Source organism: Hippopotamus amphibius, chromosome 11, assembly GCF_030028045.1.
Source record: "Hippopotamus amphibius kiboko isolate mHipAmp2 chromosome 11, mHipAmp2.hap2, whole genome shotgun sequence".
Lineage (NCBI taxonomy): Eukaryota > Metazoa > Chordata > Mammalia > Artiodactyla > Hippopotamidae > Hippopotamus > Hippopotamus amphibius.
Genome location: NC_080196.1, coordinates 91,819,217 through 91,891,305, shown reverse-complemented (window position 1 = coordinate 91,891,305; position 72,089 = coordinate 91,819,217). Strand labels below are relative to the sequence as shown.

At 37.5% G+C, this 72,089-nt stretch overlaps 1 protein-coding gene across 1 annotated transcript; it reads right to left on the bottom strand.

The window, feature by feature from the left end:
* Positions 1-17,951: 17,951 nt before the first annotated feature.
* Positions 17,952-64,913, bottom strand: ME2 (malic enzyme 2). Its single transcript, XM_057698034.1, has 16 exons — positions 64,673-64,913; positions 57,248-57,367; positions 50,245-50,378; positions 49,270-49,419; positions 46,836-46,911; positions 45,092-45,253; positions 44,706-44,809; positions 42,327-42,436; positions 42,127-42,224; positions 41,492-41,605; positions 38,725-38,839; positions 36,609-36,751; positions 30,993-31,095; positions 23,926-23,996; positions 23,325-23,423; positions 17,952-18,813 (listed from the first exon to the last, which is right to left on the bottom strand). Exons 2-16 carry the CDS (start codon positions 57,353-57,355, stop codon positions 18,646-18,648), a joined length of 1,755 nt encoding a protein of 584 aa, XP_057554017.1. The 5' UTR covers positions 57,356-57,367; positions 64,673-64,913; the 3' UTR covers positions 17,952-18,645.
* Between the last annotated feature and the right edge of the window lie 7,176 nt (positions 64,914-72,089).

Here is a 72,089-nt window from a genome sequence, read left to right as displayed (position 1 = left end):
GAGCATCTTATAGCAGGAAGGGCTACGCTGTGCTACTGCAGGATTTTCTGCTGTTATCAGTTTGATCAGAAATCATGCTTTGCTTATTAGCATATTGAATGTGAAAAAATGGATTTTATTAGTGACTCTAGGGACTTGTTAGTTAGCATGATGAATGTTAGAAATGAGCTCTTGATGTTAAAATGCAAGGTATTCAATATAGGTGGATTGGCTAAAACAATTCAGAGATCCTCTCCACTCTTGGATGAACGGATTAAAGGATCCAGTGAGACTAGTCACAACACAGACTAGAGTTGGAACAGTATAACTAGAAAAGAAACAGTATCAGAAAATCCAGGAACTCTAATTACCTTATCAGTAGCTCTAATAATTTCAATGTTCTAACCTAAATCTACATCCTAAATCACCTGCTGTGTTAGTCTGGATTCTCTAAGAGGCAGACACCAAGACAGGATTAAACATATAAGTAATTGAACAGGAGAAATGCCTGTGAAAGTGGAGAGGGAGCTGGGCAGGCTGTGGAAGCCTTCAGATCATGATGCAGGTCTGATTCCAAGTGAAGGAGGAGAAGGAAGGAATGGTGAAGAAGGTACCTTAGATTGAAGTAGAGTTCTGACTTGGCAAGGCCATGGGGGAGGCCTTGAGCTAGTCACTTATCAGAGTCCCCTGTAAAATCCCAGGAGTGGCTGGGCTTACTATTCTTGCTCTGCTAAATCACTGGCTGAAAAGAGCCTACAGGATGCCTGGCTCCCATGTGAATGCAGAGATGGATTTTGGAGTGCAGTACTTGGGTCTGTTAATCATTTAAACTCTGAGAAGTTAGAGATCTGAGAGGCACATTTTCATTGTTGCTATATCTCCAGTGTCTTTTTTTTTTTTTTTTTTTTAATATTTATTTATTTATTTGGCTGTGCTGGGTCTTTGTTGTGGCATGCAGGATCTTCATTGCCACATGTGGAATCTTTAGTTGCAGCATGAGGTATTTTTAGTTGCAGTATGTGAGATCTAGTTCACTGACCAGGGATCAAACCCAGGCCCCCTGCTTTGGGAGTGTTGAGTCTTAGCCACTGGACCACCAGGGAAGTCCCTACACCTGCAGTGTCTTAAGTATAATTTTTAGAACAGCTTGAGAAATAAAATTTTTTAAAATAATTTGTTTATTGAGGTGTAATTAATGTACTATATTCTATAAGTTTTAGGTTTACAACACAGTGATTCACAATTTTTAAAGTTGCCTTCCATTTAGTTACTGTAAAATATTGACTTTATTCCCTGTGTTGTACAGTATATCCTTGTAACTTATTATGTACATAGTACTTTATACCTCTTAATCTGTTACCCCTGTCTTGCTCCTCCCCCATTTTCTCTCTCTAATGGTAACCACTAGTTTGTTCTCTATATCTGTGGGTCTGTTTCTTCTTTGTTATATTCACTAATTTATTTTATTTTTTAGATTCAGCACATAAGGGATATCATACAGTATTTGTCTTTCTCTGTCTGATACTGTCCCTTAGCATGATGCCCTCCTAGTCCATCCATGTTGCAAATGGCAAAATTGCATTCTTTTTTTATGGCTGAGGAGTATTCCATCATATATATACCACATCTTCTCCATCTATTCATCCGTTGATGGACACGTAGGTTGCTTATATACTTTGGCAATTCTAAATAATGCTACTGTGAACAGTGGGGTGCATGTATCTTTTGTAATTAATATGTTAATTTTCTTTGGATGAAGATCCAGGAGTGGAATTGCTGGGTCATACAATAGTTCTTCCTTTAGCTATTTGAGAAACTGCCATGTTGTTTTCCACGTGGGCTGCACCAATTTACATTCCCAGTGTAGGAGGCTTCCCTTTTCTCCACACTGTTGCTAACAATTTTTATTTGTGGTCTTTTTGATGATAGCCATTCTGAAAGGTGTAAAGTGATGCTTCATTGTGGTTTTAAGTTGCATTTCTCTAGTGATTAATAATTCTGAGTGTCTTTTCACATGCCTGTTGGCCATCTGAATTTCCTCTTTGGAAAAATGTCTTTTCAGGTCTTCTGCCCATTTTTTATCAGAATGTTTGTTTTTGGTGGGTTTTTTGTTTTTTGTTTGCTGTTAAGTTTTATGAACTGTTTATATATTTTTGGGTGTTAACCCTTTATCAGTTGTATCATTTGCAGATATTTTCTCCCATTCAGTAGGTTGTTTTGTCAGTGATTTCCTTTGCTGTGCAAAAGCTTTTAAGTTTAATTAGGCCCCATTTGTTTATTATTATTTATTTTTATTTTTTGGCTGCACTGTGCAGCATGCGGGATCCTAGTTCCCTGACCAGGGATCAAACCTGTACACCCTGCATTGGGAGCACAGAGTCTTAACCACTGAACTGCCAGGGAAGCACCCCCGCCCCCATTTGTTTCTTTTTGCTTTTATTTCCTTTGCTTTAGGAGACAGATTCAAAAAGATATTACTGTGATTTATGTAAAAGAGTGTTCCAGCAGTGTTTTCTTCTAGGAGTTTCATAGTTTCTGGTCTTACATTTAGGTCTTTAATCCATTTTGAGTTTATTTTTGTATATGGTGTTAGAAAAAGTTCTAATTTCATTCTTGTACATGTAGCTGTCCAGCTGTCCCAGTACCACTTATTGAAGAGACTTTTTCTGCATTGTGTATTCTTGCTTCCTTTATAGTAGATTAATTGACCACAAGTGCATGGGTTTATTTCTGGGCTCTCTGTTCTGTTCCATTGATCTATGTGTCTGTTTTTGTGCCAGTACTATACCGTTTTGATTACTGTAGCTTTGTAGCATAGTTTGAAACCAGTGAGCATGATACTTCCAGCTTTGTTCTTCTTTCTCCAGATTGTTTTGGTTATTCAGGGTCTTTGTGTTTCTCCATACAAATTTTGGAATTATTTGTTCTACTTCTGTGAAAAATGCAATTGATATTTTGATAGAGTTTGGATTCAATCTATAGATTGCCTTGGGTATTATGATCATTTAAAAAAATGTACATTCTTCCAGTCCATGAGCACAGTACATCTTCCCATCTGTTTGTGTCATCTTCAGTTTCTTTCATCGGTGTCTCATATTTTTTTGAGTACAGGTCTTTTATCTCCCTAATTAGATTATTCCTAGGTATTTTATTATTTTTGATGTGATGGTAAATGTGACTGTTTTCTTCATTTCTCTTTCTGATAGTTCATTGTTAGTGTATAGAAATGAAACAGACTTCTGTATATGAATTTTGTATCCTGAAGCTTTACCAAAATCATTGATGAGTTTTAGTACCTTTATGGTGTAGTATCATGTCATCTGCAAACAGTGACAGTTTCACTCCTTCCTTTCCAGTTTGGATTCGTTTTATTTCTTTCTCTTGTCTGATTGCTGTGGCTAGGACTTCTAATCCTATGTAGAATAAAAGCAGTGAGAGTGGGCATCTGTGCCATGTTCCTGCTCTTTGAGAAAATGCTTTCAGCTTTTCACCATTGAGTGTGATGTTTCCTTTGGGCTTGTTTTGTATGGCCTTTATTATATTGAGGTATGTTCTCTTTATACCCACTTTCTGGAGAGTTTTTATCATAAATTCATGTTGAAATCAAAAGATTTTTCTACATCTATTCAGATGGTCATATGATTTTTATTATTCAGTTTGTTAAAGTGGTATATCACATTGATTGGTAGATATTGAACAATCATTACATCTATGAGATAAATCCCACTTGATCATGGTGTATTATCCTTTTAATGTGTTGTTGGATTCAGCTTGCTAATATTTTGTTGAGGATCTTTGCATCTATGTTTATCAGTGATATTGGCCTGTAATTTTCTTTTTTGTTTGTGATTACCATGAGGTTTATATATAGTCATGTGTGTGTGTGTGTATAAGTATGTATACATACATAAAATATATAATTATTTTATGTTGCTGATGTCTTACATTCAAATGCCTTTTAACAGCTCTGCATTTTAATTCCCCCACTCTCCACATTTATTGCTTTCAACATTGTAATTTACACATTTTGTTTTATGTATCACTTAACTACTTATTGTGGATATAAATGATTTTTACTGCTTTTGTCTTTTAACATTCCTTCTAGCTTTTTAAGTGATTGATCTACTGCCTTTACTGTGTGTTTGCTTTCTTAATGAGATTTTTCCTTTCATAATTTTCATATTTCTAGTTGTGGCCTTTTCTTTTCTGTTTAGAAAAGCCCCTTTAACATTTCTTGTAAAGTTGATTTCATGGTGCTGGACTCTTTTAGCTTTTGCTTGTCTGTAAACTTTTGACTGTTTCTTCAGATCTGAATGAATGCCTTACCAGATAACATATTCTTGGTTGTAATTTTTTAAAAAAAATATTGTGCCACTCCCTCTGGTCTGCTGAGTTTCTGCTGAAAAGTCAGTTGATAGCCTTATGGAAGTTCTCTTGTGCATAACTTATATATTTTCCCTTGTTGCTTTTAATATTCTCCCCTTTTCTTTGATTTTTCCCATCTTAATTACAGTGTGCCTTTGTGTGGTCCTCTTGGGTTGATCCTGTTCAGGACTATGTGCTTCCTAGACCTGGACGTTTGTGTTCTTTCCCAGGTTACAGAAGTTTTCAGCTATTATGTCTTCAAATATCTTCTCTTTTTTCTCTCTATCTTCTCCTTCTAGGACCCATGTAATTTAAATGTTAGTACACTTGATGTTGTCTCAGAAGTCTATTAAACTGCCCTCATTTTTAATATTAATTAACTAATTAATTAATTATTTTTTTATTGGCTGTGTTGGGTCTTCATTACTGCACATGGGCTTTCTCTAGTTGTGGTGAGCAGAGCCTATTCTTCGTTGTGGTGCGTGGGCTCCTCATTGCGGTGGCCTCTCTTGTTGCAGAGCACAGGCCTGGACCTCAGTAGTTGTGGCACTTGGGCTCAGTAGTTGTAGCTTGCTGGCTCTAGAGCACAGGCTCAGTAGTTGCAGTGCACGGGCTTAATGGCTCCGCAGCATGTGGGATCTTCCCGGACCAGGGATCAAGCCCATGTCTCCTGCTTTGGCAGGCAGATTTTTAACCACTGCACCACCAGAGAAGTCCCAAACTGTCCTCATTTTTAAAAATTCTTTTTTATTTTTTCTGTTCAGTTCCAGTAATTTTCACTGCTCTGTCTTCCAGTTTGCTGATTCTTTATTCTGTATCATTTAATCTACTCTTCATTCCTTGTAATATATTTTTTTATTCAGCTATTGTATTCCTCAGCTTGTTTTTCCTTTATATTTTCTAATTCTTTGTTAAACTTCTTACTATGTTTATTCATTCTTTTCCTGAATTCGTTGAGAATCTTTATGATCATTACTGTGAACTCTTTATTGGGTAGATTACTTATGTCCACTTCATTTACTACTTCTGAGGTTTTATCTTGTTCCTTTGTTAGGAACATGTTCCTCTGTCACCACATTTTGCCTAATTTACTGTTTTAACTTCTATGTATTTGTTTGGTTGTTTATGTTTCCTGGTTTTGGAGAAGTAGCTTTCTGTAGGAGATGTCCTATGTGTCCCAGCAGCACACTCCCCTCTGGTCACCAGAGCTGTATACTCTAGAGGTGCTCCTTATGTGACTGTGTGGGCCCTTCTGTTGTAAGGGCTGAGTACTGTAGGCAGCTGTCTGGTAGGCATGGCTCACCCCTGTCCAGTTGGTTGCTGGGCTCTGCCTTATGTGGAGGCTGCTGCCTGCTGGTGGGTGGAGCTGGGTCGTGAGGCAGCTGGCTGTGGAGGAAAGCATCCCAGGCTAGTGTGACCCACTGAAGGGTGGAGCTGTGACCCAGGGTGGGTGGTTTCAGGGCCTGGAATCCTGGATCTAGTGTTGACCTGCTAGTGTGCAGGGTCAGTTCCTGACATTGCTGGCTGCTGGGCTTCGGGTGTCCCAAGGCTGGTGTCAGCCACCTGGTGAGTGCAGCAGGATTTCAGGGTAGCTGGGTGAGGGTTCCAAGGTATCTTGGAGCTTGTGTCAGTCTGCTGGTGGGTGGGGCTGTGTCCCTACCCACCTAGCTGTTTGGCCTGAGGCATCCCAGTACTGCTGCTAATAGGCTGGTGGGCAGATTCAAGTCCTGATGCATATAGACTAGAGGGAGGGTTCCAAAATGGTGCTGGCCTGCACCAGTGCCCTTGTGGTAGAACGAGCTCCCCAGAATGGCTGCTGCCTGTGTCTTTGTCCCCAGGGTGAGTTCCAGTTGTCTGCTGACTCCCCTAGAGGCTCTCCAAGAACACGAGGTAGGTCTGACCCAGGGCCCTTTCTAATTGCTGCTTCTGCCCTGGGTTCAGAGTGTGAGATTTTGTGTGTGCTCCTTAAGAGTGGAATCTCTATTTCCCACAGCTTTCTGGCTCTTCCCAAGGTAAGCCTGGCTGACTCAAAGCCAAACGTACTGGGGGCTTGTCTTCCCCGTGCAGGACCCCCCTGGCTGGGGAGCCTGATGTGGGGCTGAGACCCCTCACTCCTTGGGGAGAACCTCTGCAGTTGCAGTTGTCCTCCTGTTTACGGGTAGCCCACCAGGGTGTGGGTCTGGACTGTACCATGTCTCTGCTCCTCCTACCCGACTTGTTGTGGTCCTTCTTTGTATCTTTATTTGTAGGATTCTTCTTCTGCACATCTTCAGATCTCTCTCATCAATAGTTGCTCTGTAAATAGTTGTAATTTTGGTGTGCCCATGGTAGGAAGTGAGCTCAGGGTCTTCCTCCTCAGCCATCATGGCCACTCCCTTCTGGGGTCTATTTGAATCTTGATGGTAGGTGTGCTGTGAATTTTGCCAAGATCAGTTGGAGACTTTGCCTGTAAGGAAGGTGGTAGCTGGTTCAATAGAGACAAACAATCAGCATTTCCAGAATCTGCTCTAGTACCATCAGAGATAAAACAAAATATGTCAGAGGGTCATTTACATTCGGTTACTTTGACTGCTTTGACTGCCATCAATTTCTAGAGTTATTTCCTGCTTTTAGAGAAATTCTGGCATGATACTTCTCTAAGAATTCTCAGCCTGATAAATGGGTAGGGGTGGAGGAACCAAGGGTAAAAGGGAGTATATCTCTCAAAGGGCCTAAACAGAAGGTAATAGGTTCGTGTTCATTAGAGATTCCACTGTTTGAACTGTTTTAATACTCTGAGGCAGGGGCTGCTTTGTAGTAGTGAGGTTGAACACCAAGAATGTGGCCCTGGTGCCAGTTAGTACTGCAAGAGAGTCATTCCCAATCTGAAGAAATACTTCTCCAAGCTGGCTAAGTGCGAGGATTGGGAAGAGCACCTGTACTTCCTTGGAGCCCTGTCATTGATAATTGGAAGGACATTGGAAATGCTGATTAGGTGCTCAAAGCACTGAAATTTGTGACAGTCTCTTTTCCATTGGCCTGACTCTGCAATAATAGCAGAAACTAAGGGAGTTTTAGTTTAGTTTAGGAACCTTCATTTGTATTGACGATTAAGAATTTTGGTGGTTTTTCCTTCAGGTGGCTCATCTAGAGTGTGAGAGAGCTGCTTTGCCAGATTAACTAAATCAGGAGTGCTCAGTTTCCCATTCCATCCTGATCCTTTTTACTGGAAGGGAAAGGTCCTGGTTCAGCCCTTTAATAGGCATAGAGTTAAAAGCTACCCGAGTGGAGTCAACATCTGAAGTATGAGGAGAATTTTCTTTAAAAACAAACTGAAGTTAGTTGTAATAGTCAGGAACAGATTCATCAGATTTTTATTGTGCAAGCCTGAATTTTGTTCCAATCAACAGGCTTTGCAAAAGCCCTAGGAATTGCTTGATAAAGTCACCTGGTCATTGCTTGAGCCTGATCATGTAAGTTAGTGGGCTGGTTTCCCAGTTTTAATTCTAGAGACCTGTCAGGATTTTCCCAGTTAGTGGTTTTCATCCAATGCTGGGTCTGGCCTTCACCGACAGGCATGTGAACTAGCTGATGTAAGTCAGAGATACCAGGGTGGTAAGTTTTAATGACTATATTAAATTCCTTAGCAAATCTGTGCGGATCTTCAGTTACTTTAGGAAAGTCTTTGACCATGGCTTGCAGTTCAGCTTTCGTCCAGAGAATATAAGAAATTAGAGTTTAGCCTCTGGATCCCAGATGGCTTAATTTTAAAGGGACAGGTTCTGACAAGTTCGGAGGAAAACGGAGTGGAGAGAGTTTTAGAGAAAGGGGGAATTTTGGCAAGAGAATTAGTGTGGGAGAGTTGTGGGTACAGGGGAAGTGCGGGTGTGACAGGGAAGGAGGAAGAGGGTACCAGAGGCAGAGCCTGAGACCAAGAAGCTAGTGAAGAAGAGCCTGAGGTTTCAGGAGCCATTTTCTCTTTCTTTAATTATTTGTCTCAATCTTAAAATCTTTTTTTTGCGGAGAGGCAATTTTAGACTCCTGGTAACATTGGGAAGCCTCGAATAAGCACTCAGTCCTGGAAACTTCGGAGCTCTTATAATCCAATTCGGTTTTAAGGAAATTAGGTTTGGGAATTTCAGAAGTTCCCTCTAATGGCCATTGATATTCTAAGTTGCTTTTGGTCAGGGCAGTCCATTTATTTAGGAGTACACATGAGGAAGGACCACAGTTTTTAAATACAAAATCAGCCAAAGTCCCTGTAGGGGGTATACCCTCAAAATATTTAAATAACTAGGATCCCATATTTTAGAGGTATTTCTCTAGAGTAAAGGAACACTCTTTCCAAAGAGTTCAAACAGCTTACAGCACGAACATCTCAATGCAAACAGCTTGTGAGCTGGGAATTCCCTGGCAGTCCAGTGGTTAGCACTCCACGCTTTCACTGCTGAAGGACACAGGTTCAATCCCTGGTCAAGGAACTAAGATCCTGCAAGCCACATGGCACAGCCAAACCCCCCCCCCCCCCAACCAAATAGCTTGTAAGCTAATCCCAGACAATTCCAAGGTGACAGCTTGGTCCTGGAGGAGCCAGGCCAAAGGGTTTTTTTTCTACCTTTCTCCAGAGAATAGCCCCTTCCGAAGTAATAGGCCAAAGACTGAAAACCAGCATAGTTTCAGAGAAGGAATGGAGCTGCAGCTTCTCAGCCAGCTTCGGCTGAAACAGTTTGGTCCCCAGATCAGAACAAGGCCTTAACCAGAAGATGAAACCTGAAAATGGATCCTGAATAAAGCCTGGAGACCTTCAAATGCAACGAGGGCATAAGCGCAGATCCCAGGGAAAGATGTACCTTCACACTCCAGGGTCAGTGAGGAGGCAGTGAGCACAGTGGGCTCGATGGCAGGTACCACACCTGTTTCCTCACCAGTGCTGGAACCTTCGAGGATATTTTCTGGTAGCTGTACAAGCCACCAAAATGTTGACCTGAAGCAAATAGACTGCCAGATATTTCTCCAGCAAAGATGGGTTTATTCAGGATCATCAGAGAATTGCAGTTTGGGGACTGCAAGCATAACTAGCCACATGCAAGTCCCCACATGGCAAGGAAAGGCGAGCCCTTTTATAGAGAAGAAAAGGAAGCTGGGAGGGCTGCAGTAAACAGAGGATCCAGGGCTTCTCACTGGCTGAGTGCTTGCCAGGAAAGGAGTCTTTCTTCTTCCTACTGGGCTCTGCTATCATCACAGGGTGTAAGAGCTCTCCTTTCTGGTCTCCCAACTCTAATCAAGGTTTCTTTTTATTAGTTTTTAACAAAAGGATCACTCTGGGTGCTCTGCTAAGAACAGACTGTAGGTGGCAAGGGTGGGAAACCAGCTAGGAAGGCGTTGCAGTAGCCCAGAGGAACGTGATCATGGCTAGGTCTAGGGTGTCAGCAAGGGAGATGGCAAGATGTGGTCAGGTTCTGAATATAATTTTAAGGTAGAGGCAACAAAAATTGCTGATGGATTTGATGTGAGGTGTGAGAGAGAGAGGTAGAGTCAAAGATAACTCCAAGGTTCTTGACCTGAGGCACTTATGTAACATGGGGGACTGGGAGGAGAAGGTGTAGGGAGGAAGAACAAGGTTCTCTTTTAGATGTGTTAACGTTCAGATATTTATTAAATATCGAAATGGAGATGGTGAGTGAGGCAATAGGGATATGTAAGTCTGGAATCCAGGGTAAGGCCCAGACAAGATATATATCTAATGGGAAATCATTAGCATAATTCATAGTTTAAAAAACAGGAGGTCAAAAGAGTACGTGTAAATAGAAAAGTGACCCCAGGGCTGATCCCCAGGGCTTCTGACCCTCCCACAGTGCTCGAGGAGGAGGGATCAGCAGAGCCTGGAAGAGCAGCCAGTGGGAGAGAAGACAGAGCAGCGTGGTTGACCTGGAGGCCAAGTGCTGGGGATAGCTTAAAAGGGGGATCCTGAAAATGCCTATTCCAGAGCTGGGAAAAGGAAAACACAAGATGAGCTTGGAACAGCTTGCTGTATCAGAAAATAAGAAATAATTGTGAGACACAAAAAGATGCAGGAGCCAGGTCAAAGGGGCTTCTCCTGGTCAAATCTCAAGACCGTCTGAGCATCAAAATAAATGATAGCAATGGAGTATAACCCACTGAATAAAATAAGAACCCATGAATCCTTACCAAGGCAAATAAATGAATAAAATAATGGGGAAGAAGGAAAAGTTCTTCCTTACAATAGAATGTCAACTAATAAAAATAGAAAAAAATTATAGTTGGAAAATCATCAATGGATGCTATAACTTAGTGGGTGAAAATTTGATAAGGAAGAAGTTATTTACATCGTCTCAAAACATCTCCCCACAAATTACTTATTTACAAAGGGAAAAATAACTGTAGAGATTAGATAATAGTATCATATCAATATTAAATTTTCTCATGTAGTAATGAATGGTTCTTTGATTGTGTAAGAGAATATCATTGGTCTTAGGAAATGCACACAGAATGACTTGACTGAAGGGGCATCATGTCTGTGATTTATTCTTAAATCATTAAGCAAATAAATATTTATATAGCGAGAGAGAGAATGATGAAAACTAATAGAGCAAAATATAAACAACTGGTGAATCTGGGTAAATGCGCTTGGGAGTTCTTTGTTGTGTTCTTACAACATTTCTATAAGTTTGAAATTATATCTATATTAAAAAATAAAAACAAAAAGGAGGGAATGGTCAACTGTGACAAATGATGCTTATGGATCTAATAAAATTAAAAATGTGACCTTTGAATCTGGCAATGTGTAGGCTTCCATGGAGACTGGCTATGAAGGCCTGATTGGAGTGGTTCAAGAGCAAGTGGAAGGGAAAGAATGGAACTCAGAAAGTATGGAGGAAGCACTGAGGAGCTTTGATTTAAAAAATAGTGACTTGGGACAGTAGCTGGAGGGGAAGAAGAGTCAAGAGTCCTCAGGCCCCCGTCAGCGTGACAGTGATCGAATAGAGGGAAAATGGATGATGCGGAGAGGGGGGAGTTGATGAGCAAGGCCCTTATGCGGGTGAGAGGAGATGGTACCCCGTGCCAAGGGGGTTGGTCCCTGCTGACAGGAGTGTGGCTCGTTCTTAGGCACGTGGGTGCAGATGCAGGTTGCCACTGCCCGCCAGCCAAAGAGCACCAGGAGCACAGCTGTAATCGTGGCCACGTTGGGTTTATCACTCACTGCAGCGGGGAAGAGCTGCAGTGAGTGATGGGGAACTCTGGGGTGTCGGTATGTGTGTTATGAAGCACCCACCACAGGATTCGGGGTTTGGTTGGGTAGTCTTGCAGAGGGCCCACAGAAGCCGGGGTTCGCTCTGCATTGCATGCTGTCAGGAAGAGGGGACGCTCCTATGATTGGTTATCTCAATAAATCTTTTCTATAGGGAATGTAGACTAGAGTGAGGCTAAAACTGTAATTGGTAAAGTATTGTAGTCAAGCGTATTAGACAGGATGCAGTGGGGCGGAGGGGCAGGGGGAGCGCAAGGGAGGTTATTTCTGTGGTTTGGACGATGCTTAGGTTTGTCCGTGTGTAGGCATGATGGTGGAGTGGCCTTGTTTTTGTCCTGATCCATTGTGGTCAGAGTGGCCTTGTCTGATGTCGGTGTTCTGTGAGATGGTTTCCATTCAACAGGAGAGCGCTGGCTGAGCCCTGGCTGTGAGTTGCTAGTATCAGGCCAGCTCCTGGAAGTTTAGGAGCTGCTACTTTTCACTTTCTCAGTGTTCCTGGGGAGATGGGGGGAAGGGGAGCTTGAGGACATTCTCTTCTGATCATCTTATTTCTCTGTGAAACAGGAAACAAAGCTGTCTTGAGAGCAAGGATGCAGGAGAACGTCAGGGATCTGACAGCAGTATCACGGCACAGGCAACTGCCAGGTGCGTTGAGGGTGTCTGGAAATTACTGATTTTAACTAAGTGAGGCAGCACAGCTGATGTTCTGCTGCCCCGTATTGTGCTGCTCAGGCTGAGCTCAGAGGAGGTGGAGTCTGGTTTAAACAGCATCACCATTTTAGTAGCTACGTGACCCTGAGTCCTGTGCCTCACATTCTACATCTGTAAAATGGGGGAAATATCAGTACCTGCACCTCATAAGGTTGTTGTGAAATTTAAATCAGTACATAGGTACCAGGTACTTAGAACAGTGCCGGGCTTGAAGGAAGCACTCAGTAAGTATGAGCTCTCATACCATTTCCCCCCTTTATCACCCTTATCACAAAATCAACATACAGTCTTCCTGCTTTAGTATTCTCACATTAGGGTCTTGGAATGTATATGTGGTGGGGAGAAGAGGTGAGAAATCATTCCTCGACTCCTCTGATTAAATGCAATAAGGAGAAAAAGACAGTAGGGAACCAAATGGAAGGAAATGAAAAGATGGGGAGCATGACTAGCTCCACAGTGAATTTCAGTCTAACAGCATAGTCCCAAGGGATCAAGTATTCTGGGTGGGTGTGTGTTTTAAGGTTTAAAATAATGCCAAGTTTTAAAAGTGTCCTATTTACAGCAGCTTTTAATAACAAGGTCATAACATTTTTGATGCATAGGAAAATTTTATTAAGAAAATACACATATCTTGGAGTTTTGGATTAATGTATACACACTACTATATATAAAAGAGATAACCTACGAGGACCTACTGTATAGCACAGGCAACTATATTCAGTCTCTTGTAATAACCTATAAGGGAAAAGAATCTGAAAAAGAATATGTATATGTATAAAAACTGACTCATTGTGCTATATACCTGAAACTAACATGACATTGTAAATCAACTATACTTCAACTCAAAAAAAAAATACACATATCTCATTAGAATTTATATATCACAAATGAGAAGAAAACAGTTCACACCATTAGGAAGTTTTTAGACTGACTCCTGGAACCATCTGGAATAAGTCAACCTGGTATAATACACTCTACACAAGGCATTACCCTTAAACTAATATTCCCATAAGCTAGTACCACAAGACTGCTTATTCCATCTCTATCTTAAATACAAAGGTGAGAAAGGGTAAGCAATGACTTTTGTTACATGTGGCTTCCTTCAGGTCAGTAATGAATGCTTAGGATGTTATCAAGGGAAACACAATATCAATTGCAAAAATATCATTTTAATTTCAGTTAATTTTAAAGGTCATTAGGCAAAGTATAATAAAACATTAGGCAGAAATTTTACTTTGTCTAATATTTAGCTAAAATGGATCTCAGAAATTCCTGACTCCACAACATACATTTTATATTACTACTTTCTGTTATGACCTTTTAGTGGAAGAAGTTATAGGTATGCATGTAATACAATAGATATAATTAAAAATATATCTTACAATTCCAGTTCATATTGACATTGGCAGATGTCGTGATACAAAGTGTATAAGCACTATTGAAACTGATTTGCACAGTGATAGCAGTTGGTGGTTTTGTGAAGATTGCCAAATCAAGAGATGTTAGTGAGCTGGAATTTTTGGTGTGATGTATCAAATTCAAAACCAAATCTTTTATGTTTACATCCAGTACTTAAAATGCTTAAGACTAATGAATTCAATAGGCATATGTTGTATTTGAATTATAAATGGGAACAAAGTAAAAATCACATAAACTGGTAAAACACATTAAAAAGGACATAAGACTAATATTATAATAGGTGAAAATTTTTCATCTGAAATAGCAATTTTTGAAGATAAGGTATTTTAAGATCCAGATAAAATCGCCTGTCACAGAGGCCTTTCTTCCCCGAGAAGGGCTGAGGTGAGACACAGCCCTGCCTCTCACCAGCAGAGAACCTGGGCAAATCTTTTAACCTCTCTGAGCATCCGTGTCCTTCTCTGTAAAAGAGGCATAGTGACAGAAGGTGGTTGTGAGGATTAAATAGGCTGCACGTGTAAGATGCTTAGAATAGTGCCTGGCAGAGTAGGTGCTATGCATAAAATTTAGTTTATCATCATTCGCTAACTGAACATATCTAATGTGTTGGTGATAATTCAGTAACTGTGTAGGAAGCAACGATTTGCTAGAATGTACACTTAAAATTAGGAAAGTAAAGGAGAATAATTTCCCTAGGACTTAAAAGGACATACTGAAAATTGGGGAGTATAAACCCATAAATTTCCCCTTCATCTATAAAAGTGTGCTGAAAGTAGGGTAATTTCCCAAAGAGCAAAGTGGCAAATAAGTTTTTATTTGAGAAAAACAAGGTTGATTAAAGAGCCATATCAAAGAGTCAGTTTACTGGCAAAAAGCTGTTATAGAAAGATACAAAGCATTCAAGTTATTTGACTTAATTTGTGTATTTTATGTCACTGAACTATGCACACATTTCCAGACCCTGACTGACTTTTTCTCTGAGAGGCACTATTTTCTGTATCCAAGTAAGGAAAATAATTATTGTTTTAAAATCTAATCACGGTTTATCTGAGAAGCTCCTGGGAAGGATTAAGGGAATTATGTAATGAGTCATGTCCTAATTAGGCCCAGCTGAATTTATAAAATTTGGAACAAAGCATTGAGTTTTTTCTCCATTTATATTAAAACATCTTGATTTCAGATGAGGGGTAAGTTTTCTGTAGTAAAATTGTCTTGAATATTTTAAATATTAAGTATGTTATTTTATTTAGCTTGTCTGTGAAGGATTTATTTCCTTTTTTTTTTATGGTGATATTTTGACAACATGCTTTATTTCCCTGGTAAATAGGTAGAACTTCACTCCCTAAAAGAAATACAGTCAGCCACCAGTGTCCTCTCTCTTTTGAAATACTCTTTGTGAAGGATTTATTTCATTTTAACATCTAGATGCACATCAAAGTGCAAATCGGTTGAGACCAAAGTGGATAACGAGTATCTCTGCCATTTTCTATAAAGCCAGCAAAGTGCCCACGCCTGTCGAGAGGGAATGCAATATTGGTGCTACTTCATTCTTTAGGACAGTCCCTTTAAATGGAATCCCAGTAGAGAGCTTTGAACTTTATATTAATGCTCTCAAGTATTATGTATACACAACAGAGCTGATTCCATTCTGGTGAATTCAGCCCTGGAGCTGTTCAAAGTTTGAAGAGGTTATTTTTGAGGGATACTGAATGGGCTTGGGAAAAGCAACAGGAGCATCTGGATGAAGTATGTTTTCTAAGGCAAGACTTCTCCCTCCCCTCACCATCCCCTTTGGGCTTTCTCACTTATCTGAGAGTAAATAATGCTCCGCACCCCTTAATACGTATGCTTTGGTCTTAATTCATGAGCAACTCCTTTGCAAAGGAGAATGTAGAATCTCATTTCTCCAGAGGCTGATAATTTAGAGAAAGAAAAGACAAAGGACGGGGTAAGTCATATAAGACAGATAATAATAGAGAGCAAATATCCACTTGATAATCTTTTATAAATGAAAACTAGTTGCTAGGTTTTCCTTCACAAGGATATTTAAAATCGAATTTAGAATTGAGCAGCGTTCTAGTTACATATTTTCAGGATAAAGCTGTTTAAAAGTTCTGTATTTTTGTTCTTACGAACATCCTATATAAGTTATACGTAACAAAAATAGATGAAACGAATTCCATGTAAGAACAGAATTTCAGTTATCTTTTCATAGAAAGTACATACGCGCTGGGCACTAAACTTAAAACACACACCACCCTCAGTCCTCTGGAGCAGTGCCACTCAGTGTGTTCTCTGTACAGGCAGCACGGGGATCACCTGGGACCTGGTCAGAAATGCAGAATCTCGGCCCCCACCCAGGCCCACTGCGTCAGCATCGGTTAGCTCTCCACATGATTCGGATGTCCACTCTGAGACACTGGGAAGGGCAGGGGACATGTGTGCTCAGAATCACCTGGGGACCCGCTGAAAATACACCTGCCACAGCCCTGCTCATGGTGGTCCAGGGGGGCCCTAAAGGCGGGGGCAAGAGGCATCTGCATTTTAAACCTTCACAGTGATTTGGTGGCAACTTCCGGGTTAAGAATCCATCCCTCAAAAAAATTTAACCAAAATCTTTAACACTTTTCCCACGATAGTCAATAAACCTGACCCTCACTCGTCGTCCAATTTATTTCACAGTACAGGTGGTGATCTCAGATTAGAAAAATATGTATTCTTACTTTTCCCTACTAAATAATTTGACAGACTAATCAGAATTTCTTCTCTTTTCAGAAGAATCAAAATGACTGTCCATTGCTGGTTTTCAAAGTAATGACCTTCTTGCTAGGTAAAAGTTTCCCTAGAAGGTCCAAATATTGTAGTTTCTTTTCCAATTTGCTACCTTCATGCCACCTCCCCTCACACCATGCTGATAGTTCCTGCCTGTATTCTTAGCTTATATACTAAAACATTTTAATTTATATCCAAAAATACTGTTCAAATACTGGTTGGTAAATAACACAGAATGAGAATAAGTAGCTTCTAAAGTATATATATGGTTTCTGTCTTATTTAAATAAGATATTTGGCCTTGTTTTTTCCTTAAAATATTTACAATTTCCATATATACTATATTAGACATTTTTAATAAGCAAACATCTTAGTAAAATTAATTCCACGTTTTCCTGTCTTTAATAAGCATTAGGTGAAAAACAGGTTTGTAATTATTTTACTTGTAATGTTACACTAAAATCAAGATTTCACAGAGAATATGTTTATGGATGAGTGTTTTGACAGAGATAACATGAAAAACACAGACCTTTCATCTTTAATTGAGAAAAACAAATTGTGACCTGTTTGCTTGTTTTACGAAACAGATTGATACAGCATACCTCTGACTTCACTCATCTGTTGAATGGATTTAACCAAGTGCATTTCTCATACTCCAAATGGCAATGCCATTTCGAGCATTCTTAAAACACTGAATTATAGTGAAAATTATTATGAATCAATGTCTACCTATAGGTAAAAGGAAAACAGGAACATAAAAATGAAGCCCTTTTACCTCCCTACAGAATAAATATCACATCTAACATATCAAGGATGTGAGGGAAATATCAATAATGTGCACCCTGATATGTAGCTGTGAATAATTTTTTATAGTTAATATTCTAGAATGGGCACTTAAGTTTTGTTTACTCCCCCAAAGCAAAACTATGTTAGGCTTATATTTAGCAATACTACTTCTCAAAATGTTTGGTGTTGTCGTTTAGAACTCTCCAATGTGCAAGCCACATAAGAAAACTGGTCTCACTAGCCAGTCATTACCCATTTTACTGCGATTAAAAATGACACTTACTGGTCTGAACACCTACTTTATTCATTCCCACTTAGCTCTAAATTAATTTTGGTGGTTTCAAAAAATTAAATCCATCTTCAGTGGAGAAAGAGTTGTCGTTACTAATGACAGTGAAAGGAATGTATCATATGAACATTCCAAAATTATCTCAAGTAATAAAGAGCATCACTACTGCAATAAGGGTGCAGACTCATCGATGAGTCTAAATATGACTCAGATGTGAAACATATGGCTAATTTAAGTCACACATTGTCAAAAATCATAATTTATGCATTAGGTATCCTATACCCCCTTCATTAGAATCATCTAGAAGAAAATGAAAATGTGTTTTTCATAATAAGCAAACCTAAATTTCTAGTTGGGCAATAAAATACCATAATTGAAGCAATTAAATTTAAGATATTACCTTTATTTTAAAAAGTTACACTGTGATTTTTATACACTGTTGAAAACAATGACTATTTAGTTTGTCTAAAAGCAGGAGTAGTTCCCATTTTTCCCATGTTACAGTTAAGCCTCAGTTTAGTCCCAGAAAATAAATAACAGGGCAGATTTTTCCAGATCTATCTACTGGAAAGGAATTTCAGAGCATGAAGGTAAAATGAAGCAGAAATAAAAGGACATTTTTAGATACTGACAATTTGTCCTTAGAATTTGGTTAAATTTGGCTTCTCAAAATTCTGTACTCATATCCACAGAAGTAAATATCTATTTTAGTAGCCCTAAAAGAACTGGGTGAGAAGATTATTAGCTATAGTAGCAAACAGCAAACACTCTGGCAAGAGTGAACAAAAGAGCACAGGTGAAGACATTCACAAGCACATTTGTAACATCTCTGATGTGGTATGAGCTACAGATCAGAATGAAAGCATTATGGTCATTTGATTGCAGGGTGCAGGTGGGCATTAACAATGTAGTCAACACATCCACCCTGTACACAAGTGTAGATTCGTGGGAAAAAATAAGCAAAGTGGTGGGGGAGAAAAAAACACAGAAAAAACATAAATTTGAGAACATTATCTCTTTTTCCGAAAAAAGGAGTTCCTGAAGCATGAATAGTAATTATCAGTGGTGTGTTTCTTCTATTCTGTTATCGGGGGCGGGTGTGATGCAGCCTCCGGCCACTCATACACATCTGGCAGCAGGGAATCATATTCACTTCTCCATATTCTTTCTCTAATGTATCTGGCCTTGTCCTCAGGTTCCGGGTATCGGAAAGCCATCTTATTAGCATACAGATATTCTGTAACCTGAAAGATATATAAGGTTACTGTGTAGCCTCTGAGTATTAACCTATTTAAGAGAAAAAGTATTATTAAAACACAAAGTAATGAATTTAGAAGAATGGCATTTTTTTTCAAAATAAAAAATACCATTACTCTGAGACTCACTTCAAAACATTCACAAACTATTAAAAGATAAAATAAAAACATCTGCAATCTCACCGTTAAGTTCAATATGTTTTAAAGTGACTTTAAAGTTCCCCTCTCCCTCCTCGCCCCCCGAATTATAAGCATTTCCTTAACACTTCAATAATTTTAAGCTCTACCGTGTGTGGGTCCAGCATATCTACTTGGGTAGCCTGCCCGGCCTGTGTCCTTCCCCACAGCCCTGCTGAGACCATGTGTAAGTGCCTCTGCTTCCTGATCATAGCTGACTGGACTAGGGTGAAAACCTAACCCAAAGCGAGCCAGATGTTTTTGCTCTAGAATTTGGATTAAAAGACATAGAAATTATTATAAATCAGGTGTTAGACACTAGAACTATAAGGTGAACTAAGATTAGGGCTAGAACCTATCATGGTAACTCACCACCACCATCACTGAGTGCCTGGCATGTTCTATGTGCTTTACATGGGTCTCTCATTTAACCCTCCCAAGAACCCTATGAGACAAGTACTGTTATTATTCTCATTGTATACATGAGAGCACCAAAGTTTGAGGAGTTTACGTAACTTTCCCAAGGTATTTAAAGTGAGAACTGTGTTTCAAACTCAAAGCATTCTGATTCTAGATCCCAGACCCTCAACAGTTAAGCTAGGTTACTTTCCACCTAAACTGGCTTGAATGAATTTCAGAGCTTTGTGGCAAGCCACACGCAATGACTGGTGGTGAAGATAAACCCTCTGAGTCTCAGTTTTGATGTAAAATGAGGTAGAATGAAAAGTTTCCTCACAGGGTAATACAGTGTCTGTCATATAGTTAAGTTCTCAAGTTATGGTTTAATTTTAACTTTAAAACAATGCAGTGATAAATGGTAAAAAAAAATTCAAACAGTTATGTCTTTCTCCTCTAATTCCCATTCCAAACGGTGACTACTAAGAGAGTTTATTTCAGTTTTCTAAAAGAAAGATGTGAGGAAAAACGATGTTATTAAAGATAACCCTTGATCTCAGGAGCTCAACCTCACTGTTATTTTCGTGATTTTCCCTTGAACAACACGGGCTGAACTGTACAGGTCCACATACATGTGTATGCTTTCACTAAATATATACTACGTGATCCCCAGTTGGTTGAATCCGTGGATGCAGGCCAGCTGTATAGTTGTATGTAGATTTTCGACTGCGTAGAGGGTTGGCCGCTCATTTCCACATTGTTCAAGGGTCAACTGTATTGTCTAGTCTACTGTAGGAAACATATTTGTACCCACAGAGAAGACTGGGGGCAAGGCCTGAGATCGGAGTGAGTCCTCCTTGGCCCATGTCGGCATGCAGTAGGTGACTGGTGACAGTATGGAGCTCGTCAGTGGCTGTGGGTAGTGCTGAGGGACAGACACACAGCACTGTCTACTCTCCTGATCCCTTGGCTCCAAAAAAGGAAAGCCTTAGGACACTGGAGAAGGAGGAGAGGGAGAGACCCGATCTTGGAGGTTCTCTCCCATATCAACCCCCAGCACAGATCTCCTTCTATTTCCTCACGTATTACCTTTCACGTGCACACACCAGTAATCTAACCAACTGATATCTTCCAGAATCTGTCCCACCTGTAATATTCTATAATTCTAAAGTTGAACTCTATTCATACTAATTCTGGGCTCTAAATTCTTCAGCTGTTTTAGAATAGTAAGGTATTCTGATTCCTTAGTCTGGCATTTGTGTATCTCTACAAGCTTGTCCTAAGATAACTTCAAATCTTATCTAATGCCTTTTTCCTATCTACACCCTAAGACTCCAAATCAACTGAACTGGTTATTTCCTAAACATATCATCCTTTACCAATTCCCAATCTTTGCTTAGCTTATGAGTATTAATATAATGCAACAGTAACAGTATTAGTCAAAGGGGTAAAATCTTGTGATCATCAGTATACAAGTTGAAAGTGTGGTTGATAAATTCCCATCTAATCCCAATATTTAAGAAAATCTTAGTAAGTAGTAGGAACAGAAGCCTACTTCTTCAGAAAGATTTAAAAAATACTTATTTCAATCCTTATCAAAATACAAGGATGCCCTTAACCCAATTGTTTAAAACTGCTCTTAGGTAGCAACTAATTGAGTAAGGCAAAAAATGAGCTATATATATTAAAAAAAAAAAAAAACTTATTTGCAGATGATTCACAACTCAACAATTCCAAAAGAATTAACTGAGAAACTATTAAAAGAATTAGGATTGTTCAACAAAGAAACCTGTTATCAAAGAAATTCATAAAAATTAATACCTTCCCTTTATATTAGAAATGACCAGCAAGGAAATATATATAGAACAAAAAAACGTTATTTTAAAGGATAACAAAATTTCTGAATATCTAGGAAAATAAGTAATAGAAGACACACCACATGTAGATGAAGAAAACAACAAAATTATATTGAAAAACTTAAAAAAGAAGGAAAAAACTTTAATAAGTGGAGAGAGAGACTGCATAGGGACGAGTCAATACAGAAAGACAATTTCACCAACTTACTTTATAAATATGAGTTTCATACACAGTTTGCACATTTTCTTTGAATTAAAAAAACAGATACAAGGGACTTCCTAGGTGGTACAGTGGTTAAGAATCCACCTGCCAATGCAGGGGACACAGGTTCGATCCCTGCCCCAGGAAGATACCACATGCCGCAAAGCAGCTAGGCCCGTGAGCCACAGCTATTGAGTCCATGCGCCTAGAGCCTGTGCTCCACAAGAGAGGCCACCACAATGAGAAGCCCACGCACCACAACAAAGAGTAGCTCTCGCCTGCCGCAACTAGAGAAAGCCCATGTGCAGCAATGAAGACCCAACAGCCAATTAAATAAATTTATAATAAGTAAATAAATTCATCCATGTTATTAAAAAAAAACAGATACAAAAATTTGTCTAAAAGAAGAATAAACAGTTCAGAACAGACAAGAAAATACTGAAAAACCATAATGATGGTTTTAGTACAGGGGTCCCCAACCCCCGGGCTGCAAACTGGTATCTGTCTGTAGCCTGTTAGGAACGGGGCTGCACAGCAGGAGGTGAGTGGTGGGCAAGTGAGTGAAGCTTCATCTGCGGCTCCCCATGGCTTGCATCACTGCCTGAACCATCCCCCCCACCCCTGTCCATGGAAAAACTCTTTCACAAAACCGGTCCCTGTGGCCAAAAAAGGCTGGGGACTGCTGTTTAGTATGTATAATGTGTAGTATCAAATAGTATACATTATTAAGTGAAAACAGTGCTTAATAACAGGCAAATATGGTCAGGAACAAACTCCTAGTAAAGAAATCAAGGTGTTTATGTTAACAAAAGGCGTATTTCCAATCAGTTGGTGCTGGGGCAACTGGTTAACTATTCAGGAAAAAGCGTTTCTCTGTCTCACATTGTACACTACAAATCTCAGAGGGATTTTCATAAGTTTTAAGTTATTAGAAGGTGCAGGTAGATACTGATGGTTTGGGAGTGGGAGAAAGGTTCACAGGAGGTGAGGAAACTCCATAAAATAGATCATCCCATTAAAAAGCCTGTGACACACGGCATGTCAGACGAGTTAAAATAAATGACAAGTGGGAACATACCTGCACCACAGAAAACAGAAGGATCATTACCCTTAATATTTGAAGAGCCCAGTGTTAGAAAGTAGAAGACAAACATGGAAGGAATACTATTATTCAATAAAAACAAAAAAACTTCAATTTAATAAGTGCTTTAAATAACAATGATACGCAAAATTTAAAAAACTAATTTTGGCAGAGGTATGGGGAAACAGATACACTCATATCTAACAGGGGCAGTGTAAATCAATACTTTTCTCTGAAGAATCATCTGGCAATGTGTATCAGAAGCCTTGGCATGTTAATCCTTTTATTCTTATGATTAGAAATTTATCTTAAGGAAGAACAACCACTAATACACATAAAGACTTAATCTAAGGGTGTTCACTACAATATTATTTCTAACAGAAACAAGATGCTTAAATAACCCCCAAAATAGAGAAATGGTTACAACAAATTATGATATAATAACAAAAGAATTCCACGAAGCATTGGTGATGATGAGAATTATTACTGATTTACATGGGAAAAGGCTTACAATATAGTAAGTGGAAAAAAGTGCAGTGAGAAACCAATTTTAAAAATAGGCACAGCTGACTGCGTGTGTATGCATTTTTATTGTGTAGGAAGAAAAAAGACTAGAAGGCAACAAAAAAAGACTAGAAGATGGATTATATTCTGGTAGTAAGAATCTGAATAACCTAAAATTTCCTCTTTGCACCCTCTAAATGTTTCTGATTTTTCTCTAATAAACTGGTGTTACATGAGAAAATGCCATTAAAATTTATGTGAAGAGGTATAAATTATTACTTACTTTAATAGCAATGTTTATAGAAACTTCCTGAATATTAGCAAGTGGCGGGTAAAGTCTCCCCTGAGCTAGCTCTTTATCCGTCAATTGACTTGTCAGAGCCTAAAGAGAAAAAAAAAAAAGAATTTCACTTTTGTTTGCTTAAAAAACAGAATAATAAGGATTAATAAAATGGGAAAAGGGTTGGGGGGGCAGAGAATAATATAGGTAACATAATTCTCCTTATTTCTGGCAGAAATACACTTAAACGACTGCAGAAATTAAAACTGCTTACCAATAAACAGTAAAGAAATAACCAGATTTAAAGACTTTTTAAAATCAGATTTAAAGATATTTAATCTATGCTGTCACGATTATGTTACCTTCAGGTATGTATATACAGGTACAGGATCTATGAAAGCATTCATAGCTTACAAAAACACACTGGAAAAATCATGATAAATTAATTTTATGCAAAAGTAGAAGGTAAATCAAAAGAGCAACAGATGAGTAACTTCCTTTCCACTCATAAGGCAGATTTAACCCATTCTCTCTGTTTTTAAGATCTGTTCATCTTTATAATTCATCCTTTATAAAATAACCAAACAATATTTAAAACAGTTACCTTTGCAGCTTCTAGGAAAACATGGTCACTAATATGCCGGGTGTTACAGAGAATAACAGCTAAAGCCACACCTGGAATACATTTTAAATAGTTTATTTAGTAAGGTCACTTCCAACTGTAAAAGTAGCCAAATAAATTCCTAGATTTAAAGCAAATTAATGGTAACCCACCCCTACCCCAAACAGCTCCTTCAAAATAAACAAAGCAGCCAAGAGAAAACAAAAATCTGAGCACTAAAATTAAATGACCTTTAACTGTTACAATTCTTATTTACTAGAAGAAATAATTTTAGAAATATCAAATGGCTTTTCTCAATTTAATTTTCACATTTACCAAAAACACAAATGCATACAATTTGATAGTTGTTACAAAAACATCAATTCCCAGTCCACCTCTAAGTCTCCATTTCTTGCTCTATAGGAGTAACTACTTTTAAGTCTTTTAATTAGTTTAATATTTCTCTTTCTCACAGTTTGCTTTTATTTCTTCTGATTGAATTTTAGTTTTGGATATCACTAACTCCTTTCTGTTGGAAATAAGTATTTAGCTTTCTTGCACATTTCCAGCCCTCTCACCAATATAGTTAGAGCATAATTTTGGTTGAATCAGTATTCAGTGTTTGTACTAGACTTCATTAGTGCTCTTCACAGCTGAGCCGTGTAGTAACATTGTATCTAATTTTTCCTCTCTGGATAGCTTTTTTTTAAAAGATTATTTTGATGTGGACCATTTTTAAAGCCTTTATTGAATTTGTTACAATATTGCTTCTGTTTTATATTTTAGTTTTTTGGCTGCAAGGCATGTGGGATCTTAGCTCCCTGACCAGGGATCAAACCAGCACCCCCTGCTTAACCACTGGACCACCAGGGAAGTCCCTGCATAACTTTCTGTTTTCCCTAAAGTTATTGTCCTGCTTTTTCCTTTGATTTATTGGTACTTAAAATTATTTCATGCTGAGACACTCATTCTTTTAGCTGTTTAAATCATCTTGTAATTTCAGCTACTTCACATTCCTCTAATTTCATCCTTGAGAATAAATCTCTGCAGAAGCTCCAATCTGGCCTGGTTGCTCTCCATTCCAGATACAGAGCTATCCTGGAAACTCTCTTCATCTTCATGGGGATTCCCGTTGCTTCTAAGTTGAGTCCATTTCCTAAATCTCACTTTTTCCTAGAATTTTTGTTACTCCCGTTTTTTGGGTAGGATATATTCTCCAGTAGTTTTCTGAAAAACAGTCCATGGGAGATACATTTTTGGAAATCTTCCATTTTTGAAAAGCCCCAGCCTGCCTGCCCCACAACACACACACACGTTTTTACTACCTTCCACTTTGATAGTTTGTCTGGGTTTAGAATTCTAGTTTGGAAGTAATTTTCCTTCATAATTGTGAGGCATTATTTCAATACCTTACCAGCTTCCAGCATCGCTGGTGAGAAGTCTGATGCCAATTTGATTCCAGACCCTTTTTCAGTGATGATCTTTTTGTTGCATCTCTGGAAGTATGTAGAATCTTTTTTTGTACCTAATGTTCTGTAATTTCACAGTGATGTGCCTTGAGGTGCGTTACTTTCACCCACCATATTTGGCACTTGGTAGGTGGGGCCTTCCTATCTGGAAATGTGGGTCTTTCAGTTTCGGGAAATGTTCACAAAGTCTTTGAAAATTTCACTTTTTTGTTCTCTTTCCCTGAAATTTCTGTTTTCTGATATTGCATCTCTGGACTAGTCCTCTAAATTTCTTTTATTTGCCATCTTCTGATCTTTGCTCTATTTCCGGATGACTTCTTCAACTTTTTCTTATAATCCTTCTATCAAACTTTTTATTTTCCAGAGCTCATTTTTGTTTTCTAATCTTTTTTAAAATAAAATTGTCTTGTTTCTGGAATATAATATTTTGTCTCCATGAGGATACTGATAGTTTTTTTTTTAACATTCCATTTCCCCACATAATGTTTTTTTCCTAAACTGCTTTTTTCTTTTTTTTAAACTGCTTTTTTCTGTTTGTCTAGTTTCTTTTATGAAATAAACTGTTCATATAAAATTTTCCTTAAATGATCAGTAATTTTTGAATGTTTCTCATAGGTAAGGGTTAGGAACTTAAAAAATTGATTGCTATGAACATGAGGATGGCAAACCCCATTCTGGGTTTCACACTATTCAAAGAGTATCCCAGCAGGCTTTGGCCAGAGTGGGTAAGTATGGTCACTCAGTTACTCAGGAATGGGAAGAGGATCATGGTGGTTAACAGCTTCATTATTTTAATCTAGCTTCCAGAAGTTGAGTATTTGTTGCATCTTCATTTAATATAGTTACTTAAATGTCTAAGGCAAAATCTATTGTCTTCTTATATTTGTCTACTCCATAGTCCCTTTCCTATTCTTTCTTGCCTTTTGGATTTAAAATAAAATCATTTCATTTCCTCCCCTAATACCCTCTTGTCAAAGTTTTGAAGTTTTTCTAGTCTTCTAGGGGTTATCCTAAAATTTATAACATGCATCCTGATCAAAGTTTCGTGTTAATTTTTAATTACCCTCCTGCCAGACAATGGAGGTTTCTCCTAACAGTTTATGTAACCTATAAGCTATTATTATCATGCACCTTAATTTTGTCTCTATAGCTTTCACAATCCCATATGTCATTATTGTTTTACCCTGTATATGTAAGATTCCTTTAGTTGAACTCAAATATTCACAACTTCCTTTGCTCTTCTTCATTCTTTCCTACATCTCTGAGCTTCTAGGTGGGATTATTTTTCTTTTGTCTAAGGAATACTCTTTAGAATTTCTTTTCCTTTCTTACACTGCCAATGTAAAAAAAAAAAGGAAAATATCTTTTTTTTCTTCTGAAAATATCTTCATTTTGTTTTAATCCTTGAAAGATCTTTTCACTGTGTAATGAACTCTAGCTTAACAAGTATTTTGTATAAGCCACTTACACAGATCACTTCACTGCCTTTTAGCATCTTGTTGCTGTTGAGGAGTCAGTTGTTGGTCTAACAATTACTCCTTTGAAGGAAATCTCTTTGCTCTGGCCGAATGCATAGTCTTCTCTTTGCTGTTGTTTTCTGAAGCCTCACAGTGATGCTACTAGATGTAGAGTTCTTTTTATTTATCCCATGTGGATTTCACTGAGCTTCCTGAATATTGTGTATTGATATCATTTGTCAGTTTTCAGCCATGAGGCCTGTAAATACTGCCTCTGCTTCATTTTCACTCTCATCTTCCTCTGGGACCTCAATTAAATGTATATCCATTAAAGGTATATATCTTATCTGTTTTTCTATATATTTCCCCCCTTTTTTGGTCTCTGGATCATTTCTTCTGGCCTATCTTCCAGTTTATTAATTTTCTTTGGTCTAATCTGCTATATGCCTTTGATCTAACCTGCTATACGCCTCACTCAGTTTTTTTTTTAAATTTTTATGTATTTATGTATTTATTTAATTTATTGGTTGCATTGGGTCTTCGTGCGTGGCCTTTCTGTAGCTGCAGAGAGCAGATGCTACTCTTCATTGCGGTGCATGGGCTTCCCACTGCAGTGGCTTCTCTTGTTGTGTAGCACGGGCTCTAGGCACATAGGCCTCAGCAGTTGTGGCTTGTGGGCTCCAGAGCACAGGCTCAGTAGTTGTGGCACACAGGCCCAGCTGCTCCACAGCATGTGGGATCTTCCTGGAGCAGGGCTCGAACCCATGTCCCCTGCATTGGCAGGAGGATTCTTAACCACTGCGCCACCAGGGAAGCCCCCTCACTGAGTTCTTAATTTATTGTATTTTTCAATTCTAGAATTTAGTGTTACTTGGCTGAATTTTCCAAGCTTGGCTTCTATCTCCATAAACATAAAACTCTCCAGAGTTTTCTCTTTGTTCTGTCTGCTACTTTTGGCTTGTGTTGTCTTGTCTCTTTATGTGCCTCATTATCTTTTATTTCTTAACTGGGGTTGTATTTGAAAATTCATTTGTAAAAGTAACTTGAGGAAGTGTTATCTTGTACCAGAGAAGATTTCTGTTTGCTTCTGCCAGGCACTTGTGGGCACTTGTAGGCCAAAACAAAGGCTTAAGGTTTTTCTAGATCACCTCAAGTGCAAACTATACCTACACCCCAAGGTACAGTCCTTTAGGGTTTCAGCCCAGAGTGGGAGGTGGTTCACTAGCGTCCCACCCTTCGTAGGTGCCGGACTCCAACTCTTGTCCTCTGTCCATTCAAAGCACAGCATACCTCTCCGTCACTTCTTTCTGATTAGGAAGCCTCTGACCCTTTTAAAGTTTTATTTGTGTTGTTCATTCAGTTGTAACTGCTGGAGTAGGTAATTCAAACATTACCAGAGCCTTAAGTTTTTCATTATTTTGGTCAATCCTGTTTTTAAGCCCATTTTACTCTACTACCAAGTCTTTTTTTATGTCTCTATTGATAGTTCTAATAATTGTTATTAATAAAGTTAGGACACTGAAATGTTATATAAAAGTAATCAACTGCCAAATTCTCTATTAGTCACATATGATATTAAAAATGGCTTTGTTAAAATAAGTAAAGTATTCTTTTCACAGTCATATGGCTTTATGCCAGAGAAATATTGCTGGATGGAACAGACTGATTTTGAACATTATCAGATTCTAAAAAGAGATCATCAGTGATGGGAGAGTTTCTATTACAGACGCTAGATCTCAAGAGACAAGCAGAGTGGAACTCTAGACAACCGTAACTACATGGGGGAAAGGAGGAAAGTGCAGTAGGATATTCATAGATCCCAAATCTTTATTTTAACAACAGTTATAATAACATGCTTGCTTGATGCCAGCCTATGTATGCTACAAATCTACCCATCATAAAATCTTAGAGCCTGCTGACAGCTATTCAGGGAGAGGCCCACAAGGAGAAAGACACAAGTACAAAGGAAATTCATGCCAATTCACTACTTTACTCAACATAATTCTTTCATTAAAATGAATAAACTAAGGAAACTTTTGGAAAATAAACAGCACAAAGGAAAAAATATTTAAAAGAATCTTAATAACTCAGAAGAGATTTGAAAGGATGCTGCAAGCTTAAAAAAAAAGTGGCTATTAAAAAGTTACTCTATGATAAGAAAAGGTATTGGGAGTAAAAGATAACGTTTGAACCTACTGAGTTGATGATATGATATTAAGCAATTATTATTTCCTTTGGTGTGATACCAGTAATAATGATTGTTTAATTTTAAAAATTTAGTTTTTCAGTGACATATACTGAAGTACTTATTAATGAAATTATATGATGTCTCTGAAGGCACAGTGGGTGGGAGTATAGATTAAATAACACTGGCTACAAATTGATACCTGCCAAAAAACAGGAGAATGGAACATGGGACTTCATTCTTCCCTCTACTTTTGCATATCTTTGAAATTTTGCACAATAAAAAGAAAAAAGACGGTTGAAACAAAACATACACTAGAAGTGCTAAAAAAAAAAAAACCCCAAAAAACAGATACAGATGAATGAACACCACAGAAATCCCCATGTTATAGAACAAAAAAGGTAAGAGGCAAAAATGTGAATAAAATTTACAAGTCAAGGATAACAGAGGGATTTGACCATGGTCTAAAACAAGTTCCATAAAGAACACACAGAAATAATGGAAGAAAAGAAATGAGGGGGAAAACAAAAAACAAAAAAATCCTTTGGAAAAGAAGATATAGTGAATTGACCCATCTGTAGACATGCATGATAAATGCAAAGAAAGCCCAAACCTGGATGCATCCCACTAATCTTTCAGAAATCTAAAGAGAACATGGCAAAAAAAAAAAAAAATAATAATAATAATAAATTTAAAAAATTTAAAAAATAAAATAAAAAAAAAGAGAACACGGAAACATTTTGAGAGAGACAAAGCTAGTATGTATAAAGGAATGAGAATCGCACTGAGACCAGATTTCTCATCAGCAATACCAGCCACTAAAAGTGAATGGAGAAATATTTACAAAGGTCTGACAAAAATGACTCTGAATCTACAAATCTCTACCCAAACCATCAAGCAAGAGAACAAAATAAAGACATTTTCAGATACATAAAAACTCAGTTTTCATCCATGCTTTATAAAAAAAAGCTTATTCAAAGATGTATTCCAGAAAAATGAGACCAAGACAAAGAGGAATAGTGTATGTGGGCAAGAGAGAGAACCAGCACAGAAGTGACTTGCTGTGGAGGGGGATCAGGATGAAATGAAGAGAGCTGGCAAGAGATTAGAGCAGCATTCATTATACTTGACTCTGGAATTGAATGTTCTACTGTATTTATCAAACCACACCTTGTTTAGACATGAATAACATATCATCATGTAATTTCAGAATCAATCCATAGACAAAACATGGAAAACAACAGAACACAATGTAAGTTTCAAACAAATTTCTCTACAATGTAGAAATGTTAACCAGCCATAGTTGAGAGATGAAATAAGAAGAGATAAGCTAAATACCAGTCTTTTTTTCATTTTTCACTGTGACAAGCTGATAAAGACTCTTACACTGCTTATAAAAGCTCTTTTAAGTTTATTATGTAGCAATAAAGGTAACTGCTAGGAAAACTAAAAGTCGTAACAGAAATGGGGAGGTAGAGCTAGGAAGCGAGGTATTAGGTATTAAGCATGGACTTAGATTTCACAGTTGGAAGTTCACGCGTACAGCCCAGGGTTGGAAGAATCAAGATAAGGGGAGATACGTTTGCCAGTCATGATGGTAACCAACAGAACAGTCAAAGGAAACCACGCTGCTTACAGCTGATGAGTGTGATAAGCAGGTAACCAAGGGCGAGATAAAGAGGGTTAAATAATTTTTTAACATTCTGTTCCTTCTGCATTTTTATGAACCATGTACTACTTTATTTCTATAATAAAAACATTTAATGAACAGTATGAATAAGTACGTTTTCAGGGGAAATAGAGCAAGTGGATTTGCTGAATTCCTTGAGTTTTCCTGTACATTCCTAGCAAAACCCTATAAATACCATTGTTTTTTAAATCTTAAATTCTAAAGAATTTTATAAGGAGTTTTAATGTAATTAATGATTACTCTATAACATAAATAATGGTGGCATTTACCTGGGAAAATATATACATTGTTTCCTTGACCTGGTGTAAAGACTTGCCCATCACTGAGTTTCACTGGCTCAAACGGACTGCCACTGGCAAACAAACACCTTCCCTGTTGAGAAATGAAATACCCTCAATTTTGTTACTTTATGTGGACTCGAAAATTGAGGTGAATTAAAACAAAATTAAATGCTGTAATAAAGTAGACCAATATATTACTTACAAACAGGCATAATTTACTATATAACATAATCCTTTCATTAAAATCCTTATTAGAATAAGGTTTGTTTTATGCATAGCATACATTCAAATAAAGTTCAAAAATGTCCATTAATAAATTTTTTAAAACCTGACACTTCTATTTCCTTTAAAACTTAAAAAATGTAGATGGCAAAAAAATACCATCCCTAAAGTAAAGATTGCTATAAACATCTGTGAGTGAGGGGAAAACATCAAAAATTAAATTGCTACCATTTACTGTACATCTGCTGTTTTTGGCTCTGTACCAGATGCTTTTTATGTGTTAACTCAGTTAATTTAGCCCACTTAAAAGGCTTATGAGATTATCATCTCCACTGCACTAATATATATTAAAAAAAAAATCACAGGAAGCTAAGGCTTAAATATTTCCAAGTACTCTGAAAAAGGTCACACATCACAATTGTAGCAGTTAAACTTGAATCCAGATTTTTATAACTCTAAAACCCATGATTTTTCTATTATGCTACAATGCCCCCCAGATAGGCAGTTTGTAAAACAGGCATATGGTATAACCACAGTCACCCCAGAAAAATATGGCATCTTGTCTTGTTAAGGAAAAGGAACTCTCCAGATTTGTTGTATCCATCAATTTTAGTACTATGCTGTATAATGGTATACAATACATTTTACTAGCACCTTCAGTATTTCTAAGAGAATTAGGTGCACAGAATTGAAAAGTACCTGAAGGTTAATTTATAAATCCTTTATATGTAATTTCCCCCCACAAATTCCATCCACCCCACTCCCTGACCAAAAAAAAAAAATTAAAAAAAAAAAAAAGAGCAAGAAAACAATAGTTTTCAAACAGGGTGGCTTATCTTGGAATACCTGAGGTATAACTAGAGGAAGGCATGTTTAAACAGCTACTTGGATGAAGTTAAAATGTGATTCACAGAAAGATGAACTGTTTCCACCCAGCAGAATGGACAAACAGATGTGACACCTTTGGACAGTCTGAAGATCTACCACGAATAGTAATTATTACTTTTACAAGACATACTTTCAATTTCAAAATGATCTCAGGTTTATGTGTAGAAGCAAGTCAAGTGTGTCAGTGGTGGGCCCACGTGACTGCCTTGGCCCTACAACTCCAGACAGCTATAGCATTTTCTACAGACAGCTATTACCATTCTCTACCTGTTCTAAGCCTAGCTTTCTTTGTGACAAAAATTTTGTTTCTTTGAAGATTAACGTTAGTTCATGGTTAATGCCATACATGTTACCACAATGTGTATAATAATATAGGTTATTTTTTGCCACCATTAATTTTAATAGGTTTATAAAATGGATTATACAATATAGCTCTTTGGGGAAAATGTTACGTCCTCATGATACCAGTAAATTTGGAGATTTAGAAAGATCTTGGGCATCTTCTTTAGAATAGGGAGATTCAACAGCAGTTCATCTGCTCCAGGCCATGTTTTTTTTAATTCTTCTTCTTTCATAATCAACCTATAGCTTAAACATGGCAAGACCTTAATGATAACAGTATTCTCATTCTGAAGTCCAGGTTAGCCTAGTCTTTGTTCTATGAACAACTGGCCATTAAAATACGAGAACATTTTTTTAAAAAGCATTTTTCTCACTAAGCAGCAGAGGGTGTTAGAGTAACACTAAGACATTTCTCCACCAAAAACAAAAGGACACTAAAACTTTAAGCAGTAACTACAAATACATATATTTATGCCATTGTTTTATGTAACACTAAGAAAAAACTGTAAAATTAAAGTATGACAGTTTTTTTTACCAGTTTTACGAGAGAATGCAATCTCAAAGTTATAAAAATTGTGAAAAAATTTGCATCTTAGAACTGATACAGTATATCAAACTAGCTTCCTTGAGGAAATTTTATTCATTCATTCAGTGTACCTCTATTACAATAATATTTATTCAAAAAATAAAATTCTTAAATGTTTGAACAGTCTTGTACTGATATACTACTGTTGCCCAAAACATTTAAAATGTTTATATTTTGGAAATGCCAAGGCCCATAATATGTAGAGTGTATTTATCAAATAGTCATTGTGTAAGACTAAGATTTAATTTGAGAGAAATAACCATTAAAGTAGTAAAGACAGGGAAGAGGATGAGCAGCCAGGCTGAAAGTAATACCATTCTTCAGTAAAGAAGTAAGACAGTACACTAAAGACTGATTAAAAAAAAAAAATCTGTATGCTAACTTCATGGATGATTACAAAAGAAAAGATTTCAATAATTATTAGAAGTTTCAGTAATTATTATAACTACTGCAAGTCACCAGTCAAGAGAATTTATTTTGACTAATACAAAGTAGCAATATAGAATCAAATGAAATTTTGAGAGAATATGTGTCAAAATAAAATTTACAACAATGAGAAAAAAACAATGCTAAATATATCAAGAGCATGAATATTAAGTTCACAAAGTTCTGAGGGTTCTACTTTGGCAATAGTCTTCTAGGTTGTTTCACATCAATTCTCCCTCTGGTAACAATGAGAAAAACTGGATAAAATACACTAAAAATATGTTTTAAGGAAGTGGGAGCGCTACCAGACAGGGAGAGTTGGAGGTGGAGACAGTCAAGATTCAAAAAAAAGGGAAAGCAAGATATTTGAGCCCAGCATTTGAAGCTTTCCTCCTTTAGGTGAGTGATTTCAAAGGGGAAATTTGTGGCTGAGAGCCTGAGCAGCAAAGCTATCAGGAGTCTCATGATGACAGAGAGAGAGAAAAAGAGACCTAATGGTTCAGAGACCACTAGGGGTCAGGGGTGCTGATAAATACCCCCAGGGTTTCTGATTCACACCCAAGAAAAAAGGTAAACTGTGGAAACAGACAAGGCCTCCCATGGACTACATCCTGATGAATTATAGGGAGCTACCCAGACTAACAGCCTCCAAAAGGAAAAGCGAAGCCCCTGTGGAGGAAAGTAACTTCATCCTGAGCTTCAAATCATTGCTGATTCTTCATCTTATTGACTGCTAGGTGGTGTGCTGTCTTACTCCTACCTAGCACTCAATAAGGAAGCGAAAGACAAAAGTAAAACTAGGGTTATGAAAAGACTGGAACTGGATCACCAAGAAGCAAGACAGATGATAGAAACGGACTCACAGAGAGTGAGATGTTTGTTACTATCAGGTAGTAACTTCAACTACGATTCATATATTCAGTAAGTTAAATGACAAGACGAAATTTTAGCAAAGAACTAAAAGCTCTACAAAAGAATCACATAAGTATTTAAAAATTATTGTTAAAATTGTGAGGTGTGATAATAATACTGTGGTTATATTTTTAAAGGAATCCTTAAATTTTGAGAGATATACTATAATATTTATAATAAAATGATATGGTGTCTGAGACTGGCTTCAAAATCTAAGATGAGTAGGATGTAAAAGAAACAAGACTGGCAATAAGTTGATCACCTTTGCAGCTGGGTATTGGTACATGGGAGTTAATTATACTGTTCTTTCTACTTATGTATATGCTTGAAATTTTCCATAATAAAAAACTTTTAATAGAAACAAAAACATTTATAAGATTTATTAATTATTCTCAAGGGCATGAACTAACAATTATTCTTCCTATGTATCACTGTAAACAAGTCTTTAAAAATCACTTCCTAAACAACAAGGATTTACTGTATAGCACAGGGAACTATATTCAACATCTTGTAATAATCTATAAAAGAACACAAAAAAAAATAAAAAAAAAATTACAACCAAATCACTTTGCTATATACCTGAAACTAACATAATATTGTAACCAACTTAAAAGAAAAAATCACTTCCTAGAGCCACTTGAAGATCACTTGCAAGAACAATACAGAAAATGATTACATTGTTTAGATTACAAATATAATCTCTACAGAACAGTAGGGGGAAAAACCCAACTGTCCTACTGGTATATAAGCAGATACTCTTAACTGGGATATAACCCAGTGGCAATGTCACAGAATTCAAAAGAGCTAAATTTTAAACAATTTGGATGAAAGTAAAAATTTGTTCCAGATGGCTGCCAGATGACTCAAAACAATGGCCCTATGATGGTGAAGATACATTTGAGGAGGTTAAAAACAATTATTTCATGACATGCGAGGGCAAGAAAGTAGTATTTATAAATTGACTATTTCTATGTGATTTTAAGTCTGTGCCACTAAATTAATAAATTATGAAAATCAAATAAAATTCCACAAATGAAAAGTAGAATAAAATTAAGAACCTAACAACAGATTAGCACGGCTGAAAAGAGACTATGCAAACAGGAAGGTAAGTCCAAAGAAAGTCACAGGATTGAAACACAGAGAACAAACAGGATGGTATACATAGAAAACAGTGTGAGAAATATATCAGATATGGTGAAAAAGTCTGACATTCACATAACTGGAGTCCTACAAGAGAAGAGAATGTGTCCAAGAAGACATTAAGCCACAGATTCAGGAGCTCTACAGTCCTCAGGTGGAATAAATACAAAGAAAACCATACCTAAGTCCACAGTAGAAAAACTGCTTAAACCCAAGACAAAATGGTGTATCAAAAAGAAAACAGGGATTTCCCTGGTGGCATAGTGGTTAAGAATCTGCCTGCCAGTGCAGGGGACACTGGTTCAAGCCCTGGTCTGGAAAGATCCCACATGCTGCAGAGCAACTAAGCCTGTGTGCCACAACTACTGAGCCTGCAAGCCACAACTACTGAAGCCCATGTGCCTAGAGCCTGTGCTCCACAGCAAGAGAAGCCACCACACTGAGAAGCCTGCACACTGCACAGAAGAGTAGCCTCTGTTTGCCACAAGTAGAGAAAGCCCACATGCAGCAATGAAGACCCAACACAGCCAATAAATAATTGAAAAAAAAAAAAAAAGAAAACAGAAGTCAGAAAACAAAAGAATGATATATCCAAAAGTTCTGAAATAAAGTGCAAACTTTTACTTCTATGCACAGTGAAAATATATTCTTCAAAATGAAGGCAAAATAAAGAAGTTATCAAGAGAGCTCATCAGACCCACACTTAAAGTAAGTTCTTCTGGTAGAAGAAATAATCCTAGATAGACGCACAGGTATGCATGAAGGACACAACAGCAATAGAAAATATTAAAATGTAGGTAAATCTAAATGAATAATTTTTGTTTAAAACAAAAATAATGTCTTTTGGGATTTAAAATATAAAGAGAATTTAGGTGCACAACAGTATCACAAAAGGCCTGAGGGTGTTAAAATGGATATATAAAGTAACTGCTTTCCAGAATCCATACAAGCAATAATTTACATCAGAATTTGATGATCCATGGGTGCATGCTGTAATCTCTAGAGCAGAGAATTATTCAAGAATGTATAACTAATAGGCTAACAGAGGGAAAATGATAGACGTAACCAATTCATACTCTTATTAATACCTCTGTAAGTGTATATGCTTCTTCAGCTGTGCACTCAGCTTTTGCTGTAGGATTACTTAATGCAAATATTACAGGTCTTTCATTGATATCAGCCATGGCTTTGATTACACCAGGAGTGAAAAGTCGTCCAGCTCCTGCAACTCCTGTAATAAGGGAGAAAAAAAAGGAATGTCATCACAGGTAAAATACAGCATTCTCATCAATAGCATTTCTATAATAGGTTTATCATAACAAAAGCAAAGGTAAACCCCCATTACAAAGATAAGATTTTGCATTGCTGAGATAATTCCAATCCTAAATCTGAAAATAGAAACCATAAAATGATAAATTTTACTGCTAAAATAAATATTTAAATCTGTCTACCCCCGACACAGTAAAACGTGGGCAATAAAAAAAAGAGTATAAGACTATCTCCATCATGTAGTTGCTGTCTAATAGGCATAGAGCTTCAGTGTTACAAGGTGACGAGTTCTGGAGGTTGGCTGCACAACAGTGTGACTGCACTTAACACGACCTCACTATATACTTATAAATGGTTATGGTGGCAGATTTCATGTTATGTGTATTTTACCACAATCAAAAATTTTTTTAAATTAAAAACTTGCACCTCAAATGTTAACTTGTTAAACCCTGTGATACTCAGTATAAAATAATAGGAGTTCAAAAGGGATAAAAGACCTTATTGACTAAAGCAATTCACTTTCTTGATATAGTTCAGTTTAATGACCTTTTAAGAAGCCCCTACAACGTCTCAGACACTGTATTAGGCCATTAGGATATAAAAATGAGCATAATGCAGGCAGCTTATGGTTGAGGGAAAAAACAGGAGAGTAAACAGAAAATCAGGAAAACCTGTAACAGGTGCTAAGTATGCAGTGTACAGAAGTTCAGCATGAAGGAAGGATACTTAGCCCATGGTGAGCGTCTGGGGATGACCAAGCAGTGCCTCAGCTGAGTGCTAATACAGTTCATCCAACAAGAAGACTTATATTCAACAAAGAAATTTAAATTCCACTTTATAAACTGATATGTAATAAAGAAAAACACTGATCTGCAGACCAGAGTTTTTAGTGCTTGCTCTGTCACTCCTGGTTATGTGAAATATTCACAAATCTTGGCCAAGTTGCTAAAAATAAGCACAGAGGTGTTGCTTGTTTTTACAAATGAAATTTCTACCCAGTGTTTCCCCGTGTGGAGGTATATGGACATAGGATTCCATGAGTTCTAAAAGAATTCATACTTTTTTTGTTTCCTTGACCCTCTAGAGACTGAGTCAATGGACAGGTTCTTAGGTTTCCATATTGAGTTTTGAGACAAATGCACTCATAATCTTTAAGATTACTTCTAACTCTAAAAAATTATGAGTTCTAATCAGTGAAGAAGCTAATACAGACATCCTTTTCCTAACCATAAAGACTTACTGTTTGAGACTTAAAACAGTAAGTTGACTATTTAACATTCCACAGGGCTCCTCCAAGAAATTGGCAAAATTACAAGAAAAATTATAGATTCAAATCTTACAGCTACACAGGAAATGAAGTAGTCCCTCTTTTAAGTAAAGACTTTTAGATTTTCTGCTCTGAACTTAATGCCATGTTGCATAGTCTGATGTCAGCTATGCAATGCCTGACTCTTAAAACATACCAAAAGCTTTCAGCTTTGTTGCCAATGAAAATCTTTGACTCTGCATAGGATTTTCTTGGTCTGTCAAATAACTCTGGTCTTTTCCAAGTTTTGAGCCCACCACTCATACCAACTTTAAAAGCAAAGCATGATCAATCACACAGCTTCTAGAAGTTAAAAGTACAAGCAACATCCGTTAACAGAACTTTACACACTGTACCTAAAAGCTACCACATACAACACAGGGAACATAGTATTTTATAATAGCTATAAATAGAGCATAACCTTTTAACATTGTGAATCACTGCATTTACACCTGTCACATATGATATTGCACATCAGATATACTTCAATTTAAAAAAGCTATCACAGAAAACATTATATATGCTGAAAGCTAGGTAAAATCTGTCGTTTCATTTTTAGTAATCCTGCATGGAAGTTATGACTGGCATTATACAGATAAGTAGCAGAATGATTTGACAACTTTACTTACCAATTATAGCTGAAGGCTTAAGTATATTTACTGCATCTTCAAAAGTATCAGGTATGTTCTCTGGAGCTGAGTGAGCAAATGGTTCCTGATAACTGTCTATTTTAGCTTTCCGCCCCTGAATTTTTAGATCAAACACAGTTTTTTAGTAAATGCTTATTGAGGATTAGTTGAAAAGACATCATTATAAGTCATATATTGTTTCTACAATAAGAATATCTTCTCAGACGAAGCGAGAGAGTAGCTCAGACGAAGCGAGAGAGTAGCACAGACATATATATACTACCAACTGTAAAATAGTCAGTGGGAAGTTGTTGTATAACAAAGGGAGTCCAACTTGAGGATGGAAGATGCCTTAGAGGACTGGGGCAGGGAGGGTGGGGGGGACTTGAGGCGGGGGGAGTCAAGGAAGGGAGGGAATACGGGGATATGTGTATAAAAACAGATGATTGAATCTGATGTACCCCCCCCCCAAAAAATAAATAAATAAATAAATTAAAAAAAAAAAAAAAGAACATATCAACTAAGAAAATTAAAAAAAAAAAAAAAGAATATCTTTTCATTTTCATTTACATTTCTTTTCAACTCATATCTTCCAATTCTATCTTCATAGTGCTTATAAATCCAAATATAAAACACAAATCAAATTCCATTATCACCAGAAACTTTCTAATCCCTCTCAAAAACTCATTTACGCGTGAAGTCCTCCTAAATCCAACAGGGCACAAAGGCCCACAATCCCTTATCTGGGCTAGCTGTGTTTTCAAATTTAGAAGTTCATATTTTATAAATGTCTTATGATAATATATCACAAATACCCTCCACAACTGAACAGAACTTATGAATAGTCACATCAAGTACAAAAGATGAAGATTAGAAATATCCTCTTTGGTCTTGCTACCAAAGTTAGTAGGTAAGTTCAGGTCTGTCAGATTTATTACCAAGTGAATTTCAAGAAAAACTCGGGGATTTCAGTTTTTAGGATTTCAGAATTTCAGACAGACACCATGGACTTATACTACCAAAAGTTTAGAAACAAGAGAAAAGGGGAATTCTGGTTCAAGACAGCTGAATGAAGGAACATGCTTTCCTCACCAAATCCCAGGTCAAAAACTATAAAAATTAACTCTTTAGTAGTGTCACAAGGGCACGAGATATACCACTGACACACCAGAACAATAAAGAATTTTTCAACAATGTAAAGCAGACAAAAACATGTGGAACGCAAAAACCAACCAGGCCGAAAAATCCATATTCTTATTTTGGCAAAAGAGAAGACCTCCCCTGCAAAGGTGACTTTTTCCATCAGAACTCCAGAATAACCCCAGGTAAGGACCAGCAGGGGCTGGGAAAAGTAGCACTCCATCATCACTTGGCTTTAATTAAAAGACTGAAACACAGCTCAATAGATCCAAGTTCTCAAAACAGTGGATGCAGGTGCTTGCTCCCAGGAAGACCACAGGTCTCCCACGAGGCCTTCAACAGGAAACTCTCAAAGTCTCAAAAAGGAGGGCAGTGTTTTGGGTCCTGAGGAAAGATACAAAGCCTAAAACTCATCCTAAAAGAAAAATATACCCTGAACTTGCAGATGCACAGGGTTTCTCACTTGTATTCATTCTAAACTCAACTCATTACAAACATGACAAAGAATCACAAAACATTTATGAAAACCAACATCACAAAAAGAGAGCACCAAAGTAATTGTGTACTAGTAAAAACAGATATACCCAACAGCCTTCCAGGTACAATGTTTTAGAATCCTTGCATCTTACACACAAGCAAATATGGCAGTTATAGCTTTGGGAGGAGGCACAGTTGAATGATTAAGAACATAGGATTCACAGTCAGGCTACCTGGGTCTGAATCCTACCTCCATCACTTATAAGGTGATGATCTTGGAAAAGCGACCTGACCTTTTTAAACCTCTTTCCCTGATTTGTAAAATTTCATAGAATTTTTGATAAGGTGAGATTTTTTTTTTTAAAAAAGGTTAAATAATACCTGTAAAGGCTTATCACAATGTCTGGTACATTTTAAAATACTTTTAAAAATTATAATTTAGCATTCAAGATTTTTCCTTCACATACTTTAAAAATATTTTTAAAAATTATAATTTAAGCATTCAAGATTTTTCATTGACATACTTTAATTTTTCATTTCATTTTTTTGTACTAATAGAATACTGGTACTAATTAAGAAAAGGTTTCAGAATTGGTGCAAAGTACACAGACATAAGCTTGCTCAAAGGTGTAAGTGACAATAACGGCTATATCAATATATATGGCAAAAATACAACAGCATTGTGTATTGGATAAGTTCAACTATGAAACAGTTACACAGTATAAGATATAAGGCATTTCTTAAGCTACTAAAAATGGCAATCAATGACAGGAAGGCAGGCAGGTCCAAAGGATACTAAGTTGATATGGGATAAAACTCTTTATTATCCATCATTTGACCTTAGGAATATGTGCCTTTTTCTGGGGAAAAGGTCTATAGATTTCTATGAGATTGCTACAGGAGATTATGATCTCCAAAGGGTTAAAGAATTTCTGCTCAAATATTAGATGTCCTGCTAATAATGATTTAATTAGAAACTTCTGAGTTCCCATGAAAAACCACTAGGTTTTAAAAGCGTCAAGAGTCAGAGAATAAAGCAAAAAAGAATAAGTCTGGTGCCAACATAGAAATTATGATTTGAATATGAAAAAAAAAACTAAACATCACTATAACGACATTCTTTTGCTTCTCCAAGTTTTAAATACCTTACCTTAAATAATAAACCAAACTTGTCAACCATCCAAATTTTCTTTTGTGCCTCTTCTTCTGAGAGGCCATTTTCCACCATAGCCATAACTATAAGATTTGCAATTCCGAGAGCAGCCTGTCCAACAAAACAAATTTTAAAAAACAAGATAGCTAGTGGGAAGTTGCGGTATAACACAGGGAGATCAACTCGATGATGGGTGATGCCTTAGAGGGCCAGGACAGGGAGGGTGGGAGGGAGTCATGGGAGAGAGGGGATATGGGGATTTATGTATAAATACAGCTGATTCACTTTGGTGTGCCTCAAAAGCTGGTACAAGAGTGTAAAGCAATTATATTCCAATAAAGAGCTAAAAAAACCCAAAAAACCACAAAGACTAGAGTATGATGCAATGCTAAATTACTTTATATGTGAGAATTATATGTTATGAGGAATATTAGGTCTATTCCTCCCTTACGAAGCACACAAAGCTTGATTCTTTGTGATATTCTTTCCAAACATTTTAAATTACCTACTTCACAATACAGATCTTGAATTTATACCCTCTATCTCAACAAAATTATAAGCTGGTTATACCCCATTTTCCAATTCTAAAGGACAGTGTTGGTTTTCAATCCTAAAAGCTTACAGAAACTTACCTCTCCTGCTCCAAGAAATAAGATTCTGTGTTCTGAGATGGGTTTACCAATGACTTTTTGTGCTGCAAGCAGACCGGCTAGAGCGACTGCAGCTGTCCCTGTAAGAAAAGTAACACTGTAAAGTAAAAAATAGGCACATTTAAAAAAAAAGTTTTTTTTTAAGTAGGAATCAAAAACCTAAGGTTTTCTTTTTGCTTTACCTTGAATATCATCATTGAAGGTACAGTATTTTTCTCGATATTTTCTCAAGAACCTGAATGCATTATGATTTCCAAAGTCTTCAAACTGAATAAGTGTGTTCTGTCCATATCTAAAAACAGCAAAGTCCATAATGGTTGTGTTGAAAATACCACTTTTAAACAGCTTTCCTAATAGTCCTTGTGATCACATTTCAAAAGAATGTACTAATAAGTTAGTTCATTTAAGGCCGTCTGGCAATTTTCAGAGTCTGTGAAAGACTACAACTCCAAGTGTAGAAAAATCTATGACTCATTCAGAAAAATGTATGGCACTCTTAACATGAAGGTAGCACTATGATGGACCTATGGGATATTAATCTGTATAAACTATTTCCAAGTGCCTAGGAGGGTATCCAGCACATGTAAGCACAAATAATTTCCTAAAAAGGAAGAGATTTTGAGTCTCAAAAAGGATATATTTGATACGTGAATTTTCATCACATTCACAGTTAAACAGCAACACAGCAAAGTATGTATTAAATAAGAGGTTAAGAAATAACTGCTGTATGATTTCACTGGCATTCAGAAAAAGATACCAATCACCTTGGTGGGGTAGAGTGAGGGAAGGCTTGAAAAGGAGGTGGGACTTTATTCGGGCCCTGAAAGAACAACAAAGAAGTAAAGCAGTAGAAAGAAAAACAAGGTGTATTTTGCTGACCCTGAATCTTCAATAGTCTGGCTATATATTTCAGGGTTTACATGAAAGCATAAGGGAGAAGTTGGTTAAGGTAGGTTGGAGACAGATAAGGAAGAATCTTGAATGCAAAATTAGGGAACGGGGACTTCATTCCATATCTGATGTAGAATCACTGAAGGCTAGAGAAAGGAAGAATTCATCTGAGACTGCCTCTAGAAAGGATAAACCTAATAGTGATGCATAGCATATATCAACCTGGGGAGACATGAGAAAGAGGAAAAATAGGTAGGCGGCTACTGTGAGAGGAGGACAAGAAGATCTGAAGCAGAAGCCACAGAAGTGAAAGGGACAATTATGAGACATCAGAACCTGATGATGAGGATGACCTGGAAGTGAAAGAAACACTATTAAAAGGCCAAGGCAGCCTGGGTGACTAAGAAGATACTACCTGATTGTCCAAGGTAGGCAAGTGAGGGGAAAGGGGGAGATGGCAATTTCTGGGAAGATCAAATTTTAGTTTTAGATATGTCAATTTCGACTCTGAAAAGGAGTTAATTTTTTAGCATCTTCCATGTACCGGTAACCTCAAAGGTAGAGCAGGGCTAGATCATAAAGTGTTTGGACTTTACTCCTATGGCAATAGGAAACCTCTGACATATTTCAAATAAAAGAATGATATAATGAAGTGCATGTATTTAAAACACTAATCTGCTGGTAAGGTGGAAAGGAAATGGAGAGAAGTTGGAGGAAGGTTTTGAAGAATCCAAAAGAGAGATGAGGATCTGCAGAAAGGCTGTGGCAATGGAAAAGAGAAGATATATTTCTGAGGCATTTAACAGGTAGTATCAACTGGATTTGAGAACTGAGTTGACACCATACTGGGATGATGGAGAAGGAGGAGGGGTCAAAGATTAGACCAAGGTCAAAGGTCTGGCAATAGGGTGCATGTTAATGCCATTAATAGAGGCTGGATTTATAGAAGATAGGCAACTTAGAAAGGGAGGGAGTTGTTTTGGACATGAATATGAAGAAGCAACAAACGTCTATAGATGGAGGATTCCAACTATTGGAAATGCAAGCCTCAGAGGAAAGTGGGACTACAGAGATGAGTTTTCATGGACTTAGGAGTCACGTGCAGAAGGTCAGAGCTTACATGACTCAAAGAGAAGAGAACATGTATTCACCCACATTTAATAAAAGATAGAAAGAAAAAACAGTGGAAATGACAAAGGACAGAAAAAAGGTGGGAGAAGGACCAAGTTAGGAAAGTCTTTAAGTGGTCAAGGGAAGAGAGAAGTCAAGGATGTAGGAGTGGAAGACCTGGTCAGGTGCTGCAGAGAGGGTGAGAGAGAAGACCAAACAGTCAGCAGATTTAAAACATGAAAGCTGCACAAGAATTTCACTGGAATGGTGGAGTGAGCCTGGATGCCAAGGGCTGAAAGAACTGCACAGTGAGGATATTTTTGGAGCAGTGAGTGCAGACTTCAAGCTTTCAGTGTGCTCAAGATGTCAGATAACTCAGGAAAGCAAGACAGAGGGTTATCACCACATATCAGCACATCAAATCAGGCAGGAAAGAATCAAAGTTCTCCAAAATTCAATCTCCTTCTACCTACCTTCACAAAAGATAAAGGGAAACAAAACTGTGGTTCTTTTTTTTTTTTTTAAAGATGCTCTCATATACTCAAACTTTTAAAAAATACCTGTCAGTAATAGCCTTCATAAATTCATCAATCAGATCGTCATAACGTTGTGATCGATCTCTTTTCTGATATAAACCCATGTAAAATGGGTCTTTTAAGAGTGCCTATAAAACAGAACAAGCATAAAAATAAAAGCATTTTGTGACATAACCAGTTTAAACACAGTCTACAAAACAAAAATTATAAAATAAAGAATTTTTAAAACTTTACTGTCCTTCAAAAAACTTAATAGTATTTACTATTATTTGCATAAATATTAAAAGGCGTTTAAGACAAAGGCTAGCATCTAATCACAGAATTTGCTTGTATGTCTTCAAAAGACAAACGTAACAGGCATTTGTTTTTAACATGGGAGGAAGGCTGACGGGGGCAATGATTTTACTCACGGGATTATCAGTTCCTACATCAATACACACGGGCAGGCATCTATCAGGCCGTATTCCTGCACAAGCTGTATACAGACAAAGTTTTCCTACTGGAATTCCCATCCCGTAGACACCCAGATCTCCAAGACCCAGAATTCTCTCTCCATCAGTCACCACAACAGCCTTAATCACAAATAGAATAAAGTAAAATAAATTAAAAGTTGTCCAAAATGGAGCACTTAAGAAATGCATTTAAAAAAAGATTCTCTTCATCACAAAATAGCACGTATTATATTATTCCATTCACATGAATATGTAAATCTACAGAGAAAGAAAGTACATTAGTGGTTGTCTAGGGCTGGGGGGAGAGGGGAGTGACTACTAATGGGTACGGGGCTTTTCTGGCAGGGTGGGGATGAGGGAGCCGTGATGAAAATGTTCTCAATTATGATGGCTGCACAACTCCATGAAGAGACTCCTGAATTTACATTTTAAGCCAGTGACTTGCATTGTATGTGAATTTTACTGAATTTACTGAATTTACATTTTAAGCCAGTGAATTGCATTGTATGTGAATTTTATCTCAGAAAAGCTACTATTAAGAACAAAACAAAAAAAAAAAAACCTCAAAAAAGATTCTCTTCACATATTTTCATTTTCGCTTTTAAAAAATAAAATTGTTTCTTAACTAACTTTCAAAGTAAACCAACCAAGAATACTTAACATTCTAGGATTTCTAGAATTTGGATGTAAAGAGGAGAATTAACTAGATTTGATTTCCCTCTGTCTTTGGTTTAGGAGTAGAATGCTTCTGACTAGAAGATCAACCTGAATAGGTTCATAATGACTAAACAGGGGAGAGGGGAACTTCTGATAAAGAGTAACCCTAAGAGAAAAATAAAAAGTTTAGAAATAACACGCTACTCCAAATAATTGAAGCCAAATGAGAAAAACCTAAATATTGGTGAAAAAAATCTGGAATAAAAAATACACCTGCAAGGTTTTAAGAGGATACTGTGAATTTAATTATCTGACCAAATTTTTTCTAGGTTATTAGAACAAATGATAATTCATCAAAGATTATTTTGGTGAGGAAGACGCGCATTAAAGGCAAGTAAGATTACTGCCTGTAATAAACACTCACGCCAACCAAAAGATCTTAAATAAGTCATTAGTTTTTGTTTTATGAAAAACAGCCAGATTGACAACTGTTTACATTCGCTAAATTTGAAACGCTGAGAGTTTTATATTTGCTTAAGGATCTAAATCTATCTTAGATTTAGAAGAAAAAAAGACATAGTGAATCCTCCCCATTGCCCACCAGAATAAAAGTTTTAGAAAGGCATTTTAATGTATTTTCTTTACCTAGAATAATATGAACTGAAAAAGAAAAGGAATGTAGAGAAGGCAGGAGATACCAGTGGTACTGAAGTGAGTAGGCTCACCGTACTAGCTCTGATTGCTTTCTCAGGGCAAACTATGACAGTAACTCATTTTTTTTTTTTTTTTTTTTGGGGGGGGGGGTACACCAGGTTCAATCATCTGTTTTTATACACATATCCCCGTATTCCCTCCCTTCCTTGACTCCCCCCCAGTAACTCATTTTATAATTACTATCATGATTTCCTCAGAGCGCTATATCTGCATGTAAGTACGAAATAAATCAGAGCAACAATGGAAAAAAAAAAAACCTGTTCTTGGAAATTTAGAGGTAACTTACAGAGAACGAAAAAACATTGTGAAAGGAAGGTTGTGCTATTAGTACCTTAACATGATTTTCTGGCCAGTTATCCACAATTGATCTAACATGACCTCTGTCTGAGATTGAAATAAATAATCCCCTGCAACAGAACAAAAACACCTTTGCATTTCACAACAGTTTTTGTTTTTTTCTAAGTTTGTGTTCATAACTGGAATATTTAGATATTTTAATAAAACATCAAGACACAGTGTTATTTCCAAGCAGATTTAGCTAAGCCACACTGGTTTATTTTCAAACATTTTCAACCACTTCAAACTGTAATTGCATTGCTCACATAGTAGCTGCAACAAAGATCATTATTAAATGATGTGATCATTTTACCCAAGAAGAAATGTATCCACATCTCCTGTTCAAATAACTCAATATACCTCTAGTAAAAAGCAATATAAAGACAACCCACAATGCAGGAGAGCATGATGAGGCTACGTACACTACTGTTAAAAGTCACTGAAACCGAAAATCTGAAATATGAAGGAATAGGAAGGGAGAGAAGAAAACTATAATAATTTCACACACACAAAAATACATCCTTGAAGCATTAGGAAAAGTAAAAAGTTATTTTAAACACAGTATATTGTTATCAATTGACATAACTGATCCAGATTTCAAAAAAGGAAGAGAGGAAGGCAGAAAGAGAGAGAGAAAAAAGAAACACAGGTTCTAGAAAACAGGTTGAGTAAAGATGAGGGCCAATGGGCCCCGAGTGCCTTCAAACTGATTCTTAGACTTAACTTTCTCATTGATATCTTTTTTAAAATTTATTTTATTGAAGTATAGTTGATTTACAATGTTGTGTTAATTTCTACTGTATAGCACAGTGATTCAGTTACACAGATATATACATTCTCTTTCATATTCTTTTCCATTATGATTTATCACAGGATATTGAATGTAAGGTCCCTGTGCTATACAGTAGGACCTTGTTGTTTATCCATTCTTCTCTTTGATATCTTAACTCTGGCATTACTGTACCAGCTCATATCAGTTTAAACAGTGTCTCAAACATAGCTGCATAATAGAATCATCTGTTGAGCTTTTAAAAAATGCCAGGGTTCTACCCCCAGAGATTCTGATTTAAATGGCCTGGAAGTAACCAGCCAAGATCTACTGACCATCTTCTATGTAAAAAACAAACAAAAAACCACTGCCACTGCACAAATGAATCACAGTATCTGCCCTCACCCAAAAGCTCTTTATGTTTCAAGTGAGTTCTCACACATCAAAAGCACACCAGGAGATTTTATGAAACAGCAACACCTGGGCCCAACTCTAGACTAACTGAATCAGAATCTCTGTGGTTGGGGCCCAGGCATCAGTATCTTTTGTTTCCCTTTGTCCTTTAATCTGGATTGAGAAACACTATTATAAGTGAACATGAAACTGTAAAAGAGCTGAACAGCTGGGCTATAGCACAGAAATGTTTAAATACATTAATTGATGACAACACAGGATAGAACAGTGTTCTCAAAGTATGTTCCGGGGAATACCTGCAACACCATCACCGACGGTGTTCACTACAATCCGGACCTCCAGACCCTTCTCTTTTTCATCAGAATCTTGGGAATAGGAAGGAGAGGAAAGTTGGCAAGGATCAACAATTTAAGTAAGTCCCACAGATGTTTCATGTGCCCATTAAAGTTTGAAAGCCACTGGACTAGATGAGAGGAGACTGAAATTAAATGCTATCACATAGTGTTTGAATTTCTACATTTGTATCAATATGTAAGCAGGACATGGGAAAGACATAAGGATTGTGGAAAATGATTACAGGTTAGTGGAACAAGACAAGAAAACTCAAATTAAGTAAAAACAGCATTTATACAATGCTTATAAGTTTACAAAGAACTATCACATCAGCTTCCTCATCTGACCTTCCCAGCAGCTCTTTGAAAGGAACTGGTATTCCTACCTTACGATAAACGGATTCAGAGGAATAAAGTAACTTATTCAAAGACTTGACCCAATGCTCATTCCAGTACCCTTTCCACTTAAAATATTTGGAGGTGCTTGAACTATCTAAAATTAAAATTTGTGTAAATTCATAAAAAAGGACAAACAACAGAAATAAAGCTGATAAAAAATGAGAATCAATCTCTTAACTGGCCAGACTGTCAAAAACTTTTACAATTATTCTGCAGAACATGCCACCAAACTTAAGAATACTTTTTATTTTTTTGCGTACAAAAATGCACAATTCCTCTAACAATCATAGCACCTTAAAGAAGGTTAGGAATGAATGATGCTATTTCCACAAAATAAAAGATATGACACGTTAGATTTTTATTAATCCCTTTTTGTCCAAATTAAGCTTTTGTGAGGTGGGAAATGTGGTTGGATAAGACTGCAACACATAAAATACAAATGTAATAGGCCTGTGAAGTGATTTTTTTCCTATGCAATAGTCATTCGCAAATATATTCTTAAAAATAAGCCTTACTTAGGTCTTCTAAAGATGTGTCCATACTGGGAGCAGGCAAGACCAACTGTTGGTGTATATACAATCGGCATAAGACTTTCGATATCATCTTGCAGTATTCTGTAAAACAACTTCTCATTTCTTTCTTGTATTCCCATTATATAGATGTATCTGAAATTAATTAAGCACAGCAAATAATGTCGATATCAGCAGCATTAGATTAAATATTTTGGCCTTTGAAGTTAAATCTAAATGTTTAAAATTGAGGACTCCCTCCCCCTGGAAAACAAAACCCTACATTATCATTATGTAATACCTAGGACTAAAAATTAACAAAAATAAAAATGTGCTTAAATAGTAGATGGTGATGATGAAAAGAATAATAATAGAAGCAACACCTAACAATTATTGAGCTCTTACTGTGTCAGGCTTTGTATCAGGCACTGGAAATTGGCAAATTACCACACTGTAGTACAGAGTAAATGACAGTCGTAGTATAACTACCTATTGATGAGCTCCTAGAAGGCAGGCTGTGAGTTACTGGGGTGGCCATACATCCTAGTTTGCCTGGGACAGTTTCAGTGACTTCTTTTTTACTCCCCAGGGTGTCCTGGATTAGATGATATATTACATGGTCACCCTATCTATCACCCACTTTATACCCTCAGTGGCTAGCAAGGGCACACACAAAGCAGGTAATCAATAAAAGTTGTTGAATAGAATGGATGCAAATTAGATGACAGCCTCTGGTTCCAACATTCCACTCAAACCTGAAATGCTCTTTGATTTTAACCATAAAAAACTGATTTCTGCTAAATTTTACCATAGTGAAAATAAGTGAAATGTTCGCTAAAGTGAAGGAAATAATCAGAAATAGACTGACTAAAACACAAGTTTCATTATGAGACTATATTTCTCACGCCATAATAATCGTAACACTCCCTATTTTTCCAATCAGAACATCAATAAAAAACTAAATATGTAATCAATTCTTACTTTTCCAAAGGGCCATTCAACTTTTTCACGTTTCTATGGAATCGCAAGGCTTGAATATCTTGTGTCTCTATTTTGGGAGGTAGAAGTCCTTGAAGACCAAGCATTTGTCGTTCCTGTAATGTAAATGCCATCCCCTAAAAAAGGAAAAAAAAGGATTAAAAATTATTACTTACAGGGGTAGCAGTGGTGCTGTCCTACCAAATGTGATTTAAAAATAAACTTTAAAAGTAATCAACAAGATATCATTTTTGCCCAGACTTTCAAAAATTTATAAGATCGATCATATCTAGTATTGGGGAGGGTACGGTAAAAGAATTACTCTCATATACCATTGCTGGGAATATAAACTGGTTTAGGCTTTCTGAAAGTCAATTTCAAAGTATTCTTAGTTTTTTTTAATGAACATACTTTCTTTTTTTAATTGACATATAGTTAACTTACAATATTATATTAGTTTCAGGTATACAGCATAGTAATTCAATATTTTGACAGATTAAACTCCATTTAAAATTATTATAAAATAATGACTATATTTCCCTGTGCTGTATAATATATCATTGTAGCTTATTTATTTTATACAAAGTAGACTGTATCTCTTAATCCTCTACCCCCATCTTGCCCCTCTCCCCTTGCCCCTCCTCACTGCTAACCACTAGTTTGTCCTCTGTATCTGTGAGTCTGTTTCTGTTTTGTTATATCCATTCACTTGTTTTATTCTTTAGATTCCATGTATAAGTGACATCATACAGTATTTGTCTTTGTCTGACTTATTTCACTAAGCATAACACTCTAGGTCCATCCATATTGTTGCAAATGGCAGAATTTCATTGTTCTTTATGGCTGAGTGATATTCCAGTGTGTGTATATATATCTTCTCTATCCATTCATCTGTTGATGGACACTTAGGTCACTTCCATACCTTGAATGCACATAAAGCAATTCTACTTCATGCTAGTATCCTTGAGAAATATTCATATATAAAGAGGCATATACGAAGAGATTAGTTGTGGCACTGTTTCTAGTTCTCGTGCCTATTACAAACTAACTAAAAGTCCATCAATTATGGAAGAGTTAGGAACCTATGGTATTTCCATACAAACAGTTACACATACATCTATAAGTGTATAGTAGAAAGATCTGCCACATACACAGTTAGGAAAAAAAGTTGAAAATCAAAACAAACTCACTGTTAATTATTATGTTTAGAAACCCCCCCATAAAGTACATATTATATACAGGTGCATGCATACATTAAAAATGAAATCTCTGAAAGAACACAAACCAAATGAAGAGGCTACCATGACTAGAAAGGAGTGAGGTTGAACAGAGGGAAGGGGAAGGAAGAATGATACTTAAGAAAAATTAACCTATGTAATAAACTCCTTTTCAATTTCTGGTATTCAGCTATGGGTTAAATTTTTTGTATCAAAGTAATGTCAGTAAAAATGCTAGAGTAAGGCTTCTAAAAATCTTTTCCTCAATAAAAGCAACAAGAACCCTGGCCAAATGATCAGAATTCTGGAAATTAACCAAGGCTTTCAGCAATTGGAGAGCATTTATTCAAGAAAAACTGCTGAATTTCAGTAAGGACAGCAAGCTTCATGGCATTTTAACTTGACTTATTCCTATTCTCTCCTCCCCAGCTCTACAGTAACCTTGAAAATAGCAATCACTGTGAAACAATCACTGAAAATCAGAGCCTGGCAGTCACTGGAGAAGGCAGGAGGTATTGGAGAGTCTTCTAAAGTCCCACATCCAGGAAACTGTCATTATTTGACCTAGAATACCGTATCTGCAATTATTTGACCTGGAATACCCTATCTGCAAGGTTGTCTTTATTTGACCTCACCTGGAGCTCAGTCAGCGTGAACAGCCTTTCCCTCCCAGAAGAGTTTGTTGAAAACAATCAGAGGCAATTAACATAGCAGCTCCCCAAGGCAGCAGATAACAGCTGCAGCAGACAGCAGGCTAACCAAAGAGTTGAAAAGGAAAAGCTGAGAAACAAGGTGTCCTTGGGGAACTCTGAAAAGCTGGGACATATTCCTGAGAACCTAGGTCATATGCATAGCTGTAGGCATGTACAGGAAAGACTTGAGAAGGCCCTAAGCCCCCACCTCTGGCTAACCTTGAGGTTCTGTGTAAGCAGGAAGTAAAGGCTGATGCGCCGCTGTAAACTGTCTAGCTCAGTACTGAAGGCACACTCCAACAGGTACACAGAACCCCTTGGCAAAGAATGGGAGGCTTATTGGTTCTAGGTATTTAAGTTTCTGTTTAATCATTGGCTGATCATTAAGTTAACAAAGCAGAGACTTCAGCAGGCATGTATAACAAGAAGAATTAGTTCAGAAACAACACTAAATAGGTAACAGCAACACAACAAACCCTGGGAGGAATGAATATCTGGTTTCCAGGGCAGCCACATTATTTAAAATGTCCAGTTTTAAACAAAAAATCATAAGGCAAGCAAAAACAAAGAAACAAAAAGCAACAAAAAAACCCACGTCTGACTCATACATAGGAAAAAAGGGCAGTTAACTGAAATTGCCTGAGAAAGCCCAAACACTGTACTTACTAGATAAAGACTTTAAATTAGCTATTCTAGAGGAAGGATAAATTTGGAATTTGGGATTAACACACTACTATATATAAAATAGATAAACAACAAGGACCTACTGTACAGCAAAGTGAACTATATTCAATATCTTGTAATAACCTATAATGGAAAAGAATCTGAAAAAGCATATACTTTGCCGTATACCTGAAATGCTGTAAATGAACTATACTTCAATTTTTAAAAAAGGAAAAAATTATTCTAAATATGTCAAAAAAAAACCCCAAAACAAAAAACAAACATTGTCTAACAAACTAAGGGAAGTATGAGAATGACATCCCACTAAATAGAGAATATCGATAAACAGAGAAGCTATAAAAAGGAACCAAACAGAAATTCTGGAATTGAAACTACAACAACTGAAATAAAAAATTCATTAAAGGGTCTCAACAAGCAGGTTTGAGCAGTGGAAGAAAAAAATCATCAGACTCAAAGACGGGTCAACTGAGATAATCCAGTCTGAGAGACAGAAAAGAAAAATAAGGAATAAATATGAACAGACCTGAGAGACACCATCAAGAGTGCCAACACATACATAACAGGAGTCTCAGAGGTGAGGAAAGAAAAGGATAAAGAATATTTGAAAAAATAATGGCTAAAAGCTTCCCAAATCTGATGAGAAGCATTAATCCACACATACAAGAAGCTCAATAACTTCAGTAAAGAAAAACTCAAAGAGCTGTACCCCTAGACAGATCATATTCAAACTGTCAAAAGCCAAAGACAAAAGGAGAAATCTGAAAGCAAAGAGAACTGATTCATCATCATGTACAGGGCATCCTCAAAAAGAGTAACAGCTAATTTCTTATTAGAAACCATGGAGGCCACAGGCAGTGCTGAAAGAAAAATAAACGGTCAGCCAAGAATTTCTAAATCCCACAAAACTATCCTTCCAAAATGGAGACATTAAGACATTCCCAGATAAAAACAGAATTCATTGCTAACAGACCCATCTCACAAGAAATATTAAAGGGAGTCCTTCAGGCTTAAATGAAAGACAGCAGACAGTGACTCAAATCTACACAAAGAAATAGAGAACATGGATAAAATGACTACATAATATAAAAGAGAGTATAAATGTACTTTTTGTTTATAGCTCTTTTTTTCTCCTACCCAATTTGAAAGACAATTACACAAAGCAATAATTATAAATCTGTGTTGATGGTCATGCAATGTATAAAATGTAATTTGTAATTTGTATGACAAAGCAGCACAAAAGAAGGAGATGGACCTCTACAGGAGCAAAGTTTGGTGTACTGTTCAAATTAAATTGGTATCAAACTGAACCAGACTGTTATAAGATGGTAATTGTAATTTCCATGCCAAACCACTAAGAAAATAACTCAGAAATAGGCAATAAAAGACAAGGAAATTTAAATGGTATCATAAAAAATATTTAACACAAATGAAGGGAACAATGGAGGACAGAGGAAAGAAAAGCACATAAGACAGTTAAAACAAATAGCAAAATAGCAGACATAAGTCATACCCTATTAGTCATTACATTAATGTAGATGGATTAAACTCTATAATTAAAAGGACTGGCAAAATGGATAAAAGAACATGATCCAACTATACACTGACTACAAGAGACACACTTTGATTCAAAGATACACATAGGTGGAAAGTTAAAGAATGGAAAATGATATACCATGTCAATAGTAACCAAAAGAGAGCTGGAGTAGCTACGTTTGTTAATAACAGACAAAACAGACTTTGAAACAAACACTGTTACTGGAGGACATTCTGCTGAAAGGGTCAATCCATTAAGAAGATACAACAATTATAAACATATTTTGTTAGATAACAAAAGAGGATCAAAACACATGAAGCAAAAACTGACAGAATTAGGGAGAAAGACAATTCAACTAGCTGAAAACTTCAATACCTCATTTTCAATAATGGAGAAAACAACCAGACAGAAAATCAACAAGGAAAAAGAAGACTCGAACAACACCACAAAGCAACTAGACCATGCAGACACTCCACTCAACAGAAGCAGGACACATTCTTTTCAAGCGCACAAGGAATATTTTCCAGGACAGACCGTTCGTCAGGCCATGAAACAAGTCTCAATAAATTTAAAAGGATTCAAGTCATCCAAAGTATGATCTTCAACCACAATGCAATGAGATTAGAAATTAATAATGGAGGACTTCCCTGGTGACGCAGCGGTTAAGAGTCCACCTGCCAACGCAGAGGACACGGGTTCAAGCCCTGGTCTGGGAAGATACCACATGCCATGGAGCAACTAAGCCCATGCACCACAACTACGGAGCCTGCACTCTAGAGCCCACGACCCACAGCTACTGAAGCCCGCGCACCTGGAGCCTGTGCTCTGCAACAGGAGAAGCCACCACACTGAGAAACTTGCATGCCGCAACAAAGAGTAGCCCCTGCTCACTATAACTAGAGGAAGCCCACACACAGCAACCAAGACCCAACACAGCCAATAAATAAATAAATAAATAAATAAATAAATAAATAAATAAGTAAATAAATAAATAAATAAGAAATTAATAATGGACATTTGGGGAATTCACAAATACTCTGATCTTAAACAACACACCCCTAAAAAACCAACTGGTCAGAGAAGAAAGCACAGGGAAATGAGAAGATACTTAAAGATGAATTAAAATACACATACCAAAACTTATAGGATACAGTGAAAATAATGCTAAGAGGGAAATTTGAAGCTATAAATATAGCTTAAAAAAGCAAAATGATCTCCAATCAATTACCTAACCTTCCACCTTAAGAAACTAGGGAAAAAGAACAAACTAAACCTGAAGCAACAGGGAGGAAATAATAAAGATTAGAGTGAAAATAAATAAATAAATAAAATAGAAAAAAAATTGGAAAAATAAAATTAAACCAAAAGCTGGTATTTTGAAAAGACCTACAAAATTGACAAACCTTTAGAATGAAAAAAAGGGGAGAAGACTCAAATTCTTTGTGTCTCATGTTTTTCCTTATAAGATTTTATCTAAGGCTGGGAAATATAAAGAGGTTAAAACCCCTGTATTTTTATATAGTTTCAAATGAACTGTACAGTTCATTTAAAAGTGCTTTCCCTATCATCCTACTGCCAAAGATAAACAAGTGGCTACACAAGGTTTCACTGCCTATCTCCTATTTAGATTTAAGGGACACTCAAAAACGTTTCATTTATAACACACAGTAGATATTAAAATGATTATTAAAGAAATAATTTTATGTATTAAGTATTTATGTTAATAGTTGATAAAATTCTTAAATTTGCTGGCCTTGTATTAGTAAGTAAAAACAACATAGTTTAACATGGATGCCTTGATTAGTTCTTTAAGTCAGCAGAAACAACCTTCCTCTCACCTGCCCTTCTACTCTTTTCTGTCTTCCAACACCACTTGTTCCACCAAACCTCTTTTGCTCATCTACACAACAGCAATGCCCTCCCAATTTACACAGTAGAAGTGAACCTCCTTCAGCTGATCCTGAGCTATTTTCCTTTAGACACATGCCATTTCTCCACATAAGTCAATACTGATAAAAATCCCTTGACCAGACTCCTCAGTGTTCAGGTAACCATACTAGGATGGGAAATAAAAAGCCCTTTCTATTTCTTTTCCTCCAAGTGCAGTCAGAATAATCCATCAGGGATTAGGAAATTACCACTTATTTAAAAAATGACAATATGACTGAGGGCCCCTGGTGGTACAGTGCTTAAGAATCTGCCTGCCAATACAGGGGACATGGGTTCAAGCCCTGGTCTGGGAAGATCCCACATGCTAAGAGCAGCTAAGCCCATGCACCACAACTACTGAGCCTGCACTCTAGAGCCTACAAGCCACAACTACTGAGCCCAAATGCCACAACTACTGAAGCCCATGTGCCTAGAGCCTGTGCTCCGCAACAAGAGAAGCCACCACAATGAGCCACGCACTACAAGGAAGAGTAGTCCCCGCTCTCTGCAACTAGAGAAGAGCCCGTGTGCAGCAATGAAGACTCAATGCAGCCAAAAATAAATAAATAAATAAATAATAAAATAAATCTTAAAAAAAAATGACAATATGACTAAACGGGAGAAATCTAAATATACTGTATCTGGCCAAAAGACCTGGCCAATCTGCTGTTCTTGGGATTTATTTTATTTATTTATTTTTGAGGTAGAACTAGGAAATAAAGTCAATTCCTTTCAGGTGGTAGAAATAGTGAGGGTGAAATTTTGGGAGGTATAGAGCAGCCATGATTGTTGCAATGTGGAGAAAAAAGTTCATGCAGAAAAAACAAACACTTCTGAATAGTTTCACTATTAAGCTACAGAATACAAAAATTTCATACTTTATCAATCTAAAATATATCAAACCTTTACCAGGAAGAGAGAAAATGTTTGTGAGTATTAATGTTACTAACCTTGTTTGTTCTTGGGTTCAACATGAGTGGCTTGCCTTTCTCTTTTATGTGCAAATGCCGACATGCCAGAGTACAAGGAGTGGCAACTATTTTAAACCTGGACAACATCTTTTCTCCCACCTGGGAAAAACAAAGCAAATAAAATTGATGAGAAACATATTACAGAACTGCATGTCTATCAGGGATCAATTTTCAAAAGCAGATTTAGAAAGCTTCACTTCCCACAAGAGAAAAACTTTTTTCAAAATACATTTATGTTTCTACAGATCGTAAGGGATTATAAGAGTAACAATACAGGACTTCCTAGGTTGCACAGTGGTTAAGAATCCGCCTGCCAATGCAGGGAACACGGGTTCGATCCCTGACCTAGGAAGATACCACATGCCGTGGAGCAACTAAGCCTGTGCACCACAACTATTTAGCCTGAGCTCTAGAGCCCGTGAGCCACAACTATTGAGCCTGTGTGCCGCAACTACTGAAGCCCACACACCTAGAGCCGGTGCTCCACAAGAGAAGCCACCGCAATGAGGAGCCAGCACACCACAATGAAGAGTAGCCCCCGCTCACCGAACTAGAGAAAGCCTGTGTGCAGCAATGAAGACCCAAAGCAGCCAATAAACAAATTAAATAAATAAATAAATGTATTTAGTTATTAAAAAAAAGAGAGAGTAACAATACATAAGGTGAAGGCAAAGATTTACTTTTCCTGACAACGGTCTAAATCCTTGGATAATGACCATCACTACTGTTTATACGTTACCTACTACAGTGTGCCACATAGTTACTCTTTTTCTAATCCACACAAGTGTGTGGCAAGGTAGGAAACATCTAGTAAACAGCAAGTGTTTACAAGGAAGTGGAGTTCATTGCAAATGGGTGTGGGAGAGTTTAGGTTGACGGTGGAAAAGTGAATAATAGAAAAGCCTGGAGTCCACACATTCAGAGGAAGAGAAGCTATCTAGAGTCTTAATCTAGACTTCAAATTTTAAGGTACTAATATACTCAATATTTAAATTCAATGTACTAAATTTTTTTTGTTTTTAGCAAACCTGTTATTTAATATTTAAAAATCATGCAAATTGGCTTGAAATCGTATTTTTGTCCTTTAACATCCATCACAAACATTATGAGAATTTTTCAAATTGGAAAACTACATAATACATTAAGCCTTAAATATATACTGATGGGAATATAATAGATTCTTCTGCATATCAATTCTCCCACTAAGTATCAATTTGCAATGTTCATTTATTTCTTTAATCATCATAAACCATTATAAGTATCATGCAGTAGTTTTTATATGGAATTTCTATTTGCTGAGAAAACCATGGACTATATATGGGGGTGCAGCAAAATCATCTACATTAAGATTTTAAGTTAATTTTTATGGAGCTGAAATTCACATAACATAAATTAACTGTTTTAAAATAAACAATTCAGAGGGATTTAGAAAACCCATAATGCTGTACAACTACCTCTATCTAGCTTCAAAACGTTTTCATCATCCCAGAGCGAAGCACCATACCCATTAAGCAGTTTTCCCCACTCCCCCAGTGCCTGCAACCACCAATATGCTCTCTGTAGTTTTGAATTTACCTATTCTGGATATTTCATATAAATGTGGTACCTAAATATGGCCACAAAACAAGACATCTAAATGATCATAAGCACATCAAGAATCACGAGAGATGGGAACTGGGGAAAGGGATAGGACAGATGTTGTTTAAAGGCACAAACTTTCATCAAGACTCCTAAGAGGTAAGTCCTAGAGATCTAAAGCATGGTGAACAGACAACAATATTGTATCACAATCATCAAACTTGCAAAGAGACTGGAACTTAATGATTCCAACCACTAAAAAGGAATTGTAATTACGTAATGTGCAGAGGTGCTAATTATTAGTACAATGGTAATATTACAATGTATCAAATTAACATGTTGTACACCTTAAATTTACACAATAATTTATGTCAAATATATTTAATAATGATAATAAAAAAGACTCACAGGAGACATACCATAAAAAACGGATCAGTTTTCTTCAAAATGTTAATGTCATGAAAAACACTAAAGAACCATTCCAATTTAAAGACTGAACAGAGAGAACAACTAAATGCAAAACCTGATCCCCAAAAATGCTATCAAGGACTGGGATAATTGGCAAAATTGGGAGATATACTGTAACTTACATAAAAGAATTGTGTAATTTTAAATTTTCTAAGTTCGATAACCATCTGTAAGAGGTATCCTTGTTCTGAAAATACACAGTGAAGTATTAAGGGGCCAAGAAGTATGATGTATAAAACCAAGTTTCAAATTATTTCAAAATAAATTCTGAAAAGACAGAAATTGAAACTATAGCACTGATCATGTTTGTATGGTTCTTCCAGGAGGGAAAGCATTATTTATCACAAATAAAACTTTGGTACCAAAAGACTGGATTAGTATTGCAGTATATTGGTGAGGTAGGCAAATCTAAAATAGTATGGAATACCTTTTATTTAATATCAAAGACCATCTGAAAAAAATACACGTTGCAATTAGTACTTGTGGTATAAGAAGAAATATATTTGGTCTTGGTCCCCAGTTCTCAGCACAGAGCTCCTAAAAGCTGCTGGAATTTGAATGACAGGAGTATCTTTTGTTATTCATAAGAAGCCCCTTTTGATCTCACCTGAGTTTATGCTAATGAGGTGACTTAACCTAGGCTATGTAGTGACTTAGGGCACTATATAACCTCAGAACAGAACTGGGCACCAGAAAGACCAAGTGGTTACTAGAGTGGGAACTTTCAGCACCGCTCCAGGTCCCCTGGGAAGGCAGTGGGAACAACGGAGGTTAAGATCCATATAAACTTCTGAACAAGGAGAGCTGATGAGCCTTCAGGTTGGTGCTGGGGGTGGCAGGCACAGAGGGCAAGGAAGCTCTGTGCCCTCCCTGACCCCACCTCTACTACCTAGTCCTGTGTATCTTTTCCATCTCTCTGTTCCTGAGTTGTATCCTTTTATAATAAATCGGTAAATGTAAGTAAAGTGTCTCCCTGAGTTCTGTGAGCCATTATAGGAAATCACCTAACCCGAGGAAGGGGTTCGTGGAAAGCCCTGATTGATAGCTGGTTGGTCAGAAGTATAGGTCAAAACCTGGCACTTGCGACTGGCATCTGAAGTGGTGACAGTCTTTCCAGACTGAGTCCTTAACTTGTGGTGTCTGAAGCTATCTCCAGGTAGACAGTGTTAGAATAAATTGTAACGCATCCAGTCAGTGTCTGCCTAGAACTGAGCGTGGGGGTTGGGGTAAACTCATTCGGTGGCCAGAAGAAATGAGTCTATGAGTAAGAAGAAACACGTTTTTCCTTTCGGAAGTTAGAACAAAAGTGCATAAGTTATCAGTACTCTGATATATAAAATCTTCTACTTTTCCGCTCCTGGTTAAAATTTTGCTTCTATGAAATACTGAATTTAGTCTGTAAAGTAAAGATTACCTGTCAAATCTACCTCATAGATAACTGCAATGATCAAATGAGAGAACAGATGCAGAAAAGTATTAGACTTAAAAAGTGAAGTGTTATAGCACTCAAATTATTAATTACTGATAGAGAGTAAAATTTTTAAAAAAGTAATTTTAATAGTGTCTTTAAAACAAGTAAGCATAAGTTTAAAAAGCAATTTAAGGAGAAAAACCAATCTCTGCCAAAAACAGAACCAAAGACTAGGGAGACAGACAGACAGTAGACTTAATAGCAGCTGGAGGCAACAAGATAAAATGCAAAAAATCCACACCTAACTCCTCATGTTATACAGACAGGATGGAAGAACTGTAAAAATGAGTGAAGTAAAAACAGGAAACAAAAGAAGGTGGGGCTTCCCATTTTGAATAAATATGAAAACTCAAGCTGATTACTTGAGAGTTTCCTGGATATTTAGGTATGTCTGTGGTTTCTACCTCTGGTGTGTCCTTCACACTGCCTTGCTGTGGGGGGGGGGGGGGCAGTGAATTTACTTTCTGGGTGGTGTTTATAAACTGGATTGGGACCAAAACTGCTAGGCCACTGGCTGCTGGAGATTACTCTCTCTGGCCCCCTAGCTGGGGGCAGAAAGCAGAAGTTCAATGCAATGGAGACCAAAATTAGAGCGAGGTCATGACTAGGTGTAATAAGCACAAGCTCTGCAGTCAGTCTGAATCTGGACTCAGCTAATTACCAGTTTGGAATCAGTTGTGTCATCCGAGCATTCTCAGATGGTCTCTGAATTGGTGTCAGTCTGGGACACATTTTTCACTGGTCTATAAATGAGAAAAACTAGGACAATGTAATACAGTTTTTCATAATACTAAATTTATTGTCTTTGTTTTCATGTTGTAATTATCATCTTCCTTCCTCTTTGATGGTTAAAAAAAATTTTTTTAAAGGATTTGAGATGGTAGATTGTAGTAGTTTTTTAAAGAGTCTATAACCTTGACAGAATTAAAAGTTAGTGATCTTATGTCTGGTCCCAACTGCCCCCCTATACACACACTTTTTTTTTTTTAACTTGCCCATCAGGTCCAAAAGTCTGGGAACCCCTAACTTAAAAGTTTCACTTTTCTCATCAATAAAGTAGGGAAAGGGAAGGGAAACTCCATGTTTGCAACTGTGTGCAGTAGTGATGATATTTAAATAAAGTATCAACCCCTTAGAGCTTTATCATCATTTTAAAGAGCTTGACTACTTCACTTGGTTTGTTCAATAAAATCCATATCCAGGCAATCTAGCAGAGTGGTCAAAGGCAAGCTCTGGAATCAAACCACTGGACTTAAATCCTAGCTCGGCCCCTGCTCCACTGCTAGCTCCACGATCCTGAGGAGGTCAGAGTTAGGTCTCTACCTCTCTGAGTTGCCGTTATCACTCAAATGGGGATGATGAGCAACAGGACCTACTACATAGGGCCATTTTAAGATTACAATTAGATAATCCATGTAAGATGCTTATCACAGTGCCCTCTGAGTGCTCAATAAGTGTTATTTATCTAAGCATTATTGTAGCAGTGGTAATAAACTAAGGTCAGAAGGTGCCTTCTAAATGCCTGTTTCTGCATCAGCATCTTCCATTGTGAAATCCATATTAAGAGGCTATGACGTTTGTTTATTAACTATACTTCAATAAAAAGTTATTAAAAAAAGAATCCCTCTATAACTTTAAAAAAAAAGAGGCTATGAGGAAAATCACGGTTAACATTTATTTAAATTATTTCAAATTAAATCTCTAGGTCAAGAATGAGAATCTGGATGGCATATAGATCCAGGCAAATATCAAATGTCATCCTAAGTAATATCTACATAATCAATATATTTGCACAACTTTTGAAATTTGTACGTATTGATCAAGGCAGGTATAAGATGCAGCCATATAATCAAAGTGGTAACTTTCAAATAAAATAGCTAACTTTTAATCAAATGGTTACCATTCTATTAAATCAAATGTGGAGTAATTTTGATGTTTAGTATTAATTTTGTTCTCTAATATTACTCCTCAGTAAACAACTATATATTTTAGTGTTATTTATGTTTTAAAATATGGTTAAGTTCTTCTGAAATTCACCAGAATAAATTATAATTAATTTTAGTTAACAATATAAAATGTAGTTTAGAATAGCTTATTTTTTATATGAAATTAAATTCAATTTATGCACAAACAGTATTATAGTAAGAGTTATTTTTCAAAAGAAATTCTCAAATGGTAAATGAATGTTTTCCTTTATGAATTTTTAATTCATTTTCATAACAAATATATTAAAAGACAAAAACATTACATACAAACACCTTCTAAGGGTGAAACCTGTAAGCAGTTCTCTCTCAGGAATAACTATTGAGCAAGAATAAGTTTTCATTCTCAAGAGAAAACAAAACTACAAAAGCATAGTCCAACATTTCCTTTTAATATATGGTAAAAGTATATCAGCGGTTCTGGCCTCTATGCCTAACTTTTAATGAAGGCTTTATAGCTACCATAAAAGAATCAGATACTCTGTTATCTACAAATCAGAGCTCAAAGTTGATTATTTAAAGGTCCACTATCAGAAGATAACGCTCACCTTTTTCCCTTTATTTCTGCAAACCATGTAACATAACAACATGTAACTCAATTACAGTAGTTACACAATATATATTTACCTATCATTTGTGTAACTACTATACTTTGTGTGTATATATGTATATATATGTGTGTATACACACACACAGGTGTGTATATGGAGGGGGATAAGGAAATGACTGTTTTTTCTCTAATTTCCAGAATGCTTGGCAACTAAAGATCAAAACTTAGGAGCATTTCAACTAGCTTTACAACATGAACAATGCTTAAGGAGCTTACAAGGTGAAGAGGAGGCTGGAGCTATTAAGTCAGATTGCCTGAGTTTGAATCCAGGCTCTGCCACTTAAAACCTGTGATCTTAGGCAAGTTACTTTACCTTCATTTGTAAACTGGAGATAATAAAGAGTACCAACCTCAGGGCATTATTTTGAAATAATTCTTGCAGAAAACAGCCCTTAACAATTAATCCTGCTTCTACTGTTATCAATTGCAACACTAAAAGAAATAACAGTGCTTATCAACTGTTTCACTTTGAAGTGATTGCCATAAACATTAAGAAGGTAAATCAAACAGATAATGAGATAATGTTTTGTAAGGAAGCACTTCTGAGATTTGTTATTTTGATTAAGCTTCTTCTCACCAAACGGAAACTTTCTAGAATTATCTTTGGAACCAAAATAGTCAAATCCTGGATCTCAAGGTAACGCCACACAAGCACAAACGGGTATCACCAGCGTCAAAGAAACACCTGCCAATCCTGGTCCACAGATGTCATTTCACATGAGCAGACAGAACCGTTCCAATCCTAAAACTTTCTAGCCTACAACAAACTTCCTTTAAAACGAGGAACGATCACAACAAACACACACACACAATGCCTAACTCCTGCCATTAACTCATCCCTGCAGAAAAAGAGAACCATTCGATAAAGGGATTTGGAGCCACAACATTGGTATTTAAGGGGCGCGGGAGCAAAGCGTAGAAGAGATGCTCGCGTCACGGAGGCCACAAGGCCTTACTCCGGGTGGAGAAGGGGGCGCCCTGGGACCAGCGTGTCTCGCCCGGGAACTCGCGTCCCCAGACCACGCGCCAGGAAGAGCCGGCCACCCTCAAACAGGGGGTCGCCGCGACCCGGCCGCTCCCCACTCTCTCAGCCTGGACTCGGCGAGCCCCTTCCCTTCACCCCGCCCTCCCATCCGCCCAGCGGGGGCCTCGCGGGCTGCACGCGGAGGCCGGCCGCGGGTCCGCGCTCCGTTCCCCGGCCGGGTGAGGAGGCCGGCGTCTGCTCCGCTCCGGAACTCCCGCCCGGGCCCCGCTGCGCCAGGCCGCCCGCAGCTGCGTGCCGCGCGGAGCCTTACCCGACGTCTCGCCCCGCGACAGGTGGTGCTGCCGGCGGAGAGGCCGCGGCCCCGCAGCACCCCCGGACGATGCTCAGCTCCGGCCGAGCCCGGCCCTCCCCTGCTTGGGGCTTCCCGGAGCCGGCGCCAGCTCAGGCTCGGGCTGGCCGGGTCGGCTGGACACGAGCCGCGGCAGCCAGTAAACCCGCGTAGGGAGGAGAGGGAACAGGGAGCACAGCCGGCGCGGCCCCATGGGGGGAGACGGACGGGCGCGCGGGCCAATAGGGCGGCGGGAAGCCGGCCTTGAGGGGCGGAGCTCCGCCTGGAGGTTTGGCGGCCGGCGCGCCCGCGTTCCAGCCTCGCAGGACCTTCCTCCGTCTGGTAGTTTGAGGTTACTGCTTGGGGCCAGGTGCGTGCCTTAAGGGCCCGACCCCGAGGAGTGAGAGAGGGATCGTGTGGAGTGGGAGGGGTCCAGAGGTACAGACGATAACCGCCGCCCCACGAGAACAGCTGGGGGACTGGCTTCCGCAGACCCCGCAGACCCCGCATCCCCGCGGCTGGCGGCAGGGTCGGGGCGATGGCTGCGCGTTCGCGCGAGAGGGGGCTTTGCGCAGGCGCGGGCGAGGCCGGCGATGGAGTCGGGCGGGGCGGCGCCTGTCCGCGGGTACCACTCTCGGAACCCGAGAAGGGAGGAAGGCTGCGAGTGCGGGTCGGTCCTGGACAGTCCGTGGAGCCTGGGAGAAGATAGGAGAGATTTAAGAGTGGATACAAGCCGGGAGAATGGAGAAGAAGAAGAGGGAGGACCCAGGAAATGCGAAGCCTCCGCGCTGGAGGAACGCTTTATGTTTCTGAGCAATTCTTGTTTGCCTGAGAGTCGCTCCTCTGCCGAATTCTTTGCTGCTCTCCACGGTTGCTGGCACACTTTTTGGCCCGCAGGGAATTTATTAATGATCCCTACAGTCGCAGTTACCGTAAATAGATTTTCAATGTTCCCTCTCGGAAAAGCACTGGAACCCTAAATTGTCATTTTGAAAGCGGCAGGATGGTACCTTAATACGTCTATACCCACCTGCGGTTATGATATTGGAGGATAGTTCTTCATTCTTATTTCAGAAAATGTTATCACCAAAAATTATTTACTGTAATCGAGTTTGTGTGCTTTTAAAGTATAGTTGTAATAGTTTTTAACTAAAGATGTAAAAAGATAAAAAAGAGGCAAGGCAGATGGAATGAGAAAAGTAAAAGCGATGGAAATATAGGATAGAGAAAAGTGAGCAGAAGTAGAAAAAAGTGAATTCTCCCCTCCTAAACTTTGACAATTATGTAAAATTTGGAGCAACTGTGCCACTGTGAGCATGGAAGGCAGGGGCATGTTGGGGAAAGAGTAGTTAGAGGATAAATGATAGGTATGGCTGATATAGTAACTACCGCTGGCAAAGAGAGACTATAAACAAGCATGACCTAAAATAACACTGCTTGCCAAAAATTAAGATCCCCTAAGCTGAATGACAGAAAATTTAAAAATTACGAGTGTCTTATAGATACTTCATTAGTAGAGGTAAAATTATTTTGTCTTTGAAAGACTGTCCTACAGTAGAGTAATCACAGGTTGAAGGGTTGTAGAGAGCTAACATGGATGGGACTTTTTTTGATTAAATGGAGGTCATTTCATTCCTTATTAAATGAATTATATTGTGGTGTGCTCCAAGGACAAAGAACAAGATAAACTCAAGGGGGCAATATTGCCAGAACAAAGAGCTACAGGCTCCTATCACTCTGTCAATGCAGCAATTGCAGTGTCCCAAAGCCTTCCCAAGCAGGCCATGTCCCTTGCCCATCCCGTAGAAGGAAAGATATTTGCCCCATTTGTCTCCTGCTCAGCACACTGGAAGTATACATACTCTGCCCAGTCAGCAGATAGCCGCAGATTCCCTGGCTATAAAAACAGGCAAGCAACCCATGCTCAGGGTCGACTTTACCCGGCTACCAGGAAGTCGGTTCGCTGTTCTAGCAGTGACCCTTCTCTCTAATAAACTCTGTCTTCCTTGCATTCTGCCTTGTGTCTGGAAATTCTTTTCCAACCCACACTCGGACCACTACATATATGTTAACGTCAAAGAGGCTGACAGTGCTGTTGCGCTCGTCCACTCCGCTTCTCTTTAGTCACTTCCGTGATTGGTCTGAGGCTTCCTAGCCAGCACCGTGATATACGGCTATTGAGCACTTGAAATGTGGGTAGTCTCAATTGAAATACTGAGCTCCAGAACAGTGCAAAAAAAAAAAAAAAAGAGATGAAATATCTCAATTTTAAAAATATTGATTACATGTTGAAATAATAGTTTGGATATTTGGGGTTAAATGAAATATACTATTAAAATTAATTTCATCTCAATTTTTTTTACGTGGCTACTATAAAACTTAAAATTACATACGGAGCTCCCGTTTGTGACTTGCATTCTATTTCAGTTGGGCATTGCTGGTCTAAGACGACCTTCTTGGAGTCATATACCTGGAAGCTGTTGGGTGGGACTTTTGACGAGGCTTTTTTAAAAGAAGGAAAGGCTTTTAAAAAAGACTCAGTTGGCATGTACCTTTTGCTTCATCCCACTTCTTCTTGCCAGAAATATTTGGAGGCCTGGCACTCATCATTGGACCATAAGATGCCAAACAAGAGGATGAAGGCCTACACTCTAAGGATATTGGCAGGATTGAAGAACCAGGGTCCCCAATAGTATTATCGAGCCACGTTCAGCCTTGATTCCTACCCCTATATTTCTTGTTTTGTGAACTAAGCCTCTGTTTGTATAAATCACCTCAAATAGGGTTTTCTGTTATTTGGGCTAACAATAACCTCTAACAGTTACTGTTGAAATGCACAAAAATCTTGTTTCCTGTCATATTATCTTAATTTATACTTCTTTCTTTAGAATAGCTCATAATTCCCATTGGGTCAAATTGAGGATGTCAGATCTAAAGTTACTATTTTAACTACTGCATTAATAATGATAATAATACTACTTTGGTTTTGTGTGCCCCAACCTACTATATTAGATACTGGAACTTAAAATTCATTTAAAAAGAATTCTATACTTGAAATTTGTCTATACGCATGTTATTTCTAGAAACCTAGGGATGCATGATGTGATTGCACTTGGCCTTTTAAAATTGAACTAATGAGACATCTTAGTGTCTCACTTTATTACTGAAGCAAAATAGCATGACTTACAGATAAAATAGCTCGATTCAAGCAAGAACATTGGGTAGATAGAGGCTAAAAAGGTAAATTCAAAAGAGCAAAGCTTAAGAGGATTATTGGGCTTAAAGTGTTGGAATGATTTTCCACACATTTGTTTTCAACCGTACAGAAAATTCACCACTGGTTGCAGGTAACAACCATTTTATTTAACCCAGGAATTGTATCTTTTGGTATGGTCCTTGCTTATAGAAACCAGCAGAGAAACTTTAGAAGGTTTTAGATTTTATGTCTCTATTAATGATTACTCATGTTTTCCAATTACATTTGCCTTTTTCCTATGCTTTCATTATTTAGATCCAGAATATATGTAATATATCACCAAGTACCTGTGACATGAAAGGAACATGTTAGTTGCTGTAGTAACTTCCAGGATGCATGTGTGTGTGTTGGAGAAGAGGACTTTTTTGTTCAAAGTTGTTTTATGTTTTCCACTTTCTGGGTTCTCTTGAGAGAATGAAAGAACCTCTCCGAAATGTAGGGCTCTCTTCTGTAGATGGAGTTAGAAGCTGACAATCCTTGACAGGAAATAGAGCTGAACAAGAAAAACAACTTCCAGTAGAGTGTAGATTGTCGACAGAGTAGATATCCCACTTATGGATAATCTGGGAATGATAGAAGAAGATCGTCGACATCCCTATGAACATGTATGTGTGTGGGGAGGTGTGTTTGCAAATTATCTGAACAAATCCCTCAGTTCTTCAACCATTTTTTTTTGCTTGCTTGCTTATTTATGTCAAAGGAAAAGAGCACACTTTGGGATTTTTGAATACTCAAGTCTAGTGCAATCTCTCACACTCTCTTGAAAAATCACTCAACATCTTTCTCCTTTCAGGTGGGCAAAATTAAACTTCCCCTTCCTGTATCAAAGGGCATTGAAAGGAGGAAATATGATGAAAAATAAACAAGGGCTTTGTGAAGTTAAAAGGATGCCAATGAAAACGAAGCATTCTCATTCAGGTTCCCTGCCCGAATGTTCAATAAATAATGATTTTCATTCACTGAGCACTTATTATCTGCTAAGCATTGCTCTAAGGCTCCTTATGAATTATTAAAATGACTTAATTGTCTTAACACTGTGACGTAGGTATAATTAGTATCCCCATTTTACAAACCGAGGACTTACAGGTTGGACTTGTCCAAGGGTACCAATAATAAGAGGAAGAGAGATACAAACTATACTGTACACACTCTGAATACTGTTAAGTATTTTTATATGCAATTCAATGTCTTGGAAAGACCAGAAAGAGCCTGGAACCTGATGGCACCCCCACCCCCAACCTGGGAAGTGGGAAGGCTCTCCCCACTTAAACTGTCTATTAAAATCCCCTTCATAACTCAAAGACAAATTCTAATCTCCTCTTCAGTGAATCCTGGTGTAATAGTATGTAAATACATATTGGAATTACCTTGGAGCTTAAAAAAAGTATGTTGCTTTCACTATACCAATTAAATAAGAATCTTTTGATGTGAGACTCCAGCACCTGTGTTTCTTAACAGTGCTCATGTTTGTATTTCTTTTTAAAGTACTTCTTATACAGTATAAGTTCCATGAAAGTAGGGATTTATAACAATTACTTCTCCCTGTATTCCTCTCAAGTTCTCACATATGATTAATGTTTGAATAATTAATGGGCAGGTTTAGAATGTTGATGTCTTCTTTGTTCTGATGAAAGAGTTCTCGGAGTGTGGTTCTGGATCATCTCATCATCATCCTCATCATCATCGCCTGGGAACTTGTGAGACACGCAAATGCTCAGGCCCCACCCCAGACCCACTGAATCACAAACCGAAACCTGTGTTGTGACAATCCCTCCAGGTGATCTGGATACATGCTCAAGTTCAAGAATCACTGTCTGAGGCCATGCATTAATTCAGCAATCCTCAGAGTGTAGCTTATTTTTTTGTATAAAAGTTTCTACTGAGAGAAGCTAATTGGGAAACAGGGATGAAAAAGGCAAAACACTTACCCTCAAGAAGTCTACCTTATAATATGGAGACAAAGCTTTTTTTCACATACGTATAATTCAAAAAGAAGTTTGTTAATAAGTATGTACTTACAGATGAAATGACAATCATGATGTCTTGCGTTTGCTTTACATTACTCTAGGGAGACAAAGGGGGACAGGTGAAACAAGATTGGCAAAATGTCACTATTTGTTAAGACTGGGTGCTAAGACTGGGTCTAAGACTGTCTTTAAGGGGGTTTATTATACTATATTCTCTACTTTTGTGTATAGTTGAACATTTCATTTTTAAAAATTTAGAGGCAATATATAAAGAATAAGCTCAAAGCACTGTAGTTGTTCAAAAGCAGCAACTACTTTTTTATTTCATTATTGTATTTATGACATCATAAATTGAGATGAGATGTTAACTCAAAATGAACATTTTAAAATTCTTTACCTGCCTCTCTGGGTTTTCCAAAATATAAAATCCCAGAAGTCTTTGTTTTTGCAATGACAGTTATAATTTGGTTTTCCTTCTGATGAAGTTTATAGTAAATTTAAACAAAAGTGCTTCCATTCTTTTCTAGATGTAAACACGATGCAGAGCTTTTAAAAATATTTCCTTTTTGTTACTGATAGAAGAATTGTTCACATTGAGCTATGAGAAAGTCAGTCTGGCTTAAACATAACTTAAACCTTATGCTAACCATAACAGCCTATTTTGTGGCCTATTAAACATGCATGGCACATCTGCTTTAACCATTAAAGAAAAGGATGCATTAAAACATCAAAATGTGGTAACTGTGGTTCAGGCATTCAAAATGGAGCCTGGAGGCCATTGTGGATATGGTTTCAGACACATGACTGCATTACTGAGAACCTGAATTTTCTGAACTGTAATCAGACTCAAGGACACCAGCAGCCTTTCTCAAAACAATGTCTGCTAGCAGCTCCCAGCCGCAACATTATGGTCTCAACGTCTCCCCCGTAACTCTGCCACCATTTTGAATACCAACCAATTTTTGCTTAATAAGCACCCTAACTTCTTGCCAGCTCCAATCCTAATTATTGACCACCAACTTATCAATTTGGTGGGTTTTGCCTTTAAAAGCCTCCCCCATTTTGTAGTCTGGCAGAACACAATTCAAGTGCTTCTCAAATCTGTGTCTCTGGGCTATCGTCCTCAGCTTGGCTCAAATAAAACTCTTTCTATCCCTGTTATAGATTGTTGTTTGATCATTTTCATTGACATTACCATTATATACCTGCATCAGACTAGATCTGAATTTTGTGAGATAGCTCTAGATCAGGCATCTTCAAGCATGAGATCTTCTCTTGCATCTCTGCTGTACCTTGTATCCATGTGATCCAGCAGAGGTCACGAGTGCAGGGCTATCTTTGTGTGATGGTGGGAGAGATAGGCTGGTTGCTAGGGTGAGAAGCTTCTGAGGATAAACATCACACCCCTCCACACAGCCTCTCCCCCACTGTTGACCAGCTTCCTCTCTACCAAGAAGTAAGTTTTCATTTAATAATAAGCCCTCAGAAATGATGAGAAAGGCAATGAACTCAAAGAGTTCTTGCGTGCCATACCTGTGTTTCTCATTGTCCCTGAATGTCATTGGAAGTTTGCTTCAGAGCCCATCACTGTCTCCAATCTGTTAAAAAAACAAAATTCAACTGAGTAAATTTGAAGATCTAATTGGCTTTATTCCTGAATCTGACAGCATCTCATCTGACAAACAGAGAGATATCCCAGAAGTGACTACTTAAACTTGGGTTACCTAGAAAGCTTTGTGGAGGACACCACATAAGAGCAAACCTTGACTTAAATAGAAAAGTTCCTTAAATAATATTGATATATTACCTACTATTTCACTAACTCTTATCCATCATTCCAGAACCCAAAATGTTTTTTTCCCCATGACTCTGTAATTTTGGTGGTGCCAGAATTCATCTGGTAACAGACAAGAATTTGTCACAAGGCTGTCTATAGTCTTTCTTTGTCCAACATAATGTAAACATTCACATATCTCTATTCAGTAATATGAAAATATTATGGCACTACCCCAGGTCCCACTGAGGATATTGTAAAACATACAATATATGCTCCTTATAATGTTTTCCCAAATCCCAAAGTTTCTAAATTCTGAAGCCCAGCTGGCTCTAAGCACTTCATCCATTTGTATGATCCAAAAGTGCAGTCCTTCTTATGGCACAAGAAATTAGGAAGAGA

What these genes read in the sequence shown, in the direction of transcription:
- ME2 (XM_057698034.1), bottom strand. Translation starts at nt 57,355, where the DNA reads ATGTTGTCCAGGTTTAAAATAGTTGCCACTCCTTGTACTCTGGCATGT. An exon ending in CTTCAATGATGATATTCAAG is followed by an intron (nt 42,225 to 42,326) that starts GTAAAGCAAAAA and finishes CTTTTCTTACAG; the next exon opens with GGACAGCTGCAGTCGCTCTA. An exon ending in TAAGCCTTCAGCTATAATTG is followed by an intron (nt 36,752 to 38,724) that starts GTAAGTAAAGTT and finishes CCCTTATTACAG; the next exon opens with GAGTTGCAGGAGCTGGACGA.